Below are 72,089 nucleotides of genomic sequence, written 5' to 3' on the forward strand. Positions count from 1 at the left end.
AAATAATGATTTTGAGCCCTATTTAACTCTTTCTTTCTTTAACCAATAACCCCCCCCAGCCTACATTACGGTCTAAATGAAGTCCTGACCGGATTGGTATACATCGTTGTCTCTAATGATTTGTCAGACTCAATGTTGGGTCTAAACTACGTAATGACCTGATCCTGAAAAGGTACGTAGGCAGCTTGTTTAAAGGACAAGTTCGGTCAAAGCCAAAACAAAGTGCCTCAACATAAACTGGGGCAGAAAATGTCATTATGGGTTGGGATTTTTGAGCCATAGTTTCCCTCTTCTTCAGAAAACCTATATCCCCAAGCCTACATTTCGTCCCGAGTCTTAAAGACCATCTTGAGATCAAAACATGAACTGAACCTGAGGCAATAATTCAACTTGAGAATTACAGGGGTTCACAACAGAATAAGGTGAAAGGAGGGAGAAATGTTTGGGTTCATCAACGAAAGGGGAAAAATTAGCCAAATAAGAATTAAGCTTGACAACTTAACATTCATGTGCTTCGACTTTTCGAATACTGGTATAAAGTTTTCCCTTTGAACTGACATTTAAGCTTGGTAAACTAGTCATCTTGCACATATGATCTTTTGATGTAGCAAAGGGATGTCACAATTACATGGTTGGATATTTCTATAAAAAAAAAAAAAAACCTTTTTCATAGTCTCGAGAATAGGGTAATCAAAAGAGTTCGTTAGTATGCTTCCTGTTTCAGGCATGATCAGCAAAAATGACTTAGGTAGATCCCATGTCCTTTGGAAAGGTGGTGTACAATCGATAAATAAGGCAGAATCTAGGGAGGTTGTGGCCTTCGTATGAAACTGAGAGCTTTTACTGATGCATTTGCAATGAGGCAATTGTCGTGTCAAAGCTTGTCAGATGTCTCCCTATCCAATTGCATTAAGCAAACAGGGTTAATATTGGTTGTAGATCCATTCAACTGAGGCAGATTTTTTTAGTGAGTTTCCTTTTAGCCAAGTCAATAGTCTCCATGGTTGGGTGAATAAAGAAAATTGAGCCAAGATCAGTTACAGATGTGACAAGTATCAAAAACATGGCCAAGATGAAAGATGGGGTTATTGATCAAAGACGCACTAGGGGAAAAGATTCAGGCATTTCCTTCATTCATTACCATACATTTCATGCATTGCATAAAAACATGTAGCAACATATCCCCATGTTCTGGCACCACAATAGACAGCATACGTGCACTACTGCATTCTAGTCATACTACTCTTATCATGCATCTTTTTTTTTTTTTTATCATTATCCAAAAAACCTTTGTCTCACTAATGTTTGAGTTATTACTGCATACACTATAGCTCGGGTTCCTACACCCGGTGCAAGTCACCCTTCGTGAACTATAGCTCGGGTTCCTACACCCGATGCAAGTCACCTTCCATGCACTATAGCTCGGGTTCCTACACCCGGTGCAAGTCACCCGTCCGTGAACTATAGCTCGGGTTCCTACACCCGGTGCAAGTCACCGTCCGTGAACTATAGCTCGGTTTCCTACACCCGGTGCAAGTCACCTTCTGTGCACTATAGCTCGGGTTCCTACACCCGATGCAAGTCACCATCTGTGAACTATAGCTCGGGTTCCTACACCCTGTGCAAGTCATCCTCCGTGAACTATAGCTCGGGTTCCTACACCCGGTGCAAGTCACCCCTCGTGAACTATAGCTCGGGTTCCTACACCCGATGCAAGTCACCCCTCTTGAACTATAGCTCAGGTTCCTACACCCGGTGCAAGTCACCGTCCGTGAACTATAGCTCGGGTTCCTACACCCGGTGCAAGTCACCCCTCGTGAACCATAGCTCGGGTTCCTACACCTGGTGCAAGTCACCTTCCGTGCACTATAGCTCGGGTTCCTACACCCAGTGCAAGTCACCCTTTCGTGAACTATAGCTCGGGTTCCTACACCCGGTGCAAGTCACCCTTCCGTGAACTATAGCTCGGGTTCCTACACCCGGTGCAAGTCATCCTCCGTGAACTATAGCTCGGGTTCCTACACCCGGTGCAAGTCACCCTTCCGTGAACTATAGCTCGGGTTCCTACACCCGGTGCAAGTCATCCTCCGTAAACTATAGCTCAGGTTCCTACACCCGATGCAAGTCACCCCTCATGAACTATAGCTCAGGTTCCTACACCCGGTGCAAGTCACCCTTCGTGAACTATAGCTCGGGTTCCTACACCCGGTGCAAGTCACCGTCCGTGCACTATAGCTCGGGTTCCTACATCCGGTGCAAGTCACCATCCGTGAACTATAGCTCGGGTTCCTACACCCAGTGCAAGTCACCCTCCGTGAACTATAGCTCGGGTTCCTACACCCGGTGCAAGTCACCCTTCCATGAACTATAGCTCGGGTTCCTACACCCGATGCAAGTCACCCTTCCATGAACTATAGCTAGGGTTCCTACACCAGGTGCGAGTCACCCTTCGTGAACTATAGCTCGGGTTCCTACACCCGGTGCAAGTCACCCTTTCGTGAATTATAGCTCGGGTTCCTACACCCGGTGCAAGTCACCCTTCCGTGAACTATAGCACGGGTTCCTACACCCGGTGCAAGTCACCTTTCCGTGTACTATAGCTCGGGTTCCTACACTCGACGCAAGTCATTCTCATGTGCTCTCAATCTTACGTGCAAATCGGTTTTCACAAATCATTTTGGTCTCTTTTGTTACATTGGGCCCGGTCCAAAATCAGCGTCTTTTATCTTTGCAGGCTTGTTGCTACAAGTAACATAGGAGAATTCCTACTTTTACGTTGGAGCGACAAAGCCTACAAAGAGGGGCAGCTGTAGACACCCCATTTTTACCCCGACCTAATATATTTATTATTATTATTATTATTATTAGTATTTTTCATATTATTAGTATTTTTATTATTCTATTTATTCTTATTATTATTATTATTATTTTTCATTAATCTTATTATTATTATTATTATTATTATTATTATTATTTTCTTTATTATTATTATTATTATTATTTTTCATTAGAATTATTATTATTACTTTTATTTTTATTTTTACTTCTATTTATATTGTTTATTATTATTATTATTATTTATTATTTTCATTATTATTGACATTATTTTTAATTATTATTATTATTATTATTAGTATTTTTATCCTTATTATTACTATTATTATTATTATTTTATTTATTATTATTATTATTATTTTACTATTATTATTTTTATTATTATTATTTATTTATTTATTTTTGTTATTACTATTATTATTATTTTGCTATTATCATTATTTTTACCTTATTATTATATTATTATTATTATTATTATTATTATTACCATATTAATCATTATTCTCATATATATTATTTCCAAAAAGAAAAATACCATAAACCAAAAAGGAAAGAGGGAGTTAGGGTTTCAAAATAATTTTTATAAAAAGGCCCTTTGCTTCTCTTCTAAAGGGGGCGCTGCACAAAAGAAAAACAGCCGGAGAAGCCAAGAGCGCAGGCCAGCACTGGGGGGCAGAACCAAAGAAAAAACCAAAAAAAAAATACCCTATCCTCTCCTTCTAGCCTGGCATTCATCTCCTTCATTCCCACTCTCCGTCTCATGCCTCCTTTTCTCTGTTTTTTTCCCATACAGAACAGCCGCCCAGCAATCATCCCGGCCAATCTCCGGCCACTCCTTGCTCTGGCAAGTCTCTCGAACACCAACAGACAGCCCCGGAGGGCTTCTCCAGCCTCCAGCCGAAGCAGCACTGCTGTGAGCAGCCAACATCCATTCACCGAGCCAAACTCCCCTACAGTAGCAGCAGAAGATCCGTCTGCAACCGGCCACCTCCGTCCCCATCCGACCATCATCTGCAAACAGCAACCGAGAACCATATTCGCCCAAGAACTCCTCGGCGAACTATAGCAGCAACCACCACACATGAACCCCAGCCCCCTGCCGAGGCCATCCTCGGCTCTCTGCCGCTGCAACTCTGGCCAGAACCCAGGAAACCTCCATGGCCAGCCATAGCAGCTGGCCTCCTTGCTACTCCATGCCAATAAACACGCCTACACCCACCCGCACACACACTTTTACACACATTAAAACACACACCTAAACACATGTATTTAACACACTCTTTTACACACATTAAAGCACACACCTTTACAGGAACTTTTAACACACACAGCAGGTATATACACACACACATTTTTTGTAAAGTTTGAATTTTGTTTGTTATTAACATTTACTTATATTTATTGTTTCAAGATTTTTAATAATTAACGTCCATATTTATAAATATTAATTTTTTTGTTCTCATTCTTGTAGGATTTTTCTTTTTATTGCCAAGGTAAGATTTCAATTGTAATATTTATTTTTAGTTTAAATCGTAATATTTTTATGGTGTTAATATGGTATATTTTGAATTATTAGTATTGTTGCATTAATGCCGTATATCTTGGATTTTTCCCTATTGCTATGTTAATTACGTATATATATTAGGGTTTTGATTCATTCATATTGTTCATGGTATTTTTAGAATTGTTAGGATCTTAGCATATATGGTGTTTTTAGTATTTTAATGTATATAGTGATAGTATTATAGTATTTCTATTATGTTTACATATGGTGAGATTTATTATAGTATCTTTAGTATCATAACATATATAGTATTACGGTACTTTATTACTTGTTTTGGCATTCGTAATATTCTCACTATTATTATGTGTATTGTGGTAGTGTAGTATTTTTGTTCATGCCATATATTTATATTTAGTATTTTAGTTTATTATCCTATTTTCACACATCAAAACCTCCCAGAAACTTTGGAAATATCATAAAGTATTTATAAAATCCTATAAAATTTTGAAATAAATGTGGGAGTTATTTTCATAAAATATTTTCTTGATTTTTAATCCCTATGATTTTAATGCGGGGGGTATGAGCCTTTGGGTTTCACGTACCTAAAGCTCTGAGGGGAATATATGTATATATTTATTTATTTATTTATTTTTCCTATGTATTTATAAACTCATAAAAGGAGTAATTTAAAGAATTACTAGATTAACTTAGGGATAATTTCAAATTAATTAGGTACCGTTCGTAAGAACGGGCGCGTAGGGGGTGCTTGTACCTTCCCCTCGCGTAACCGAACTCCTGGTCCCAACTCTGGTAATGTAAACCGATTCTACCCCTAACGGGGTAGTAATCATGTGTTCTAACCGCACTAAAGGTTAGTGGAAACTCCGATATCTATGTTTTTCCATGAAAATATTAAATTGATTTTAATTTCGCCGCCCGGGGCACACGCCCTCCCGGGACGTCGCGACACTTGTTAGTCAAGACGGGGACGTAGACAGTTTGGCCGAACATCAATAACATATCGCGTGTATAGTTTACTTTTTCCGCACTTTACTTTACTGCACGTGTATGTTTATTTATTAATTGCATAGACTAACCCTAGGTTGTGTAATACTATTGTTAAACCAGTTGACCTAGGTGATAATTTTTTAAATACCCAATTCACCTCCCCTCTTGGGATTGCACCAAAGCTAACACATACTTCCCTTGACTTTTATAGGAAATGATGTTAATGAATATATATACCTAAAGATTAATGAGAATAATATTCTTTTTGAGTATCAATGCAAACCTCCATATCTCCCTCAGATAACACATCATAACTATCCCTACACACCACACCCTCCTCATCCTCCTCTCTCTCATCCACCTCCTCCACCAAAAACACCTCCCCATCCTTATCCTTTCAACTTCTCCCCCTCCCCCCCTCATAAAAAACTTTGATTTCCCGGGCAATCCTGGAACAACCTCCCAGTTCTACCTACACCCCTAACACCCCTGACTTATGATCTTGAAAACATTCGAATTTCTCTCCACTATTCTTCTCTACTAAATTAACTTCATCCACTTTTTGAATACCCGCATTACTAACTTCATTCAAAACTTCTTTATTTTTCTCATTCATATTCAAAGAACCACTCACGTCTCCATCCTTCTTCTCCTCCACCCTTTGATCCTAAATCTGCAAAACAGGACCTTCCTCTTCAACTATCATATTTTTTTTTCTACCCACTTCTTTCCAAACCATCCCATCTCCCTCCTTCCTCATACCTACCTTCCTTTTATCCTTAGGCTTAACTCCAAACCGGCATACCACATCAGTGTGACCTTGCCTACAATATTTATTACAATAGAAACCCCTCTTCTCATATATTATTCTTTGCCAACTCTACTTTTGTCCTACCACCAACGAAAAACCCTCCATAGGATTATTCTACAAATTCATTTCAACACATAATCTTACACCAATGGCTCGTGTTCTATATAATGTGGCATTATCCGTCCCCAAAAATCTACCAAATCTAGTGGGCAAATTCTGTAAACAGTTCATTTTATATAAATGTAAAGACATACCTGGTAAGAAAATCTACTAAAGTGCGATCAATGGCTCCTTGTTGACATTAAAATTCACAAACCAATTAAATAGCCGAAATTGGCACCCTGCCACCCATCTTCCTTCTTGTGTCCATGCATGAATGTAGCTTTTTTCATTTACCAAATGCAACAAAACATTATAGTTGTCCATAAAGTTTATTATTGGAGCTTCGGAGAGACCCCAAGATTGGATAATATGTCTCCGAAGGACATCGATAGACGGCCCTGCAGAAAGAAATTTAAGCACCAACGCAAACTTCAAATCCTCACCAGTCTTTTCCATCTCCACATCCAAGAAAACAAAACCTAATTCTTCATTAATCAGTTCCGGTTTCCTTGAAAGGATTTTGAATTTTGAAGATGGAATTGGCTTATTCAAAGCTTTCGCAAACGATTTTCCCCTAACGAAACCTTCTCCCTTTTTGATCTTATCATCCCCCGAACCACTCCCCGTAACCCATAAACTAGTGTCGGCACCTCCCCTTAACCCTTCGGTAACAACTACCGTAGATGGTGCGGCCATGGCTAGCAGCTATCTGTTTTCCATATTGAACACCAAAAAATAAAAAATAAAAAACCAACCTTTTGTGGATAAAGATGTCGCCTACAAACTCCTTAGCGTGCAGTGTCCCTTCCCGACGATTCACTAAACATAGTTGGACTACGTCTTCGCCATCATCGTATGTCGCCGTCACAGGTTCGCCGTCACAGCCCTAACCTTTCTATTTGCTTCTCTGCAACCGAACACTACCTCGTCGTTGCAGATTCCGTCGTCGCCGCCAACTATAACTAGGGTTTGCAATGCCTTAATCCTCTATTGCAAACCCCCCTAAAACCTCTCTCGGCTCTCTTCACCCGTTGCAGATCCAGAGAGACGAGAGCCACTGCAATACCGGAGACAAACGCCGCTGCAACACCGGAGACGAACGTCGCTGCAACACTAGAGATGAACGCTTCTGCTAGAAACACCGGAGACGTATGCCGCTGCTACTCTCAGCCCTTCTGCCCTACTGCGAAACCCCTCTCTGCTCTCGTCGCTATTGCAGAAACGGCAGAGCTAAGGCGGCTAGGCACTGCTGGTGCGGCTTGGTTGCGGTGGCAGCAATGGTCCTTAGGATCTTGGTTTACTACATGAAACTAAAAGATTTTCTTTAGGAACTTTGGAATGAAAAACATATGAGATGTCGCATTATGTTGTACATTAAAATTTGTCATGATAGGTCTAAGAGAAACTTGATTTCTCTCTAAAGACTTGTATTTAAAAAAAAAGGTTTTTGAGAAGTTTAATATTTATAGTTTTATTATGAAAAGTTACATAGTAATCATAAATTATATTTAGTATGATTGATCAAAGGACCGTTGCGAAAATATAACACACATGTTTCTGTGCATATGCTTTATAGACGCGTCATGTACAAGAGAAAAAGGATGTGGGTGGTGACTTGTAATTATCACTCTTTTTCAGTTTATGACAACCTCATAACACATTTAGGTTCCTTAGTTATGGATAAGTTTTTTTATAAAATAAAATAAAATTAGCAAATAATAAGGGCTTTATGCAATTTAAAAGGGAAAAAAATGATATCTTTAAAAACAAATTGGACCACATGTTTGCAAATGGGGCTACCATTTGTTAATTTCTAGTTGCCTAACTAATCCAAATTGATCACTCTGCCAATACTTTTCACATCAAGGCCACAAGAATCAAGTTTTGGTTGGGGCATATAAATTTACACTAAGTTTCTTTTGGTTGTGTTTGGGTCCTTTCAGAGTGAGCGTCCTTTTGATCTTTCCTTACTGACGTCAACTCGATATGATCTTTGCCTTCAATCCAGTACTTCATGAATTCGTCACTAGAACTTGTACTAAACATGATCTGTAAAGATAGGAAACACTACGAACAATATATAGGTTAATATCATCAAAACATATAAATCATGATTATGTAACCCCCAAGGCTAACATATGAGATTGAACAAGCTTCCCACAAATGGTATCTTAATTTTTCATGATACCATACTTCCCTTGACTTTTACAGGAAAAGATGTTAATGAATGTATATACCTAAAGATTAATGAGAGTGAGTTTGTACATATATATATATGGATGGTATGCTACTTACTAGTAATGATCTTGGTTTACTACATGAAACTAAAGGATTTTCTTTAGAAACTTTCGAATGAAAATCATACGAGATGTCACATTATGTTGTACATTAAAATTTGTCATGATAGGTCTAAGAGAAACTTCATTTCTCTCTAAAGACTTGTATTAAAAAAAAAGGTTTTTGTTTATAATTTTATTGTGAAAAGTTACATAGTAATCATAAATTATATTTAGTATGATTGATCAAATGACCGTTGCGAAAATATAATATACATGTTTCTGTGCATATGCTTTAAAGACGCGTTATGTACAAGAGAAAAAGGTTGTGGGTGGTGGCTTGTAATTGTCACTCTTTTTCAGCTTATGACAACCTCATAGCGCATTTGGGTTCCTTAGTTAGGAATAAGTTTTTTTATAAAATAAAATAAAAGTAGCAAATAATAAGGTATGCAATTTAAACAGGGAAAAAATGGTATTTTTAAAAACAAATTGGACCAAATGTTTGCAAATGGGGCTACCATTTGTTAATTTCCAGCTGCCCAACTAATCCAAATTGATCACTCAGCCAATACTTTTCACATCAAGGCCACAAGAATCAAGTTTGGTTGGGGCATTAATGTGGGAGAGTCACACAGTTAAGGACTGCAGTGCAAATAAGTTATTGCTGGTGGACCATCTTCACAAGTATTGATACAGGGAGGGATGGGATTGTTATTTGAATGACTTGATATTATTAATGGGGACAATGGTAACTATTCCTATGCTACCCCTTGTTGGTCCTCAGGAACAGAGGAGGTTAGGTTAGTCAAAAGATGGTTATCGGTTCAAGAACGCAATATGACCCTACTATTTCAAGTAAGAAAAGGTAGAGAAAATGACTTGAGCCAATGTTTGAGTATCAGGCGCTAAATCAAGAATTTTGGTTGAAGAAAGAAAAATAAATAAGTAAATAAATAAACTCATTTTTTATTATATTTTTCTTTATACCAAATACTCTTAAAAATAAAAATTTATTTTAATGTAGTCATAAATTAAGAAAAATAAAATATAAATGGTGTTTAAAATCATATTTTTGTTCATTGATTTGGAATATTTTTTATTTTACTTTTATTGATAATCAAATATGAAAAAGCAAATTCTTTCATATTTTCTTTTTCTTTCTTATAATTTTTCAATTTTCAAATGAGACCCAAAAATCTCTGAAAAAAAAATTTTAGGACAGGAGGGACTGTATCTTAATAGCATATACCTACCTATTAGCTAGCTATGGGGCCATTTTATTGTATGATTGTGGATATGGGACCAATTAGGAAGTCATTAATGTATGTGTGTAAGGAATTTAAGTTACATTTGGTTTGTGGACCTATTTCTAGAAATAAAATAGTCATAATAAGTCAATTATATTTAGTTATGTAAGAAATTAAGTTGTAACTGTAAAGTAAATAACAATGTGAAATATTTTATGTATTTATAATAAGGAAGAGATAAAGAATAAATATTCCTAAATTTTATCATGAGAATGTCTATATTTCTCTCATTAAATATTGAATGAAATAATTAGAAACGAGAAATAGTTATTCTCTTGATTTCAAGATTATAAGCTATGTTTCATCTTATTTTAAGGGATAGATATCTTGTCGGACCAAACGAGTAGTTAGGACTTTTTTAAAAAAAAAAAAAAAAGAAGGGCGACGCCTCCATTTATTTATCAATATACCTTCACTTTTGAAGGAAGAATACCGTGGTTACACGACAAACAATGAAAGATAACATTGTTGTGCTGGAAATGCATGAGACGTTGAGCTGGAGACACGTTTTGCAAGTTGTGTCGCATTTGCAAGCTGTGTCATTTATCTTGATGAATGTAAGCTCTCATTTTTTTGATTTATTATAATTAATTGTAATTGATTATCAACCTTATAAATAGAGGAGTTGTGGAGAGTTGATATGTACAGAGAGGTATAGAGAAGAAAAGAGAGGAAAAAGAGAGTGTGAGGAAGAGAGAAGCTCAGAGAGTTGTATTTCTTTCCGGCGGTTTTTTAGTGAATTGTGGCGTGCTCCGTGGACGTAGGTCGATCTTGACCGAACCACGTAAATTTTTGGTGTTCTAATTTTTATGGTTGCTCACAAAAGAAAAAAATTTAAAGGCTTCCCAAAAACAACACCAACAAGCAACCAAAATAGGAGTATAAATCCAAACAAATCAAAACAAGAATTTATTTAGTTATTTGAAACAATTTTCTTTTTGATCGTCATTAACTAATTAAGAGCACTTGAGGTTCGATGCATCAAAAAATAATCAGTCAAATGCTTAATAAAAGAATAGAGGTTCATCCTAAAACAAAATAGCTACTTGACAGTTTTTTAAAAAGCATGGATTATTTTCCCTCTTTGCCTTTTCAAAGAGTAAGAAGAAAAAATACTATAAAGAATTAAATGGGGGCTTGATTCCAATTTGTTTGTTGCTTCACTTTCAAGTGAGAGGTAGGAGAATTAAATCATGGTAAGTATTTGAATGTATTGAGTAAGGAGTATACCCTTTTGGGGGCATCGCATATGCTTTTTTGGAGATCTCACAAAAGCTATTTATCAATGTTACTTATCGTATTTCTATCAAAAATGAAAAGTATGACAGAGAGCCCTAACGGGTTCTTAACTATGGTTTATCAATCTCAAATTGATTTTAAGTCGGTCAAACTACTGTTGTTCATCGGTAATCACACAAAAAACTTCTTACTATCAGCTAAGTTATGTGCAAATCATCAAATTAAACAGCTCAAAAAAAAATGCAAGTGAAAAATATATGCTTTTTTCTTTATGTAGTTTTGATTTATCATAACTCGCCACAAAAGAATCTCCCCTTAATCTCTTAAAATAATGGAGCAACTAGCCTTCCCGAAGAATCAATGCATGATATTTTAAGAAAGCACAGGAAGTGAGTGGGACCTGCGTCCTGAGTTTGAAATCTACCCCATTGCGTGTCTTGCCAAGAATAGAAAAGAGATTATTGGAGTTCAATAAATTAAGCAAGACATCAAGATTCAAGCAGTACTTGGGGTGGGTGAAGAGAATTTATGAAGCTCAACCTCACTGCAACTGTTATTCATTACACGTGAACATTATATCTATATATACACAGAGAGACACACCCACACATGCACCAAGAGGGGAGTGGAGTTGAAGGGAGCAAGCACAGGTAGCTGGCTGCAGCCATGGAAGGAGGAGGCAAGGAGCTCCATAGCTTATTGGAGAGGGAAATAGAAGAGTTGAGGAAGACTTATAGGTCTGGGAAGACGAGAGACTTGTGTTGGAGAAAGGCACAGCTAAGAGGCTTGCTCGCTCTCCTTCATGAAAGAGAAGAAGATATCTTCAAGGCTCTTAAACAAGATTTAGGAAAACATCATGTTGAAGCTTTTAGGGATGAGGTATATACATATATATATATATATTATATGGTTTATATCCTCTCTCTCTCTCTCTCTTTCAAATAATAGTTCTGCCGCCATAATTGGCTTATCCTAAAAGATTGGAATTCTCAAGTGAAGGTCAATAAAAGTTATCGCTTATTAATTATTAATAACAACGTACAGTGTTGTGCAGGTGTATATGTGCGGCAAAGAATGGAGGTGCCGTTCTTCTTTAAAAAATACTAAAAGTAAATAAAATAAAAAATAAAAAATAAAAAATAAAAAATATGTGCTGCAAAGAAGCATGGTGTAATCAAACGAGATAACACAAAATTGAATATAATATTAACTAACCTTTATAATCATTCTTCTTAAGTTGTGAATTAGATGAAGACAAGCGTAGAATTATATGTGTATTTGTTTTCCATAATTATAGAAATGTCAAATTATGTATTATTACTAGACCATAGAATTGGATGGATTGATGTGAAATCTAGTATATTGTTCTTTTTTTCTTTTTTTTGGTTAACCCGCTTAACGATTCCTGAGGGCATGCATAACCAAGCACATGGTGAATAAGAGAGAGAGAGAGAGAGAGAGAGAGAGAGAGAGAACAAAATAAAGAAGAAAAATGAGGATACGAACTAAAGAAAAGAAAATATAAACAGATTAAAAAAGTAAAAAATGTCTCATAATTCATCAAAAATTGTGAAGAGTTTGTCCTATGCCCTCAAAAAATAATTTTATAATAAACTAAAATCTCCCATTATGCCTAAAAAAAAAAACCAAAAAATTGTGGATTGAAGAATGAAGAAAACACAACCCATTTTACAATGCATTAAAATTTTTAATTTTAAATAAAAGAATGGTGGTAAATAACTGTTATAATTGAAAAAATAAAATAAAATAAATATAGATATTAAAATAAATATAAATATTGTGAAGTGTAGGTTACGTACATGCATAATTGCATATGCCAATAGTTCAGTCAATTTGTATTTTTAACCTCATAGTTAATTTTCAGTAATTTCATTACAAGGGTGTCCGGTGGCGTGCGCCGAACTACTCATAGAAAGAGTACCGATCGATCAAATGTCCAAACTGCTAATGGGACTTTGAATTTATCTGAAGATCGTTATCATCATCATCATCCCCATCATTCTTCGTTTCTTCTTCTTCTTCTTCTTCTTCTTCTTTGTTTCAATTTGCTTTCTTATTTATGTCGTGAATTTCTGCAGATTGGGGCATTAATAAAATCCATACATTTTGCTTTGGATGGTTTGAAAGGATGGATGTCAAGCAGGAAGGCGAGTCTTTTCTCTTGTTCTATACATATTGTCATTGATAAATCATCTAGGGCAGAATTCGTACTTTCCACATTTCCATGGAAATTGAATCATCATCGTCGTGTTAGAAAGTTTCAATTTGCTTTAAAGGGTTCTCGTATTTTCAATTTAGCAATGAAATAAACATCAACTTGAGTTTTGGGTTGATTTGATGTAGGTGAAATTGCCCATAGCTGCATTCCCCTCAACAGCAGAATTAGTACCGGAGCCCCTTGGTCTCGTCCTCATCATCTCAACCTGGAATTTGCCCATTGGTAAACTAATGATTGTTTTGCAATGAGTTCTTCCAAAAAAAAAAAAAGGCAATGCCTGCATTTTGTTCAAGAGCAATGCATTATGTCATCAGCTAGCTTAGCTAGTAAAAAACGTTTTCCCTGCTCTTTAACCTCACAATAATATTTTTTTTGTATTGAAGATGATGATAATAACAATACTACTGTTATTTATGTTGAGGTGTGACTTAATGATGGTCCCTTTGAAGTCTATAAATAAGTGGGAGGTTTTGCGTATGAAGGGCAAGTCACGGTGTATTGTCCATTATATTATTATATGACTGCATTTTGGGGTTTTTCACATGGGCCTATATACATATTTCTTGCTGAGGATGAAAAACCTTGAGTTAGTTTTTATTGATAGTTAGTGGAGATTATCGCAAAGGCGTGGTGGACATAGGCACACTATTGAACCATATAAATTGTTGTGTTCTTCTTGCTTTTCTTCTATTTTTCCCCTGTCGCTCTATATGCGCATAGCCCTAGTGCATACAACAAGAACAACAACAAACCAAGCCTTAAGTCCCTTTTGGTGGGATTGGCTACATGAAACCTTTTCCACCAATTTATAGGATCATGGAAAATTTCTTTCGACAAATTTAAGGTTGTTAAATTCTTACTCTCTATCTCATTTCAAGTTATTTTAGGTCTACTCTTACTCCTATTGCCCCTCATAGTAACTAACTCACCCTTTCTCACTAGTGCACTATGTGACATATGTTGCAAGTGCCCAAACCATCTAAGTTGTCTCTCCCTTATATTCTATAGGTGCTACGCCTAACTTACCATGAATATGTTCATTCTTAATTTATCTTTTAACGTTATACAACTCATCCATCTTAGTATTCTCATCTCGGCAATTTTTACTTTTTGAATATATTATTTCTTAGTCGCCCATATAGCATAATTGGTCTTATAGTCGTCTTATAAAACTTTTCTTTTAATTTTAAGGGTATTCTACGATCACACAGCATACTTGATGCGCCTCTCCATTTTACCAATCTACTTTAATTCTATACATTATATTTTCTTCAATTTCTCCTTCAGCTAGCATAATGGATCCAAGATATCAAAATCTACCAATGCTATTAATTTCTTCATCATCAAGTTTAATCTTGTCTCTAATATTCCTCCTACTATGACTGAAATTACATGTCATATATTATGTCTTAACTCTAGATTCTAGAACTTCCCTCCATAATTCAAACTTAAATTCTACTCCACCCTTAATTTCATCAATCAAAACAATATCATCTATAAATAACATATACCGTGGCACCTCATTTTGGATAATATTAGTCAATTCATTCATTACTAAATCAAAAAGATAAGGGTTCAAAGCAGATCATAAAAGAACACCTATTGTGATTGGAAATTCTCTAGTCTCTCCACCTATAGTCCTTACATTAGTCGTTATTCCATCTTACATATCCACAATCACATCAGTATACCTACTATACACACCCTTTTTTTCTAAAACCCACCATAGAACTTCCTAGGTACATTATCATACGCTTCCTATAAATCAAGAAATACCATACGTAAGTCCCTCTTCTTTTCCCTAAACTTTTTCATTAATCTTCTCAAAAGATATATAGCTTCCGTAGTAGATCTCCCAAACATAAAATCAAATTGATTTTCTGAGACCTTCGTTTCTAACCCTAATCTTTGTTCAACTACCCTTTCCCACAATTTCATTGTATGATTCACGAGTTTAATTCCACAATAGTTATTCCATACTACCCTTTCCTCCATTTGTCTCGCATTCTCTTAGTAAAATTAATATTCCCCATAATTAATATTCATACTGAAATTAATCATAATTTAGGTGGTGATGGTGGTAGTAATAATAATAATCATTATTATTAGTTTGTAGAAATGTCTTTTGTGTTGATTAAATTATTGATATTCTTATCATCATGTAGGACTGTCATTAGAACCATTGATAGGAGCAATAGCTGCAGGGAACACAGCAGTTCTAAAACCCTCAGAGCTGGCTCCTACTTGTTCTTCTCTTCTAGCAAATGCCATTCCTTGTTACCTTGATGACAAAGCTGTCAAAGTTATTCAAGGTGATGCCAAGATTGGTGAACAGATCCTTCAGCAAAAGTGGGACAAGATCTTCTTCACTGGTATTCCATCATCTTATGTTCTTAACCCCTCTTTCTTTTGTTGTGATGTTTGTGAATTTTACTTTCTTCTATTAGTTTTTGCTATTCATCACAAGAAAATATCACAAGTGATGTGGCAACCCATCATTTGTTAGAATTAGTTAACTTTTTCACTCTCAATAAATTATAGCAAATCATGTGATGCCACATTACTTGTGATTTGCTCTTGTGACACTTTTCTTGTGATAAATAGAGTTTTCCTTATTCTATATGGCTGCAGGAAGTGTGCAAGTTGGACGTATTGTTATGGCTGCGGCTGCTTATCATCTAACACCAGTTACTTTAGAGTTGGGTGGGAAATGCCCGGCAGTAGTTGACTCCTTCTCCAGTTCTTGGGATAAGGAGGTAAATGCATAGAACTATGTGAGAAGATGGTTTTGTAAAAATATGAAAAAGCATCTACTTTCAGCTGGCCACACTGAGTTAAAACAATGCTTGTAGGAGGCCTTGATCATAACTCATACCACTTAATCATAACTGATTCCACATTGATCATTGACCTTTTCTTTTTTCTTTTTGGTGCTAGATGGCCATAAAACGAATTCTTAAGGGGAAATTTGGTGTTTGTGCTGGTCAAGTATGTATTGGAATTGATTATATTCTTGTGCAGAAAGAATTTGCCTCGACTTTGGTATGAACATTAAATTTAGTCATATTTTTTGTTTGCGTCCAATATTGTTTCCATGTAACTTCGCATTACTTATATTCTTCCATCAGGTGGAATTATTGAAGGTCATGATCAAGAAGATGTACGGCGAAAACCCGAAAGAATTGAACAGTGTCGCAAGGATAATCAACAAGCAACATTTTTTTAGATTGAGGAATCTGCTAGATGATCCTACGGTTAAACATTCTATTGTCCATGGGGGTTCATTAGATGAAGATGATCTGTATGACACATCTCTCTCTTTTTTTATGATCCTATTATATTCCTTAACTTTTGTTTGCAAAAGCCCAATGTATTAATGACATAGATAAAGATGTCCAATGGTTGACAATATTTTAATTTACTGTCAAGATTGTTTGATGAGTTCATTTAATTGCAGGGCGTTGGAATTTGGATATCTAGGAATCCTTGAATGAATCCACTGTGTCTTTTAACCTTTTTTTTTCTTTTTCTTTTTTTGATGTCTACTTGAATGTCTTTGTTCGTGAACCTTAACTTCTAAAAATGTCTACATGATTTCAGTATAGGCATCCTATTTTATATATAGCATGACTGGACCAATCCTATAATCTTTCTTTTTTACTGAAATAATTGACTTGTGCATATTATTATTGACTGGCAGATTCATTGAGCCTACAATCTTGGTGGATCCCCCACTCACGGCTGCGATCATGACCGAAGAAATATTTGGTCCACTGCTTCCAATAATTACGGTGAATATATACACACTAAAAACACATACATATATCTTATTTTTTTTCATGTCCCTTTCACAAAGACTTTTCTGAAATCACATCAATGGAAAATAAAATTTTAATAAAAAATAGTTAGTAGTGGCACACATTACATTTAAAAAAAAAAAAAACCCCGAATTAGAGGTTTTTAGTTACAATGATCTTACACTTGCTTGGACAGTTGAAGAAAATTGAAGACAGTATTGAGTTCATAAACTCAAGGCCTAAGGCACTTACTCTTTATGTCTTCACCAAGAATGAAAGATTCAAGCAAAGAATTATATCCGAGACATCTTCAGGAGGTGTGACATTTAATGACACGCTAGTTCAAGTATGTTATCAATAATCCAAACTATTTTCATTCCATGCCTTTTATTTATTTAAGGATTAGTAGAAAATGGTTAATATCTCAACGAACTGGTTGCCCAATCTATATGTGAGTTTAAGGCCTTTCCCATTTGTCTCCCACATATTGTGAAGTGCATGAAATATTAGTACTAAACATAATATCACATGGATAATGTGCATGGTTGTGTTAGAAGCCACCAGCCCGTTATAATACAAGCATCGAAGAAGGCATCAACCAAGGGAGGGAAAAAAACATAGGAAGCACTTGCACCTTTTCAATGTCATTATATCCCATAGAAATTCCAAATATATGTTCTAGCTGTTTTTGTCTCGTATATGCATGATTGAGCACTTCTTATGGCCCAAGAATTCAACTTGGAAATTCAAAAATTCAGCCTTGTCTGTGTATCCTAGCTTTCAATTGCACCCTTGCAAACCAGCTAGAATTCCATTGTCCATTCACTATGAAATTTTGGGTGGAAAAATAAAAAATGAACATGCATCCATGACCAAGTTATGATTCATGACTTGACAATACCAAAGTTCTTCTCTTGATGAATTACCTGCATCTTAAATGATTAATGCTTTCCAGAGGCCTGGATTATATACTGCTATGATTGCATATACCTTTATCTAAATGTCTTCGTGTGTCTGAATAGTTTATATATGCTGTGATTGCAGTATATTGCTGATGCTCTCCCATTTGGAGGCATTGGGGAAAGTGGTTTTGGCAAGTATCATGGAAAATTCTCATTTGATGCCTTCACCCATGAGAAGCCAGTCATAAGGAGAAGCTTCCTCACCGAGTTCTGGTTTTCGAATCCTCCATGGAATGACTATAAGCTGCAACTCCTTAGGTTAGCATATAGGTATGACTATCTTGGGATACTTCTCACCATGCTGGGCTTGAAGAGGGTTCGATTAGAGTGACCAGTCATCTTCAATATTTCTCCACATCTGACAAATACACATCGCCTACATGAAGTTATCGACAAACTCACTGCAAAAATACACTGGGAGATTACTTTTTCAGTATATTTGCAGGGAATGTTCTTCTGTCCCCTTGTGTGTGTGTGTGTTTATTATTAGTTGAGCCAATTGCCAAATTAATTGTAGGAGAAAAATGTGATGGGGAATGTTTCCATAATCCTTGACCCCAAAAGTGATCTATCTATCTATCCATATATGAAGAAAATTATGCTGGTTTCTATGTTTACTCGTGGTGTTTATTTCTATTTTTTTTTTGGACATATTTCTACAAGAGTATCAATCAAATACAATAACTAATAGTGATAAATGAATATACCATGCCTCATGTAATTGGTCTATAATACCTTTATATTTAACACATGAATATCTATTACTGCTTATACATAATGATTTGTAGCGTTTTGTGGTCTCCATTTGGTTGTGGCACAATCTCTTGCCAAAGAAGGTCAGCATATGTGCATGGAAAGCTCGTTTTAACAACTTCCCGTTGGTGACGCCTTGAACCCGCCAGGTGGGATCCAGGTGACACGTGTTCCATTTACCTGTATTTGATACTATAACATCAATTACATAGCGAAAAAATAAACTAAGATCCTTTATAACATACTAAAGTTCTATATATATATATATATATATATATCCCAAAATAGTATTCTCTAACATTCAGTATTCACAAATATACAACTCAGAAATCATAAATATTATACAACCCAAAAATATATTCAAAGTTATACGCTCTCTCTCTCTCTCTCTCTCTCTCTCTCTAAACTGCTGAGCTCGATCACGCGGAGGTCTTGAAAAAGATGAAACTCATATTGAGTAAGACACATCTTAGTAAGACGGAATAGATTAATACCAGTGTGTGGCTATCATGAGGTTTGTGTACAACATATCATCAGTAGTTAATTACCCACAATTATGAAATCATTTTATGTCCCTACTCACACACATACAATGTATTTTATTAAGGAGAGTTTCTTAAAGATTAGAGTGATTATCCGTCTATACAAGTAGCACCTCTTTGCTCTGATACCTTATGCAATCGAGTATGGCTACAACTCAAGCTTAGTAGGGCACTTACCTTATTCAATAAGCCCTCAGGTGGATAGTTTGTTTCGTATTCACACATATTCACACAATTATTTATCAACAAAGGTTCTCGAGGATAGGAAAGATTACTCACCCATACAAGTAACTTTCCTTTACCCTAATACCTTATGCAGCCCGGTATGGCTACATCTGATACCTATTAGAGCACTCGCTTTTCTCAGCAAACCCTCAAGATGAGAGTTTACCTCGCCCCAAATACACATAATACTACTATATATAATACATTTAATACTACAGTTCACATTCGGTGAGATTGAGGTGTTACATATCGTCGTCCCTCAATCCAGCCATACACATTGGACACTCGCTGAGAGGCCTTACGTATCGTCGTCCCTCACAGCAAGCCCTTGGGCTAACTCCCGAGAATCAGGGCGTTACGTCTCGCCGTCCCCCTTTGCCTTTCACAATAATCGTCATCGTGGCGTTACGTATCACCGTCCCCCCGAGATATTTCTTTTTATTATTACCTTGACAATACCAGTATTTTCACAATTTCCAACTGTTCACATAATTAGTATTCACATATATTTCAATGCACAATTATATAATATTCATTGGTTAAATCAATAATTATGCATTTAGAACTCACTATTAGATGGATAAACACTGTCATCCTTCCCCCCCCCCCCCAATGACGGGTTGTGTGGCCCGTAGGCTAGACTTAATCCTAGTCGGCCCATCAGAGTTAAATCAATAACAACCTCTTTAGTCTGTAAGTTAAATTGGTTGTTCCCGTACTGGTCTAGACTTCAGGGGGATTCTACCCTTCTCAGCCCAATCGATCATCTATCCTTCATACTCTCTCTAAGACGTGTGGGTGCACTAACTCTTCAGAAATCACGCGCAACAATACTGTGCCTACTATGGTCTACCAGAGTTCTCAAATCATACATTGCAATTTAACATTCACATCCTGCTCTGATTAAACAATTCATATGCAGTATAAACCCAATACATTTCATTATTTCCAACATGTCATACATATATCTCAACTCAACTCAGTATATTCATTTTACACATGCCACACAGTTTAAATAATACACATAATTATATCATCTAAAATAATCAGCCAACCCATGTTTATCATCTATTTTACTGAAAATACACATCATTACTTTAATCGTTCCATTTTCGCAAATAATAACTAATAACACTGCCCTAGGCTAAAAAATCTTAGTTTAAACAATTGGCTTTCAATACTCATAGGATGATCATATAAATACACAAATAATTTTCATTTTAACCAGTGAAATTTACAAATCTACTGGATTAATCTATTCCCCTTACCTAATTTCCTGAACTACGCCAGCAGGGACCCCGAAATGATGTATGCGGTGCTCACCCAAACCCTAATTCAATAACCCTAGTTTATTAACTCAAACCCCAGATCAACAATTATTAAACATCCCCAATTCCATACATCCCATTTAAATAGTCATAAACTAGACAAACAACTCGTTTCTATCCACTCCACTAAACTTGTAGAGAATTTCCTCTAGATCCTCATAATAACATCTGATCATCGAATCAAGCGATGAACGGCAAGAAATCGTAGAGAGAGGGTGAGGAGCGTTGTTTTAGAGAGAGAAAGTGAGGAATTTAGGTTTTCTTAATGAGGAAGAAAAGTAAAATTCTATTTAGAGGTCAATGACTCGGCCAACCTCGTCGACGAAATGACATCTTCGTCAACGAGTTGCAGAAGATTGTTTGTCGACGAAAGAAGGACTTCGTCGACGTACCCTAAACCTGAATTTTTTGTAGTTTTGGATCTCTTCGTTGATGACACCTAAACTTCGTTGACGAATCATAGAAGGGCCTTTGTCAACGAAAATAGGGGATTCGTCGACGAAGCCTACTGTTTTTTTTTTTAATTTTCCCTTTCTTCATTACTTTATTATTTTTCATAAATAAATTTTTCGGGTTGCTACACCGTTGGATAAGAAATTTCAATCCTTGGGAATTGCTCTTTCTTCTCAGTGTAGCTGTTGCGAGCTAGGGCAAACAGAAACCTTGAATCATGTGTTTTGTTCGAGCAAGATTGCTGTGAAGGTTTGGGATTTTGCCGCTACAGCCTTGGGGGTTCCTTAAACGACTGTAGTTTCTTGGATTTGTTGTGTACAACAATGGTTTAGTTATGCTAAGAAATCGATTCAGAGGGGTGTAACCATTGTTATCTTGTCGAGTTTAATAATTGGAGACTTTGGGTGTGTCGATGTGGATTTCGAATGGAAGGTGCTAAGGAGTTAGCTGAAGGAGTTTGGTTGGAAATTAAGGTATGGCTCAGGAGGATTTCAGAGAATATGAGATCAAGTGGATCATTTTCCACTCGGGATAGCAAAGTACTAAGTGCTCTTGAGATTCCAATTATCACTCCGAAGGCATAGACTCCCTGTGTTGTTAGGTGGGGGAACCCTCGGGTTGGGTCCGTAAAATTGAACGTAGATGGTAGTTGCCATGGGAACCTAGGGACATGTGGAGGGGGTGGTGTGATTCGAGATTGCAGCGGGGCTTTCCTGGATGCTTATTCTTCCTTCTTTGGCTATGGCACTAATAATAAAGCTAAACTTAGGGCTCTGACGGAGGGGCGCAAATGTGTAAAGAGATGGGTTATATGAATGTGGAGAATGAATGTGACTCTAATGTAGTGGTTGATTGGGTTCATTCTCGGAGATGCATGGTATGGTATTTGTGGGATTTTTGGGAAGAGCTTCTTGAGGTTCTTTCCATGATTAATTTCACCATTGCTCACTAATTTAGAGAAGGAAATAAGGTTGTGGACTTCTTGGCACGTCAGGGAGAGGAAGGCACTACTATGAGATATCTGGAGTTTGCTTCTTTACCTCCTCTAGTTAGAGGCATGACATGACTTGACAAAATTGGTCATCCTAATTTAAAAGTCTAATGTGTCGTTTTGTCTTCGTTTCGTTTTCGTTACATTTTGTTTCTATCTGTTTGTAACTTGCTTTACTGGAACCACGGTATTCCTCCACCATAAATGAGGAGTTTTCAAATAAAGAAAGGAGGTGTCGCCCTCTTTTATGGAAAAAAAAAAAAAGTGGTCTCCATTTTTTTACCTCTTAAAATATTGTTGACTGACTTAGAAAAAAATTAAGTAAATTGTAAAATAAATAAAAATTGAAAAATATAAACTTACGAATAAATTAAATGAATATATATTACTCACCCACAAGTTTCCTATGGTTATTTTCTTATAAATCAAGCAAACAATCAAATTATGTCACACCATTTACTAGAACTTCCTAGTGGTGTTCTAGGTATATTAGGAAAATCAATATGCATTTTTCTCCCCATGGTTTGTTGTTTTATAAATAATTGGGTGGCCCTTTGGTCCTAGTAGCAATATATCTAAATCATTAGAAAATGATGATTTTGCTTGATGGGAAAGATCAAAATATATTATTGTCCCTACTTGTATAGAAATTTTTAAATAATCATTCAATTTGTCACACTAGTTGCACTCGAGATTTTGTGAGTAAGCAAGCTACTTAAACATGTAATATTATTTACTTCTATAAACATGTACTTTGTTACATAGTAAAAGATTTATCAAAGAGAGTTGATTGCTAAAATATGCTCATTGCATATTTCATTTACAATACTCAAGAATATATACAAGTAGGAAGGAATCAAGTAGTTACAAAGCTAAGAGGGAATAACAAAATAAATGCCTACAGTTACGAAGAAAGAAAGGAAAATATGCCTTCAGTTATAGGGCATTGTTATGGTACTATAAGAATCATGTACAATTATGCTAATACGCAACCCTCGAGGCCAATGGTGTGTCAATAACATTGAGGTTTGACCAAAAATGGAGAAATTTGTCAGAGACTAGAGGTTTGGTGAAAATGTCTGCAATTTGGTCTCGTGAGCTGAGAAAGGAGACTGCTAAAGATTTTGCTGCCACACGGTCACGGACAAAATGAAAATCGATGTCCATGTGTTTTGTCCGAGAGTGATAAACAGGATTGGTTGCAAGGTAAGTTGCACCAATGTTGTCACACCATAAGATTGGAGCACGGGAGAGAGAGATCTGGAGCTCACATAAGACTGTTTGTAACCAGATTGTTTCAACTGCAGCAGTTGCAATGGAGTTGTATTCAGCCTCTGTGCTCAAGCAAGCTACTATTTTATGCTTTTTGGAACTCCGTGACATCAAATGCTTGCCAAGAAAAATGCAATATCCACCTGTTGATCGACGGTCATCAGGATAGTCGGCCCAATCGACATCAGAGTAGGTTTGAAGATTAAGGGAGGAGTTGAAGGGAAACATGAGACCATGATTAATGGTTCCTTTAAGGTACCGCAAAATTTGTTTAACAGCACTCCAATGGGAGACTTTGGGATCATGCATGAACTGACAGACTTTATTTACTGAGAAACTGATGTCTGGCCAAGTGTAAGACAGATACTGAAGGGCTCCAACAGTGTTTCTGAAGAGTGTTGGGTCATCAAATGAGGGAGAATCAAACGGAGACAATTTGAGGGAGGCTGCCATTGGGGAGGACATAGGTTTGGCATGTAGCATATTACTACAATGGAGCAGATCCTTGATGTATTTTTGCTGAGTGAGTAGAATACCATCCTGTAGATAATCAATTTCCAGACCCAAAAAATAGGACAAGGGTCCCAAGTCCTTCATATGGAAGGCTTGATTGAGGGCGGCAATGAGGGAGTCAATGGCAAAGTCATGAGATGAGGTAATAATAATATCATCAACAAAGACCAACAGATAAATTTTCATAGGACCAAGAGCAAAAATGAACAAAGAGGGATCAACTTTGTAAGCAAGGAAACCATACCCAAGGAGCCAAGAGCTCAGTTGAGCAAACCATGCTTGAGGAGCCTGTTTGAGGCCATAGAGTGCCTTCTCCAGTTTGCACATATAATGGGGATGCAGGGGATCAATGAAGCCTTGCGGTTGTTGCATATAAACTGTATCTGACAAGTCATCGTGAAGAAAAGTGTTTTGAACATCAATTTGTCACAGGGACCATCGTTGAGCGAGGGCAAGTGAGAGGACCAACCGGATGGTAGGGGCCTTAATAACCGGACTGAAGGCGTCATGGTAATTGACCCCTTCGCGTTGATTGAAACTTTTTGCAACCAAACGTGCTTTTCGCCATCGAATCGTGCCATCGGTGTTGTATTTGGTTTGAAAGATCCACCTGCAGCCAAGAATATTAGAAGAGAGGTTGGGGGGAACCAGAGTCCAAGTGTGATTTTGAATGAGAGCAATGTACTCAACATTCATGGCAGAGCACCATTCAGGGAACTTGGAGGCCGCGGAGTAGCTGAGAGGAGTGTCAAGAGGGACGACTTGAGTGGTGAGACAATGACAAGGAGGATACGAAACCATACCATCAGTTAAGATCTGAGGACGCAATGAATGAGTTTGAGCACTTGTGATGATAAGGGATCGAGGTGGAATAAGGGTGTGGGAAGGTGGCTAAGATGGAGGAGAGGGATTAGAGTTTTCTGGGGTGATCGGGAATGGAGACATCGCATTAGGCAATGATAGGCTGGTAGCGATGTTGGGTAGGAGCGGTGATGGGCTGGTAGGGGAGGGGGCCGAATTTAGGGGGTATGAGGGAGATGGGCCTAGGCCTAGAATAGATGGAAAAAGAATAGGAAGATGGACAGTGGAAAAGGGTGGGGGAGAGGAAGTGGGCTGGGTCGAGGGATTATTAAAGGGAAATGATGCTTCATTGAATAAAACATCCCAGGAGACGTACAATCTGTGTAATCACCTAGAAGATTAAATAATAAAATAATTTGGAAATGAAATGGATTAATGGGTGATAAGGGGAAGAAGGAAGGATTTTTAGAAGGATAGCAGGTCTCGTCGACGAGTGTCCTTCTCAAGCTCGTCGACAAACTCCAGTTCCTCGTCGACGAAGGAATCCCGAGAGAGTAATTTTGAAACTGTGAATTTCATCAACGAAGGTATCTTCTCGTTAACGCAATCTCTACAGTGCCTCGTCGACGGACCCACGTGTCTCGTCGACGAAGCCCTACCTATAAATAGAGTTTTCTTTCATTTTTCAACGAGAACTCACGAACGTTCTTCTCTCTCTCTCTCTCTCTCTCTCTCTCTTTCTCTCTCTATATGTATATATATATATAATGGTTTTCCAGCCTTCTCTCTTCAATTTCAGGCTGGATTTGACCCGTTTTGACGATCTGGAACCACCACGAGGTTCGTAGGATCATTCTCTACAAGGCTGTAGGAGCTGATCATTGGTTTGAGGGGTTTGGGAAACATCCCAAAATCAAGGTAAGTGAATTATTTTGGGATTTTCTTAATGAATAATGTTATTTGGAGCCTAGGAAGTAGTAAATAGGTGTTTTTTCTTAAGATTTGAGTTAGTTGGAATTTATTTTAATTAAAATAAGATTTTTGGATTCAGGGTCCAAGTGAACGATGTGGATATCGGTTCGAGGATCCTACCAGCGTAGTTCGAAAGTCAAGCAAGGGGAAATTATATATTAAAGCGGATTTTATGAAATTAAAAGGGACACACAGAAGGTCTTCGTCGATGAACGCTTTGTATTCGTCGACGATGCTGTATATTAGACTTGTCAACGAGGGTGTAATTCGTCAACGAGAAAATACCAAGAGAGGTTTTGGGTGCCTTTGAATTTCGTCAACGAGGAGAGAGCTCGTGGACGAGTTGTCTTCATGACTTTGTCGACTAGGTGACGTGACTCGTCGATGAAGGCCGCAGTATAAATAGTGGTTAAATGCGATTTTTAGCTTAATTTGGCCGCAGAATTCCTCTCTCTCCCTCCCTTCGGTTCCCCTTCCTTTTCTCTCAATTTCTGGGTCCGTTTGCCGCCGGATTGATGATGTGAAGCCACCAGGACACTCCTAGGAAAGTTCTTTGCAAATCTGCTAGAGGGGATTGTCGGTGGGTCGAGATTGGAATTCATCTCAGATTTAGGGTAAGGCTTTCTACTCAATGTTTGGCTTTTTGACAGTTGTAGAAAGTGTAGTACGCATAGAAATACTGAACTTTAGTTCTGGGGAATGTTGTTTTCAGGGTTTTGAAGGGGGAACCCTATGGGTGCAGGAGTATTTCTCTCAGGGGCTTTTCAGGAATCAAATAAGGGGACAAACTAAATTAGTTATTTTTATGAAATGTATGTATGATATTACAGTATCTGATTTTAGGAAAATAAATATACTTATACGTGTTTTATATTTGGGAAATACTGCTAAAAATGATAATATGTTAAATATACGAAAACCCTATTTCGTGTGGCATGAGTAGAAATTATAATGAAATACAATTTTTCTAGGAATATGATAAAGATATGGATTTTTTTTTTATAATATGAAAAACCGGCATACGGACCGAGATTTTTATATGTTTTGTCGGCGTATGGGTCGTGCTATGTATATGATTTGCCAGCGTATGGGCTGAGTTATGGATATGATTTTTTGGCGTACGAGCTGAGCTATGGATATGTTTGTCAGCGTACAAGCCGAGCTATGGATATGATTTGCCAGCGTACGGGCCGAGCTATGGTAAAATGTGAAATACCAACGTACAGGCCGATGATTTTCATGCTATACGTATATATGTAAAATGATATGATTGATTTAATAATTAATGGTATGAAATATCCATGTGTCACAGTTTCAGTACATGATATATGTTATCAGAACCTAGTTGACTTGGTCTAGGCTAGCACTTGCACGGTACCGATGTTATGTGTTCATGATTTATCATGATATTTGTGTTAACGCCGTTGTACGGAGTGGTGTGAGATTGGATGGTCGATGTAGTTTTAAGAAGTGCGAGCGCCCCTGGTGTACGGACCAGGTTTGGCAGATCCATCGGGCTTATAGACTATACTTTTAACTTGGCAGTGATCGGCCAACCATTGTCAGGTTCCGCCTTCGGGCCACACAACCTAGTCATGTGGGGATAATACATGACAACAGCCACCTAACCTACCAGGATTGTTTTTGTATTATTATTATATGAGATGAATTATGTTATGGAAACCATTATGTTCTGCCATGTTTTGATTATACATGTTTTCCCAGAAATGATATATATATAGTTTTACTGGTTATGTTTATGATTATATTTATACCACAGAAATGATTATATTTCACTTACTGAGAGGTGTCTCACCCCGAATTTCATAAACATTTTAGGAGTCCCTGATAGGAAAGCGGGTAAAACTCCGCTGATATAGTTCTATTGATCTGCCCTCTCTGAAGGGTAAATTTTGATGGGAACGGTTGGGATTTTTGTGAAAAATGTCCCTAGGTCTTTCTTTTTGGGATGTATATACTTAAATACAATGGATGTAGTAACTCTGGTATTGTGATGGATGATTTTGTGTTTATGATATGATGATTTTATATTTCCTGTTGCTTAAACTTCCGTTATGTGTTTCTAATGTATCCCTAGTACCCACAGGTCCAGGTGGATTATAATCAACTGGATTATTATATTAAGGAAAGAAAAAATCTATGAAAATTAAGCAGATCGTCACAGTAGCTGCATAACGTATTAGAGCAGAGGGAACCTACTTGTATGGGCGGGTAGATTTAGGGCCTTTGCGAGTAAACCATTGTTGAACTGAGTGAGTACGAGATCAACTTAACATTTGAGGGCTTGCTGAGTAAGGTGAGTGCCCTAGTATGCTTTAATGGTGACCTTTGTGTTGCTTATGTATCAGAGCAGAGGGATGCTACTTGTATGGGCGGGTAATCACCCCTATCCTTGGGTAATCTCGGGGGTTAAATCTTTACTTGTGATTGATTAGGTTTAGAGAATGTTTTCAGTGTTATGTTAATGATTTGAAAATTTATTTAAAATGATATTTATATACCTCATATTAGCCACATGCTATTTTAATATGTATATTTCTTCCCTTACTAAGATGTGTCTCACCCGAATATGATTATTTCATTTTCAGGACATCCTCGGGGTCGAGCTTAAGGAGCTCGAGGGTTTATAGTCTTTTTAGAATTGTAAAAGAGAAAGGGTATATTTTTGTTATACTGTGGGATTGTAATAAGTTTAAGTATATGTTTTATATTTTATGTCGTTATGTTTTAAGGATATTGAGTAAGGAATGGTTGTGAAAATACTGAAATGTTTTGGGAGTTATGTTGTAAGAACTCGAACCGTGATAACTAGGTTCAAATAAGAGGGGCAAATTGGGAATTTGGTATATTTCATCGACGAAGCCTTTGTTCTTCTCATCGAAGAAATTCAGAGACTCGTCGACGAGGAGAACCCGAGGAGTCTCGTAAAAACAGGAGATCCTAGACTCGTTGACGAGGCCACTGATTCGTCGATGAAGGCAATGGAAGATTCGTCAACAAGTGCGCCATTTCGTCAATGAATGCGCTCGAGTCAAAGGGCTATAAATAGGAATTTCATTTGCTTTCTCACTAAGAAACTTCAAATATCTCTCTCTCTCTCTCTCTTTCTAGATCTCTCTCTAGAACTCTCCCTACTCTCTCTCTCTCTCTCTAGATTTCTTCGCTGATCGTTGCTGGAATCAGGAATCTGAAGTTACCATGAGGATCGTGGAAGGATTCTCTACAACTTCTATAGATCAGAATCTCATTTTGGAGATTTTCAGGTTTTGGTGTAAAATCGAGGTAAGACTTGATTTTCAATTCTGATCCGGTAGTTTTGTAGGAAATTATTTTGTGAGTATATTATGTCCTATGATATGTAGGTTTTGAAACTCGGTTCGCTATTTAGGGGCCTTGGAGTTCGGGATTTTCTATTCAGGGAAAAAGTAAGGGGAACTATGTTTATATTGGTTATTTTTGAAATCGGACTCGGTTGAATTGTGGTTCACGGTCCTGTATGTGTTTTGGCTACTCATTTGAGGGGATCTAACGGGGAAACCGATGGATTTTTCTTTATTACAGTTTTGGAAAAAAAAAAAAAGGCGACGGGCTGCATCCCTGATTTTCTTGAAAACCAAGGGTATATGTTGATTTATACTGTGTTATGGGGATGGTCGTGCCTTAACTTCTTTAAACTATATTTATTTGGAAAACCATGATTTAGATTACCAAATGAGTGTGGTTTGTTTGGTTATATGAGCATGCATATGTGTGTAATATGTTGAAATGCTAGTAGGAACACGGTTCCGAAATTGTTCCAGGTACTGAGAGTGTCCGGCTCTATATCTGAAGGCGTGTGTTTATCGCCTGCCATGTAGGTAAGAGTGTACGGCTCTATATCCGAAGGCATGAGCCTATTCTGGCAGATCATGCCGAAGGGTGTGGATCCACTAGTTTAGCGTCGGTACGATGCCATAGGAGTTAGGGACTAGCCATGTGTCGATGGTATCGTGTTCGCGAGTTGGCTACGGGCCAACATAGTATGTCACGGGCCGACTTCGGGCCGATGGGTGTAACGACACCAGGATTGCTGATTATGTGTATGTGTATGTGTGCGTGGATGCACTATGGAAACTAGTACTGGATTGCATTTAACTGCATGTATGTTGCATCATGATAACACTCAAATGCCACACACCGATATAACCTGTATTCTTCCTTACTGAGAGGTGTCTCACCCCTGCTGTACGTACATTTTTACAGGTCCTTCGAGTAATAGGAACTAGCGTCCTAGTGTAAGGAGCTTAGTGGCCGGTGTACTGCGGTTAGCGCTTGGGTAAATACTAGAACTATATTTTTTGGTGGGTTGTAATTTTGAGATGTATTTGGGCACCCGTTTGTACGTTTTGATAGAGCCTGTGTACTGCTCTTATATAGGCTCTAGTATGGTACTACATATGTATATATAGAATGACCCTTTTTTCGCTGCGTATATGATTGTGTTTGGATATGTTTAGGGTGCTTGGGAACCCCACGGGGTCGGACCTTCATCCATTGTACTGTATCTTTGGATGTTTTATCGGATACAGGTACAGGTTAGATTACATTTTCACCCTTGGGTCCCATTTCGGGGTTCAGGGCGTGACAGCTTGGTATCCGAGCTAACCAGGTTACTAGATCTTGTAGACTTGGTTAAGCTTAGCTGTGAGTACATACCAGAGTATAGGATGTTGGAAATGGGTAGAATTGGTTGAGGGTTGTTCAGTTGCTAGACCGGGATTTGTCGACGGTATTCCGTGTTTTTCCTGGGATGACGATTCCAGTAAAAGTAGCGTAGATCATTGATGACTTTCATGTTGGTGTGATAGGACAGACCTAGACCTGGCAGGGAGTAGTTAACACGATTAGTGTAGATCATTGTGTTAACTATATGTGTTGTAGGGATACTGATAGATTCCTATTATGCTGCAGAATGGAGCCCAAGGATAATGACTTGGAAGTGGCTCTGAGGAGATTGCGAGTGATGAGTCCCCTTCTGTGCCTTGAGATTTGACAAGGCAGATATTATGGGAGATCGAGCGGAGTGTAAGGAGACGTGAGCGCTCTCCTACTACTATGGGTTGCACCGTTGAGAGGTTTACACGCATGCATCCTCTAACGTTCTCTGGAGGACCTGACCCAACGACAGCAGAGGACTAGATGGATAAGACTGAGAGGATCTTAGAGGTCCCGCACTGCACAGATAAGCAGCGAGTCCTTTATGCCACATTCCAGCTATCTAGGGAGGCGGGTCGATGGTGGACTGCGGTGAGTCTGCTGAAGAAGTAAACGGGTGGTCCTAAAGAGATGTCATGGAGCCGTTTCAAGGAGGTATTCTTTGACAGATACTTTCCAGCTTTTGTACGTGATGCGAAGGCAGATGAGTTTTCTGCGCTGACTCAGGGGAGTTTAACAGTGTAGGGGTATGCGGCTTGGTACTTAGAGCCGTCCCGCTGGTGGGTATCCTTCAGATCCATGAGTTCTCATTGTTGGTGGATAAAGCCGCAGTGATTGAGATCGGTATCCGAGAGAACGAAGTGGATCAGGGTTCGAGGAATAGGACATTACCTTTTGGTTCTCAGACAGGATCTCGTCAAGGATAGTGGAAGAAAAGGAGCAAGGGCTCGGGTTACCATCAGAATACCGAGCGCCAAGATTCTCAGATGAGCCAGACTAGTGGTTGTTGTACCAAATGCCACAGGTGGCATGAGGGTGAGTGCTGGTCATTTAGGGGTAATTATTACAACTATGGCCAGCCAGGCCACATGTCTCGTGATTGTCGTGCATCGAAGCGAGATGTGCCTGCATTCAGTGGGAACCGAGAAAGCAACCAGATACCTCGGGGAACCGCTCAGATGAATACAGCTCCAACCAGAGTATACTCTCTTACTCTAGCGGACGCTAAGCATGCAGGGAACGTGGTGACAAGTACCTTATTATTGCTTTCGAATAAGGCTTCTGTTTTATTTGATTCGGGTGCAACCCACTCTTTTGTATTTGTGAAATTTGTTGGATGGTGTGGGGTTGAGACCTGAGACATTAATAAGGTGTTATCTGTTACTATGTCATCTAGGAGTGTATCTTTCTGTAGGAAGATGTTGGTAGACTGCCTAGTGAAAATTCAAGGGAAGCTGCTACCGGTAAATCTTGTGGTATATGACATGTCGGGGTTCGATGTCATTCTGGGGATGGATTGGTTAATCTCCAGTTATGATGTGATCGACTGTCGTAGGAAGGTGGTGGTTTTCAGACCTCCTCGAGAGCAGGAGTACGAATTCGTGGTATCGTATGTGCATCCACCGCCACAGATTCTGTCGGCACTATAGGTGAGGAGGCTACTCTTGGATGGATGTCAGGGGTACCTAGCGTGTATGAAGGAACCACTGTGGGATGAGTTGAGACTTAAGGACATTCGGGTAGTCAGCGAATTCCCATATGTATTTCCAAATGATTTACCCGGTTTACCTCCGGATCGTGAGGTGGAGTTTGTGATAGAGTTGTTGCTTGGTAAGGCACCGATCTCTAAAGCTCTGTACCAGATGGCTCCAGCAAAACTTCGAGAGTTGAAGGAGTAGTTGCAAGAATTATTAGATGGGGGATTCTTTCGACCTAGTGTTTCGCCCTGGGGAGCTCCAGTATTGTTTGTGAAGAAGAAAGACGGGTTGATGCGAATGTGCATTGATTACCGTGAGATTAACAAGGTAGCTGTGAAAAATCGCTATCCTTTACCGCATATAGATGATCTTTTTGACCAGTTACAGCGCATACAGGTCTTTTGGAAGATCGACTTGCGGTCAAGATATCATCAGGTGAGGGTTAGAGCGGAGGATGTAGCGAAGACAGCTTTCCAAACCAGATATGGCCACTATGAGTTCTTAGTTATGCCTTTTGGGTTGACGAATGCTCCGGCAGTGTTCATGGATCTGATGAACAGGGTTTTCCATGAGTACCTGGACCGATTTGTGGTGGTATTCATTGATGACATTCTGGTATACTTGAGGAGTATGGAAGAGCACGTGGAACATTTGAGGTTAGTGTTACAAATTCTGCAAGAGAAGAAGTTATATACTAAACTAAAGAAATGTGAATTCTAGTTGAGTTAGATTGCGTTTTTAGGCTATGTGGTTACTGGGGATGGTATATCAATTGATCCTAACAAGATTGAAACTGTGGTCGATTGGGTAAGGCCGAAGAATGCATAGGAGGTTTTGGAGTTTTCTGGGACTGGCGGGTTACTATCGTCGGTTCGTAGAGGGTTTCTCTAAACTGTTTGGACCTCTTACACGATTGACCAGGAAATGAGTGTAGTTTGAGTGGACCAGTGATTGCGATTAGTGCTTTCAAGAGTTGAAGCACCGGCTGGTTACTGCTCCAGTATTGACCATTCCTTCGGGGGTGGTGGGTTTGTGATTTATAGTGACGCATCTCTGAAAGGTTTGGGATATGTGCTTACGCAGCAAGGTAAGGTAGTGGCGTATGCTTCTCGAAAATTGAAATAGTACGAGAAGAATTACCCTAAGCATGATCTGGAATTAGCTGCTGTTGTATATGCACTGAAGATCTAGTGACACTATCTGTACGGGGTGCAGTGTGAGATCTTCACTGACCATAAGAGCCTCAGGTATTTCTTCACACAGAAGGAGTTGAACATGAGGCATAGGTGGTGACTTGAATTGATTAAAGACCACGATTGCACGATCAGTTATCACCCGGGGAAGGCTAATGTGGTGGCTGATGCGTTAAGTCGGAAGTCAAGGCCTACGGTTGTATCTGCGATTGTAACTCAGTGTCACATCAGATGGGATTTGGAGAGCTCGAGTGTAGAGTTTGTGTCTGATGATCATCAGACTTTCATGGCTAGTTTGGTGATCCAACCGACCTTACTTGAGCGTATAAAAGTCGCACAGGCTAGTGATGCAGAGTTGGCAGAGTTAGGAAAAAGGTACAGCAGGGACTGGCTACGAAGTTTAACATCTCTGAGGGAGGTGCGTTGAGGTTTGGGACCAGACTATGTGTTCCAAACGATAATGAGATCAGAAGGACGATTCTAGAGGAGGTGCATCGTTCTTTGTTTACAGTACATCCTGGTAGTACGAAGATGTATCGGGACTTGTGTGAGACCTTCTGGTGGTCTAGTATGAAAAGGCAGATTGCTCAGTTCGTGGAGCAGTGTCTGACGTGTCAGAAGGTGAACATTAGAGGCCGGCAAGGCCGTTTTATCCTTTTTCTTTTTCGGTGTGGAAATGAGAGCATATTTCTATGGATTTTGTGACCAGATTGCCGCCAGTACTTCACGGGCAGAATGCTATTGGGTGATCGTGAATAGATTGACGAAATCTGCTCATTTCATACTAATGAAAGTTGGTTATCCTTTGAGTAAGCTAGCAGATTTGTATGTGCATGATATTGTGAGAATGCATGGAGTACCGGTGTCCATAATATCGAATCGGGATCCGAGGTTTACTTCTCGATTCTGGATGAGCTTGCTAGAGGCATTGGGGACAAAACTTACTTTCAGTACAACGTTCTACCCCCAGACTGATGGACAATCGGAGAGGATGATACAAATATTGGAAGATATGTTGCAAGCGTGTGTGTTGGACTTCGGTGGTAGCTGGATACAGTTTATGCCACTTGTAGAGTTCGCTTATAATAACAGCTTCTAGTCTAGTATTAGAATGGCACCGTTCGAGACTTTGTATGGTCGGAGGTGTCAATCTCCTTTGTGTTGGGATGAGGTTGGTGAACGTCGGGTGTTAGGATCTAAACTCGTGCAACAGGCGTCTGAGAAGGTGGGTTTGATCCTGGAGAGGATTAGATCAGCTTAGAGTCGGCAAAAGAGTTACACAGATATTCGCCGCCGTGAGTTAGAGTTCGAAGTGGGAGGTAAGGTATTTCTTCGTATTGCTCCGATGAAAGGAGTGATGAGATTTAGGAGGAAGGGCAAGCTGGGCCCGAGGTATATCAGACCATTCGAGGTACTTGAGCGAGTGGGTCTGGTGGCCTACAGGATTGCATTACCTCTAGCATTTTGGAGAGTCCATGATGTGTTTCACATATCCATGTTGAGAAGGTACATGTTGGATCCTTCACATGTTATTAGTTATGATGAGTTGGAAATTGGAGATACTTTAGCGTATGAGGAGATACCTGTTCAGTTTCTGGACCGTAAAGTTCAGAAGTTTCGTACCAAAGAGATACCGTTAGTGAAGGTATTGTGGCGAAACCACAAGGTTAAGGAAGTTTCTTAGGAACTGGAAACGGAAATACGCCAGAAGTATCCACAATTGTTTTGAGTATTAGTACATGATCCTACTATGGGTTGGGATAGGTAATTAATCGTCAGGAGTGTGTGTGTATTATGAACTCCTGAGACAGTTGTATATGTAACCACGGTATTCCTCCGCCATAAATGAGGGTATGTTTGTGTATGTATATGAAGGGACTACGCTATAGTGGTCGCCAGTTTTCTCTGGAGTGGTATATATGTGTTTGATTGTGTGTATGAGTCTGTGAATGAGATATGGCAAATTTCGAGGACGAAATTTTTGTAAGGAGGGGAGATTGTAAGAACCCGAATCGTGATAACTGGGTTTAAATAAACAAGAGAGGGGCAAATTGGGAATTTGGTATATTTCATCGACGAAGCCTTTGTTCTTCTTGTCGACGAAATTCAGAGACTCGTCGATGAGGAGAAGCCGAGGAGTCTCGGAAAAACAAAAGATCCCAGACTCGTCGACGAGGCCACTGATTCGTCGACGAAGGCAATGGAAGATTTGTCGACAAGTGCGCCATTTCGTCGACGAATGCGCCCGAGTCAAAGGGCTATAAATAGGAATTTACTTTACTTCCTCACTTAGAAACTTCAAATATATATATCTCTCTCTCTAGAACTCTCCCGACTTTTTCTCTCTCTAGATTCCTTTGCCGATCGTTGCTAGAATCGGGAATCTAAAGTTACCACAATGATCGTGGAAGAATTCTCTACAACTTCTATGGATCGAAATCTTGTTTTGAAGATTTTTGGGTTTTGGCCTAAAATTGAGGTAAGGCTCGGTTTTCAAATATGATCCGATAGTTTTGTAGGAAACTATTTTGTGAGTATATTCTATACTGTGATTTATAGGTTTTGGAACTCGGTTTGCTATTTAGGGGCCTTGGAGTTCAGGATTTGCTATCTGGGAAAAAGGTAAGTATGATACCCCATGGATGAAAGACTTAAAAAGATTAGATATTACTACTCATATCAACAAGGAGCACATTTCTTTTCAAAAGCTTTCCTTTAAGAACTCCATAATTAAGCGTGCTTGGCTTGGAGCAAACTTAGGATGGGTGACCACCTAGGAAGTTTTCTCAGGAAGTGTGTGCGTGAGGACAAAACACACTGAAAGGGACACGTGTTGATTTGTGGGGCCAGTCGTTAGTTTGATAAGGCCCGCCCCCCTGTTATCTGGTCCAGGTGGAGGAGGAGAGATGCAGTGCTCCCTGGCAAACCCAGGTTGGGGTGTTACAGTAAGGGGAACTATGTTTATATTGGTTATTATTGAAATCGGACTCGGTTGAACTGTGGTTCACGATCCTGTGTGTATTTTGGCTACTCATTTGGGGGGATCTAACGAAAAACTATGGGTTTTTCATTATTACAGTTTTGGGAAAAAGGGGGCAACGGGTTGCATCCCTGATTTTGTTGAAAATCGAGGGTATATGTTGATTTATACTGTGTTATGGGGATGGTCGTGCCTTGACTTGTTTAAACTATATTTTTTTGGAAAGCCATGATTTAGATTACCAAATGGGTGTGGTTTCTTTGGCTATATGAGCATGCATGTGTGTGTGATATGTTGAAATGCTAGTAGGAACGCGGTTCCGAAATTGTTCCAGGTACTGAGAGTGTCCGACTCTATATTCGAAGGCGTGTGTTTATCGCATGCCACGTAGGCAAGAGTATCCGGCTCTATATCCGAGGGCGTGAGCCTATTCCGGCAGATTAGGCTGAAGGGTGTGGATCCACCAGTTTAGCGAAGGTACGATGCCATGGGAGTCGGGGACTAGCCATGTGCCGATGGCACTGTGTTCGCAGGTTGGCTATGGGCCAACATCGTATGTCGTGGGCCGGCTTCAGGCCAATGGGTGTGACGACACCGGGATTGCTAATCATGTGTATGTGTATGTGTGCGTGTATGCACTGTGGAAACTAGTACTGGATTACATTTAACTGCGTGTATGTTACATCATGATAACACTCAAATGACACATACCGATATAACCTATGTTCTTCCTTACTGAGAGGTGTCTCACCCCTATTGTACATATATTTTTACAGGTCCTTCGAGTAACCAGAACTAGCGTCCTGGTGTAAGGAGCCTAGTGGCTGGTGTACTGCGGTTAGCGCTTGGGTAAGTGTTAGGATTGTATTTTTGGTGGGTTGCCATTTTGAGATGTATTTGGGCACCCGTTTGTACATTTTGATAGAGCCTGTGTACTGCTCTTATATAGACTCTGGTATGGTACTGCATATATATATATAGAATGACCCTTTTTCTGCTGCGTATATGATTGTCTTTGGATGTGTTTAAGGTGCCTAGGAACCCCACGGGGTCGGACCCTCATCCATTGTACTGTATCTTTGGATGTTTTATCGATACAAGTACAGGTTAGATAACATTTTCACCCTTGGGTCCCATTTCGAGGTTCGGGGCGTGACATATGTAGATTTATGGAAATACAAGTGATGGATTATAACGCATCGGACCTGGGTTCATGGGTTTGGAGCGTTACATTATGGTATCAGAGCAATGATTTTGGGGATTTCGAAAATTTAGGAAATGATTTATACTAGAGTATAGGAATGAGTTAGGATGAAAATAGGAGATGAATAGGTTAAGTACTGAGAAGTAGGTATGAAGTAGAAAAGTATAGGATTGTGTTTTGTAATTCAAAGGTGAAAATACATCGATGATTTTCTGTGATTTTTCTGCAGCAGTTGACGACATCAGAAAAGCCACGATATACCTTAAATGTTTTTGTTTTTGAATTGTGAGACTAGTCCTTATATGGAGGTTTTGGATTATTATTAGGTTTAATTTAATGAAGAATAATTGAATGACTTATATGATGATACGTATGTTGAGTTCCTATGATGGTAGTTAGTAAATGAATTTGAGTAATGTAAAAGGATGATTAGTTAGTAAAATTTCGAGGAAGAAATTTTTTTTAAGGAGGGAGAATGTAATAACCTGAAAGATTAAATAAATAAATATTTGGGAAATGAAATGGATTAATGGGTGATAAGGGGAAGAAGGAAGGATTTTTAGAAGAATAGCAGGCCTCGTTGACGAATGTTCAGTTCTCATCGACAAGTGTCCTTCTTAAGATCGTCAACGAACTCCAGTTCCTTGTTGACGAAGGAATCGAGAGAGAGTATTTTTGAAACTCTAAATTCTGTCGACGCAGGTATCTTCTCGTCGACGAAGTCTCTACAGTGCCTCGTCGACGAACCCACATGTCTCGCCAACGAATTCCTGCCTATAAATAGACTTTTATTTCATTTTTCAGCGAGAACTCGCAAACGTTCTTCTCTCTCTCTCTCTCTCTCTCTCTCTCTCTCTCTCTCTCTCTCTCTCTCTCTCGTTCTCTCTCTAAAATGATTTTCCAACCTTCTCTCTTCAATTTCGAGTCAGATTTGACCCAGTTTGACGATCTGGAACCACCACGAGGTTCGTAGGATTGTTCTCTGTAAGGCTGTAGGAGCTGATCGTTGGTTTGAAGAGTTTGGGAAACATCCCAAAATCAGGGTAAGTGAATTATTTTGGGATTTTCTTAATGAATAATATTATTTGGAGCCTAGGAAGTAGTAAATAGGTTTTTTTTCTTAAGATTTGAGATAATTGGAATTTATTTTAATTAAAATAGGATTTTTGGATTCAAGGTCCAAGTGAACGATGTGGGTATCGGTTCAGGGATCCTACTAGCGTAATTCGAAAGTCAGGTGAGGGGAAATTATATATTAAAGCAGATTTTATAAAATTAAAGGTAATAAATTATGTTATAATATATGTATTTTTGGTGTGAATTATAAAATGTCAACCATGTAAAACTATGATTTTTGAGCTTAGGACCACTTATTTAGCTATGTATATGTGGAAATGAGCTAATGAAAGTGAAAAGTGATTTCTGAGGAATTATGTAAGAAATGAAATGTATTTTTAGTATATAAATGTTAAATATGGGTTGGTCTATTTTACAGATATATGTATGAATTTTACTGTTAAATTGTATGGCATGAGATTCCGTGCAAATATATGTTAAATGTAAAAGATGCAGGCTAAGTAAAGTATTGAGAATAAAATATGTTATGGACTATGTTGCTTGTATATGTTAAATGCAACTATGTAAATGTAAGACAGCTGAAAGACAGTCATGTTAGCAAATTCTAGTACATTTCTGTGTAGACTAACTAATGACAGCTAAAAGGAGCTGTAGACTAACTGATGATGGCTAAAAACCAGTAGTAGTATGAAAGAAAGAAATGAAAATGCAATGAAATGACAATGAAATGACCATGGAATGAAATGACAAATGTGAACAATGAAATGATGAAGAAATACATAAAGTGAAATGCAATGCAATGTTTAAAGCAATGAACATGAACATATGAGTATGAATAAATAATGATAGAAAGAATAATGTATTATGATATTAGAAGTATCTATGCATGTAAAATATGTTATGATTGGGCGGGGCATACTCTTTGCCTAAGGGCTTGCTGAGAAAGGCGAGTACGCTAGTAACTTCAGATGTGGCAGTAGCTGCATAACATATTAGAGCATAGGGAACCTACTTGTATGAGCAGGTAGATTTCCATATCCTTAGGGCCTTTACTAGTAAACCATTGTTGAACTAAGTGAGTACGAGATCAACTTAACACTTGAGGGCTTGCTGAATAAGGTGAGTACCCTAGTATGCTTTAGTGGTGACCTTCGGGTTGCTTATGTATCAGAGCAAAGGGGCGCTACTTGTATGGGCGGGAAATCACCCTTATCCTTGGGTAATTTCGTGGGTTAAATATATTCTTGTGATTGATTAGGTTTAGAGAATGTTTTCAGTGTTAGGTTAATGATTTGCAAATGTATTTAAAATGATATTTATATGCCTCGTATTAGCCACACAGGATTTTAATATGTATATTTCTTCCCTTACTGAGATGTGTCTCACCTGAATATGATTATTTCTTTTTCAGGACATCCTCGAGGTCAGGCTTAGGGAGCTCGAGGGTTTATAGTCTTTTGAGAATTGTAAAAAAGAAAGGGTATATTTTTTTTATACTGTGGGATTGTAATAAGTTTAAGTATATGTTTTACGTTTTATGTCATTATGTTTTAAGGATATTAAGGAATGGTTGTGAAAATATTGAAATGTTTTGGGAGTTATGTAGATTTATGGAAATGCAGGTGATGGATAAATTATATGGAATTTAGATAGGAAGTAGTACACTCTAGTGTTATGATATTATATTTATATGGAGATTATGTTTATGTTTTCCATTGTGTATATTATGGATTATGGATTATCAGGATTTTATCAGGTATAACGCACTGGACCCAGGTTCATGGGTTCGGGGCATTACAATCTATTTGAGGAGAGGTCGAGGCATTTGTAGCCTTTGTGAGAGGGGTTGTAGCCCAGAAATAGACAAGATTTAGAACGAAAATGCATTTTGTGATTTTTAAAGGGTCGAAGATTAGGCCAACATTCGCAGCCAAAAATTCTAAGAAATTTATAGTTTGGATCTTTGTTAAACACCAATGAGTAGGGAGATTTATTCTTTAAGGTTGGAGAGGGAAGGCGATTGATGAGGTAGACAACAGTGTCAAAAGCATCGGCCGAAAATTTGTACGATAATTTTGCATGAGCAAGTAAGGCAAGTCCAGTTTCAACAATGTGCCTATGCTTCCGTTCAACAAGACCATTTTGTTGGTGAGTATGCAAGCAAGTTAATTGGTCTGTGATGCCAAGTTTTTGGCAAAAGGAAGTGATGGATTTAAATTCACCACCACTGTAACGACCTGCTTAGATATTCATACAATAAAAGCAAAATAAATAAAACAGTCAACCCAAACCTATGGGTAGTAAGAACACCTATCATACACAGCGGAACCTATGCAGCAGTAAATGTAAATGACAACCATCAACCAATAATTCATAATACCAGAGTCTATTATATTCCCAAAGATACTGTATTTATATATACAATCTCCAAAATATCAAAATAAACCCAGGATCTTATAACAAAAATTTCCTGATCCTAGATCAGAACTTACCCTTCTAGCAGGGAAGCTCAACTCACTCAGTGGCGGCCCTGACCCGCTGGTCTCTCTGGATTTCCTGAAAATCATTTAATGTTCGGGGGTGAGACACTTCTCAGTGAGGAAAAATAAACTAAATACAATTGTGTGGTAACATGAATACTTAATGATAATATAGATATACAGTACAATCTTCCTACCAGAAAACATTCATCATTTAATAACTACAAAAACATATATTTTCATATTTCTAATAAATCATACTAATCATATGGTATAGCTAATAATACTGAAAACATACCCAGGATGAATAGCTAGCTGATGTCATGTATTACCCCCCATGAAGGGTTGTGCAGCCCGAAGGCGGGACTCGACAATCGCTGGCCGACCACTGCCGAGTCAAAAATATCTGTAAGTATGATGGGCCCACCACACCCTAGTCTGGACTGCCAGGTGGACGTCTACACTCTACACTGAAAGCCACATCGACTATCCATCTCCCACCTGCTCGTGGGGTGGTTAGCACCAATCTGATCATAGATATCTGATCTATAAGCTACGGTACCGTGCTCCTGAAACTGAACTAAACTAACATCCGAGTTCTGATAACATATAGTACATAAACATATATTGTTTATCGTAAATCAAATAATAACATGTTCTGAATCTTATATTAACATAATAATTACAGCCTCACACCGAAAAACATGAATAAATGCGGTCTTGCACCGAATAACATGAATAATTGCGGCCTTGCACCGATCATCAATTACGGCCTTGCGCCGAACATATCATATATTCTGAAATCATAATTTACTGTGGTTATCATGTTATTCCTGAAAATATTTGTGAACATACTTTATCTTGTAAATCTAACTTAACATGGTATAATATATATATATATATATATATATATATATATATATATATAAAATAATATTCATGCAACACGAATTGAATGAAACTGTATATTCCGTTCTGAAATCACATTTCCTGTACAATTGCAATATTTACCCAAACTTACATTTTCTTAATTATACTCATATATAATCACATACTTTCTGAAAATTATTCTACTATTAAATAATAATAATTTCAATGGAAAGTAACTGTTTTAATTTATCCCCTTACCTAGCAACTGAAAAGACCCCTCTATAATACTGGTCTTACACCCATAGGAAACCCTAAGCAGTACCCTGAAACCAACAACTCACAGAACTTAACTTCAATATTTTCATGTAAGTGTCATTTCCTATAACTGTTGCCATAAAAGTCTTACCTCAACCCAGGGATGAATTTCAACTCGCTTCCACCAACAATTCGCTCCGGCAAATTTGGAGAGAACTTCCCCAGGAGCATCGTGGTGCCCTCAGATCGTTGATCCGGCGAACGATGGAGCCGAAATCAAAGAGAGAGGAGGGGGAGACCGAAGGGAGGAGAGAGAGAGAGAGAGAGAGAGAGAGAGAGAGAGAGTTCTGCACCGAAAATTATGCTTAAAAATGAAGTTCGTGCTATTTATACACTGGCCTTCGTCGACGAGCCACGTCACCTCGTCGACAAGGTCAAGAAGGCTCCTCATTGACAAACTCTCCCCTTCGTCGACGAAATTCAGAGTTGCCAAAAACCCCTCTTGGTATCTTCTCGTCGATAAAACTCAACCTCGTCGACGAGACCCTATGATCCTTATCGAAGAATCCTCTGTATTCATTGATGAGTCCTTGATCTAAATTCTTCAGTTATTACTCCCAAAGTGCAATTTCCTATTCATCGACGAAGTCTGCTGCCTCTTTCTGTTTCTGTTTCCATTTTTCTCCCTCTTTACTATTTAAATACCATTATTATTTAGGTCATTACAACCACTATCCGTCCGAATGGAAATTAATTTGGAATTAAAAAGATGATCAACAAATGGAGTGAAATTAGTGAAAATATGAAACACATCAGATTTAAGTTTGAGAGGGAAAAACCAACAAAATCGGGTGTATTGATCAAGAATGGATAAGTAAAATCTAAAACCATATCTGGAAAAATACGGAGCTGGGCCCCAAACATTAGCACACAGAAGTTGAAGAGGCTTGGAAACCTGAGGCCATTAGGAGAAAAGGGTTGTTGGTGACTTTTGGCCAAGGGGCAATCAGGGCAGAAAAATGCGCGATCAAGATGACCAGAGAGCAGATGATGATGATGGAGGATGGGAGAGCAAGCTAGATAGATGGGTAGCCTAGGTGACAATGTCATGCAGCAAGGGAGGTCCTTTTTCCGACATGTGTGGTAGGGGAAGACAAAGACGTCGGCGCAGGTGGGAAGACATAGAGGTCATTAATGTTGGGACCGGTGAGGAGGATTTTCCTGGTCAAGTTATCCTTCATAGAGAAAAAGGAAGAGTGAAATTCAAAAAAACAATTATTATTGGAGCAGAATTTACAAACTGAAACAAGATTCTTGGTGATTGAGGGAACATACAGTAGATTTTGAAGTGTAAATGTAGAAGAGGAAGAGAGAAAGTTGGAGTCACTAATATTTTGAATGGGTAGAGCAGATCCATCGCCTACGCGAACCTAATCGCCATCAGTAAATGGCTAAGATGAGAGATTGAGATTTTCAAAATTGTTGGTGATGTGGTGGGTAGCAGCGGAGTTAGGATACCAGGTGATGTTTGGGTGTGGGGAATATGGTGGAAGGGTGTTCATGAAATTGGCAGAGAAGGATGGGGGAGCCTCGTATTGATAGAAGTGATTGAAGCGATGACGGAATTGTAATGCAACATGGCCCCTCTTACCGCACACCTGACAGATTGGCCGATTGTTTGGGGATGAGAAAGAATTTGGGTAGTTGCCACTGCGACCTCCTCTGGTAAATGAGTTGGTGCGTACTTTGAAATTACCATAGGTGCTAGACTTTCCTACTCAGGAGTGTCCTCGACCACGATGATCAAGACTGTCGGCTGTTACAGCATTCACCGAAGGTTCGATGGGAATCAGTACTCAGTTTGAGTGAGCTAACCTGCTCTCATGAATAAGGAGCAATTGAAACAATTCATGTGAGGAAACAGGGCTGGTTCTTGTGGTGATGGAGGTCACGAAGGAGTCATAGGAAGGACCAAGGCCTTAGAGCAGATAGGTGATGAGGTCCTGGTCAGGTAGAGGATTGCCAGTGGATGCAAGGATATCTGCTAGGGCTCGAACCTTGGCAAAGAAATCTATGATGGAGAGGCCTCCGCGAGAAAGGTTAGTTAACTGAAATCTGACTTGAAATTGTTGGGCCTGGGATTTTGATGTGAATAGGGAGTCAAGGGAGCGCCAGAGCTTATGAGAGGTCGTAGACGACAGAACATGGCGAAGAACAGACTCTGAGATGGAGGAAAATAAAATGCTTAGGACTAGTTGGTTAGTCTTCATCTAGGCAGAGAACTTGGGATTAAAAGTGGTTTCATCAATAAATTGAGGAGGAGAGGGAAGAGTGCCATCGACATACAAATACAAATCCTGGCCACGAAGATAGGCACTTATCTGATCCTTCTAGAGAGGGAAGTTGTCGGTGGTGAGCTTGGAGGTCACGATGTGAGAGAAGGAGGGTGGAGAGAGAGAGAGAGAGGAACTTGCAGTAGGAGGAGGGATATTTGCAGTAGCAGTGGCGCTGGCCATTTGAGACGGAGGTCTGAAAGAAGCTCTGATACCATATCAGAGAGAGCTGATTGCTGGAATATGCTCATTGTATATTTCATTTACAATACTCAAGAATATATACAAGTAGGAAGGAATCAAGTAGTTACAGAGCTAAAAAGGACTAACAAAACAGATGCCTACGGTTACGAAGAGAGAAAGGAAAAGATGTCTTCAGTTACAGGGCATTGTTATGGTGCTACAAGAATCGTGTACAGTTATGCTAATAGCATTTAAGCACGATATATTATTACATAAATTTGGACATCATTGTCCTCTTAATATTATTGAAACTGTTACAATTGTCATTTTGTATATTGGTTGTTAGATAAGAAAAAATAATTAAGCAATCAAATTTTAAAGTGGGTAATTAATTTTATAGCCACATTAGCAATTGCCAAGGTCACATTATTAGGTTTTGACACAATTTGATTTAATTAGGTAACAATTGTTGAAAGGACGCCCTTAGAAAATTTTGTGTGAAAGAAATTGTCCTGAAAAACTAGGAAGGTCTCTGCAATTGCAAGGGAAAAAATGGCCTCTGATTTTTCTTAATTTCATATCATATTGGAATACATTTTTATTCTAAATCATATTTGAGATTAAAAGAAAATAGAGTAAAATTTTTATTTTTTTTCTTTTTTTCTTTTTTAATAAAAAAAAACAAAGAAAAATAAAATGACAGTTATAGATGACAACATATTTTGTTTGATAATACATTACCACGACAGGTATGCATTACAACCGAATTTTCACGGTCCCCTATCATAGCTCATGATAGTCGAATTTTCTGTGTAGATTTGAATCAGTGGTTTAATTTTCAGATTACTGACTTTTTAAGTTGTGATGCCTCCTGAGAATTCAATTCCTTTACTATCACTTGGTTCGAAAATCACACACATGATCTTGCAATTGTGCTGAGAGGCAGCTTGTATTAGCCAAGCATTTGTCATTTAACAATCAAGGACTAATAATCGTCCTACTCCATTTTCCGTATGCCAAAGTAGAATAAAATTCAACCTTTTCCATTCCTGCATACCAAACAAGTCATTTTTGTTTATTCGACTTAATGGATATTGCCATCTTTGCTTTCCAATTTTTTTAGTGTTGTAATCTGTAATCTTAACATAAATGGCTGCTTCAATGGATCTATTATTTTTCATCTGATCCATTTAGGCTTTTGGGTTCTTTCCTTCAAGTTATTGTTATGTAATAAGGACCACATCAAAAGAACAAAATCCCAGAAGGCAATTAAAATGTCCTACCCTAATGATGTTAGCCATCAGTAAAGGATGTTTTGCTAGGTTTTTTCTCATGCACCATGTGAGTAAAGCAATCAACTAAGGAGTGTCAAAATACCACCAGCTGGTGGAGCAACACTATGAAAATAAATATACATCAAAACGGGTATTTCTTTTTCCAATCGTATTATAATCCATCCAAAATTTAATGCGGTGACAGATGAAAATGTAACACTCCGCAAAGTGATTCAAAATTGATGACAGAGCAGGATCCTCCCAACGAGCACATCACAGAATCTGACTGTGGATCTAGCCCGGTTGCATTTACGAAAGCACAAATACTACATGGTCACCAAAGCTGCCTAGAGCGATATACAAAACCGAACCATCTCCTTTTGGTTGCTACATTTGGCCAGAATGTTGTTTCATCATCACTACATGAACTTCCTTCAGTGGCCAATGGAATGCCAAACCATCTGAATATGCAACAAAAGCCTAAGCTTGCTGTGAGGCCGACGAGGATTTCAGCCACATGGGCCGGCCCAAGATGGCACTCCCATGAATGGCAAGGTAAGCAGCATTTAACCTAGCAAGTGAATCAATTGGCCATAGTTATATGAATGTAGGGCTTCTGAAATATTCTGCAGGAGTAGGAAAAAGGGAAATTTACTTGTCAACATCAGGTGTAGCCAAGGGATCATACAGTTCCTCCCTTTGCTCTGCAGGCATGGCAAAGCCTGATGTGGCCGTCATTTCTTGGGCACCTTCAGCCTGAAAATGAAGCACATAAAGACAATCAAAAAGTTCCAGTGATGGATAAATATTAACAGAACCAGCACTCAAAAACAATAAATTCAAATATTTTTCAATAAGATAGGTTTTGGTCATAACGAACTCCAAAAACAGTGCAGCCAGGGGCCTTGGAGCCACCTCTGTTTCCCAAAGCCTCAATAGTCAAAAGTACAATTGGATAACCACAAGGCCAATGCATTCAAATGCAACCTAGATAGAGCCCCTGCGGGATTGCAACTCTGATGCAGAATGGAAGCAAAATAAATTAGTTATTGTTAGGAACGTCAATGTTGTCCTACATCAATTCTAGGGTTTGCATCAGGGATGATATGGAAAAATGAATGATTCAAGTTGTGCCAATGGAAAAATGAATGATTCAGGTGAAAACGAAAACGCCGAAGTTTAGAACTCCTAGAAAAGTAGCCTGGGAAAAGTCTAAATATAGATGGCACTTGTTGAGGGAATCCGGTTCTTGTGGTGGCAGTGGTATCATCCATGACTCATCGGGTAATATTAAGGCCGCTTTCTCTGAAAAATTTGAATCAGGTACTAACAATGGAGCGGAGTTGCAGGCTCTTACTAGAGGTGTTCAGCTTTGTAAAGAGTTGGAATATCAAAATATTTGTATTGAAAGCGACTAGGATTTGGTGGTGGGATGACTCACATCTAGAATTTGTTCCTCCTAGTACTTATGGGACTTTTGAGAATTGTTAGAGGAGAAGTTACAAGGTCTTCAGTTCTCTATAAAACACCAAATTAGAGAAGGTAATTAGGTGGCGGTTTTCTTGACTCGTCAAGGCGAGGGAGGCAACACAAGGAGATATTTTATAGGTGATGTGTTGTAGAGTAAAATGAGAGATCTCATTCGTATAGATAAGATGAGTATTCCAAACCTTCGTATTTAATTGTCATCATTTGGTTTTCTCTATTTTCCTCTGATTTATGTTTGCAAGTAATTAACATCATTTTGCAAGTATTTTGTTTATGTTTGTTATGATTGATTTTGATTACATTTAGGCATATTTAGTTTGTTTTAGCTGGATAACCGTTTTGGTTTTTTAGTATTGGTTTTGATGTCTGGGATGGTTTTGTTAGTTTAATTGTAAATCCCATGTATCCTGCTTGTAACCATGGTATTCCTCCACCATAAGTGAGAGTCAAATTAGGGTTTTCTTTAAAAAAAAAAAAAGGCCTTACAAGGATTTTTATAGTTCCCAAAATCTTAATATTCAACTCCCTTCTCAACTCATAACATCTCTAAAAATCTCATAAAATTATTATGTCATCTCTATAAAAACAGAAATTACTCAAAATGGGAAGTTGCTAAAAATAACTAAAACATGTCGGTAATTGGTTGAAATGGCCAAATTTGGGGCCCAAAATGTACTCTAGTCTCATAGACAAACTGTAGGCATTATCTAGAGCTTTTCGTGCATATGATGTACATGCATGACTCCTAAATCAAAAGGTATGGTCATTGGAAGTTTGGCCTAAAATGGAAGGTTTCTTACAATCTGCTGGTCAAGGACGCTACTATGACCTGTTCTAAATCACTCAAATTTACATGATCAAAGATGCCATATGCTGAGGCAATGAACCTGGAGAATATCCTTTGTTCAAAGTGCAGAAGATGGGGTTAACTCAATCTCCCATCCTTTTGCTAATGGTATTATTATCTTTGTGGGGTGGGATAGCAACCAATTTTTCTCACTCTTATACGTGTTTTTTGCATTTATGCAATTTCAGAACTTAAAACAAATCTGAAAAAAGTAAGCTAACTTCTTTGGGGATAATGTTAACGGGCTCTTCTAGCCAAATCTAAGAAATGCAAGCTTGGGCAATTTCTAAACACTTGCTTGGGTCTTTATTTTGTTGCCGAATTCAGAGAAAGAGATAGTGCAGGATTGCATATAAAGATATGGACGATTACAAAGAGGAAGGAAAATTGAAGTAGACTAGAAGAGTCCCCTGTATGTAAGTTTAGGAATATAATTTCACTTTCAATTTTGATCATTTAACCTAGAAAATTTGTGTAAAAATATTCCTTTTGGTTTAGTTCTATTTTTTTGAGGTATTCTCTGAGAATTTTTGGGGTGGTCTTCTCAGTCCTAGTGTGATTGGGTATTAATGGTTAGGGATCTTTTTAAGGCTTCATATTAGGACTGTATGGTGAGTGAAGAATTTTATGATCAATGAGGATTAGTGAGGGCAGTTTGCTTTATTTCTGAGCTTCTCGGTCACTCTCTTTTCTGTCCTCTCCTCTTCCAAACCCTAGTATTGGGTTGTTCCTCTACTGTTCTGTCCTTATCTCAATCCTAATTCTATTCTTCCTCCCCCTACTCTCCATCCATTAACAATAATACGATAACTTCAAGTAGAAATCCAATCAGTTTCCCTGTCCATCTACAAATCCCATTCTCTGGAAAAGATATACACAAGGGACTGACTCTGAGTTAACAAGATTAAAAGTGAATTTATTCCTTTAGAGGGTAATTTTAGGAACTCTTCTTGCCACTATTTTGGGTGTAAAATGGAAAAAGTTCCAATTTTTTATTTGGATCTTCCCTTGGGAGCCAAGTTTGAAGGAAAGAGCATTTGGGATCCCAAAGTTAACATGTTTAAGAAGATGTCAGCCAAACGGCAAGCTCACAATTTCCCAACAGATACTAACTCCCATAAGAAGTGTTTTCCCCATCCCCAAATCTATCAAACAGGATGGAGAATTCAAAAAAAAAAAAATCTATAGTCAAGCTTTAGAGAAGGTTCCAAGAATCATCTTATTTAGGGAAGATAAGTAAAGCAGCTTTTCCAATCAAGCTCTTTAAGATATGGTTTTCGAGATTTAGAGTGGAGTGGAAGGCTTTATAGAGAGAGATTGATGTAGTTAAGTGAGGAAAGAGAAAGAACATGTGGTGCTTGCTACAAAGTAAGCCTTTGGAAGTTTATGGCCAAGGAATGGGATTTTTCACTTTTGTTTCATCTCTTTTGAGGTTCAAACTGAAAGGTCAATTCTCGTGTCGAATGATTTGTTGTGAGCAAAAGGCCACTCTAGCATACAACTTCCTTCTTCATTTGTCTTTTGTCACCAATGAAAAGGCTTTGGTTGGAGAACACTCTCAAGGGAGAGACCCTTAAAAACCCACATTTTTCGGGATGCTCACTGAGATCAGGAGGAGTTTGGAACTTTCTTTCAAAAGCTTTAGATAAAGAGGGTACTGGTGAACAAGAGAAATAGGGTTCTAGTTTGGGATGCTTTTCAGTAAACTCAATTTAGGATGATACTTACAAAAAGAAATTTGGCACAAATCAAGAAGCTTTTCATGGAAAACAATTAGGAAGTTTAAAGCTTCTTACAAGGTTACCTTCTTCACTTAGGGAGCCACATATGACTATATGAGCACATAGAAGCAGCAGATATCAATGGGATGAGGAGCTTAGTGATGGAGAATCAGTGCTTCTTTTGTGAGGACAAGAAGATCATTAATCATCACCTGGCCTCATCCATTGCCCTTAGGCTGGAAGTCTTTGGGAGAAGGTGTATAACACATGTTCAGCATTATTTGAGCTTGCATCAACTCAGTAAGAAAGGAGCTTTTTTTTTCTTGGTAAAGTTTGTTTGGACTTTGGAAGGGAAGGGAAGTGAAAGAAAAGGCTTAAACATTCATCCGTCACAATATGCTCTGGATGTTAAAAACTTGTTCTCTCCATATTCCTAAGTTACTTTTTTTTCGAAGTTCACAGGATTCAAAGAAGATTTTTTGGGAAATTTCTATCAGGATGACTTTGAGTGTCAAGTTGTCAAATGAGGAGTTGCCAAAACATCTCCTCAAGGGTGGATTAGGAAAGAAGGACCTCTTCAAATCGAAACATCTCCTCCAAGAGAGTAATAATCATGGCAAAGTAGGGAGTCATTAGAAATGGATGGGGAAAAGGGTGAGGAAGCAATAGGATAGGCCTGTGGAAATTCATTTGCAAGGGCTGGAAAACTTATATGACTGCCTCTTTGAGGTGGCAGTTGGTTCTTTTCTCTTCTTTAACAGAGATGCTTGGGGAACCCTAGCTGCTCAATTTCTCTCATCTTGTTCAACTTTGCAACCCTCAAGGAAGCTTTACTGAATGACCATATTAAGCTTGCCGCACAACTATATTCAGGTCATGGATGACACTGTACCATATTAAGCTTGCCGCATGACTATATTCAGGTCATGGATGATACTGTATCTACAAGTCTTCTATTCATCAAAGATTCCCACTAGCTTCAAGATGATTTCATATTCCCATCAGTGGGAGATATAAGGGTGTTGCAATAGCATTAATCAGAGATGCTTCATTCTTGTACATGTTTCTTTGATAGATTCTCTTTTGTTTACATGTTTCTTTCATAGATTTTCCATCACTCATCTCAAAAATAGCCATCAATTATTGGGTGAAAGATGGGAGACAAAATGCTTTAAAAGTATGATCCTCTTTGCCTGATCTCTGCATACATATAATGTTTCTTTATTTATTACTTTTCTAGCTTGTGCATTAAAAAGTTCATTGGGACTCCAGTATATCATTATTTGATTTTGGCAAGTACTAATAAGCACTTTTAGTCATTTTACAATGAAGGCATCACCTTTTCGAATTTTCAGAGTACTTACTTTCTTTTGAAAGATGAAATTGCATTAACTATAGCTTCAAAACAAGAAAGAAATTGAAAACTTAAATAAAAAATGATACCATGCTATAGAGTAGAATAAGTGGGTGAAAATCAACTGATTCTACAGAACTCTAGGAGAAGATCCATTCTAGTAAAAATTATGGGTTTGCAGAAACAGATGGCGAGTGGTGTAATTAGGCCAAACCAATTTTCAAATATCTTGCCTGTTGAGGGTACTGCAAGTAACCAGCATATGCACCATATGCATATAAGGATGGATCATGAGCAGCTCCATATGCATAGGCATCATAACCTTGTCCATAACCATAGTAAGTGCTGCTCCATTGGCTTGGATCTGCTTGACCCCAGGCACCCTGTAGATCCTGCAATATAGCTCATGTCATGTCATAACTTTGTCCAATGCTACTTTATGCCATAGATAATGTAACAGCTGTTTCTGGAAACTAATAGGTGTAGGTGTCTGACTAGTACATTACTCTACATTCAATCAAGAACCTTCTGCTCTAACTCTTCATTTCTTCCTAAAACTAAAATAACAGACGTAGCAAAGTTAAATATCAGTCAATATTGCAGGTATAAGGATGCAATAGCTTCAGTTGCCGACAGCCAATGGGAATGTTAATTATGCTACCAATAAAGAATCTCCAATTAAGCTTGTTTCTTCCTACAGTTAAAACATGACATCCATGCATAAGTTAACTGTAGAAGATAATTACAGAACATCAATGTACAAATTAGTTTCACTGGTTAAATTAATACAATTTAATTTTTCTTCCAAACAAAAACCATTTGGGTAAAAGACACTCACCTCCCCTAAGGTTTGGCGAAAAGACAGAGACCTCCTCTAAGGTTTCAAAAATGCCACAAACCTTCCCTGAGGCTTTAAAAATGCCACAAACCTCCCTCAAGTTTTTCAAAATGCCACAGACCTCCCCTCCTCAAAAAACTTGTCTTTTTGCAAAATACAAGGGGAGGTTTGTATCTTTTTGACAAACCTAAAGGGAGATCCTTAGGATTTTTGAAACCTTAGGGAAGGTTGTTGGAATTTTTGAAATCTCAAAGAAGGTCATTGTCTTTTTACCGAACCTCAGGAGAGGATAGTGTCTTTTGCCCAAACCTTTCATTCCCCAGTTTTTTCCACCAACCAAGATAAGACATCCCCACATAAGTTGATACCATCCACATCAATTCTGTGATTTTTTTGGACAAAATTGATCCCATTCAATTTTTCTTTAGTTTCAAAAGGAGCATTATACAACAGGGTACAAGGAGGTGGGGAAGGAAAGCTAAAAAGCAAAAATCTCACAATTGGATCTCTAAAACTTAAATCCCAGCATAAGCAAATTATAAGCATGAGCTGTCTATGATGAAAGCTTACCTGTTTAGTTGTTGGGCTTCTACCCCAGGAAAGGCGAACTATTTGTTGACCAATAACAACTCCCTGCATCCTTTGGATTGCTTCTTCAGCAGATGTCCTATATAGACAAGGCAATACAAAGTAACCTTGGAATACTGAAATAGATTTCACAATGAGAAAATAAGTGAGGGTAAAAGGAAATTGGCAAAGACGAGTGTTAAAGCTTGATACACATAGTTGGCTTAAAACCTAACAACTTATGTTTTTTGGCAAAATTGTTGTCTAACATGGTGTCAAAGCTATGGTGACCAAGAGGTCATGGGTTCTAATCTTATTGCCTGTGTTTATTGTGTGCTGGTTATTTATCATTTACCTATACATGCAATCGGGCAGCACGTGCGGGGGAGTGCTAAAACTTGATATACATAGTTGGCCCAAAACATAGCTGCTTAAGCTTTTAGGTTAAGTGGTAATCTAACAATATTACTAAATAGCTCATCAAAAATGATTGTAAAAAGTAAGAGCAGATTCAAGAGAAAAGGACAAGATCATGCAAGAGAGGAACTATAATCAGCATTCAAACTCAACTATCTGTGATTTAGAAAGCAGTCACCAATACATGCATGAAATATCACAATACTTCCTCAAACACCCTTGTCCACACAAAAGATTAAAAAACAAAGTATATGAAAAAAATGATGGCATCTTTTCATCAATTTTACTTATCAATTTAAATTGCCGAGGTAATGAAGAAAAGGTTTCATCATGGTTAAAGTAGGTTAGGCAAAATGGAGAAGTGTCTCGAGCATGTCATGTGTCATGTGATTGTACAACACACTTAAAATTAAAAGAAAAGTTTAATAAGACGGCTACAGTAACGACTATGCTATATGGATCAGAATGTGGGGCAACTAAGAAACACTACATCCAAAATGAAAAAATTGCTCAAATAAGAATGCTAAGGTGGATAAGTGGCATAATGTTAAAGATAAATTAAGAAATAACTTATTTACGGTAATTTTGGCATGGCATAAGATAATATAAAGTTAGGGCGGCTGTGATGGTTTGGGCACTTGCAACATGGGCCAAATAGTGCACTCGCAAGGAGGAGTGAGCCAGTTAATATTAGTGGCAGCAGAAGGGATAGTGATAGAACTAAAATAACTTGGAAAGAGATAGTGAGTAAGGATTTACAAGCCCTCAAATTGGCAGAAGAAATTGCACAAGATCATGTAAATTGTCAGACCAAGATTGATGTAGCCAACCCTACTTAGTGGGACCTAAGACTTGGTTTTTTGTTGTTGTTGTTGGTGTTGTTGCTGCTGTTGTTGTTGTTATTGTCATAGTACTATCACTTACAATTTTAAATCTTATAATTTTAAATAGAAGTTTAATGTGCTGCACAAACCTAGCACCATACTGTACAAAACCACATCCTCTGCCAGCAGGAATTTTCACATAGACAAGCTCCCCAAACTGTACAAAGATTTGCTTCAATTCCTCTTCTGTGATGTTGGGGTCTAAGTTACCTATAAAAACCTGCAATAGAAAAATCTAGTAAGAAAAAGAGATAAAACATCACTACAGAAGATTTAAGTTTGACTTACTGTTGTGTTGTTTATATCATTGTCAGCAGGAAGTGCCTGCACTGGTGTAGTGTAAACAGGAGCTGGATATAAGGCTGCCATAGAAAATGGAAAGTAATTTACATTTTTCACTCAGGTCCCAAAAAAAGTGCTTAAAAACCAGCTGAAACAAGAAAAACCAATTTGTTATCCAGTGAAGAAGTTATCAAAATGCTCTACTGACTACGTCATACATTTCCGGTCACATTTAATAATTAATTTTTTGCCAAAAAAAACATCTTGTCACACTTATTGCCTATTTCGTGGTCTAGTTGGCATGCTCAGAATTTGAAGAAACTAAAATTAAATCATAGTAAAGTAATTTTAACATCAATATGTCAATATGGTGGAATATTTTTCACAACAATAAGATACAAACTTTAAACTAAGTACCAAATTCAAACCATATTGTAAAAAAAATTTCATAGGATAAGGCTTACAACAGAAAAATTTTAGCCACATAATAAAAAACATGCGGGCTAAGATTTAATTTCAATACAAGATAAGGAAATGCTTAAAAAACTTTAAAGCAGATTGATTAAAAGAGAATGAGAAATAAAACAAGAAAGGGATTAAACCAGAAACTGTGTGCTCACTTAAGAAAACAAACCCCACTAGGAAATGCATCCAAATTACAAATAATATTTGATAACTACACTAGGCGACCCAAAAGGAAATCATCCTTAGACAAGAGGGAAAAGGTGTATGGATGGAACATCAGGGCAAGCCTCAAGTCCATAAATGATACTGCCCAAAAAGTTATACATGAAGAGAACCAAATAATGGTTCAGCTTCCATATGCCAAACTTCTATGAGGACCAGTTTTGATGAAAGTACTTGCAGAAGCATTACAACATCAGTTTCTATTAAGGAAAAGGTTTTGCATTCACGACTCAACATTTACAAACATGAAAAAAATTAATTCCTAAGATAAGCATTGGAAAACTAATGAGAAAGTTTTTGCAGAGCATGAAATTGAACATGGTTAAAAAAAAAAAGTTCTTAGGGGTTTACAGACATTTGGAGAAGTCATTACAGATTATTGATGGCTCCAGCCTCTGTTACAAGGTTCAACCTTCAAAGAGTGTGGAATAAGAAATGATCAGATTACTAATCCTCCTCTCTTAGATTGTCGAGGGCCTCATCCTATGGTTTAGGCTTCGATCTTCCAAAGCATGGAATAACAAATTACCAAAATATTAACACCCTTCGCAGAGACAGAATCTAATTACAAGCAAAATAAACAACCCCAAGCACGCTTGATAAATTAACTTCGCTTCAGAACTATGATTAGACGCAGTATATTAGCAAGAAACTATAATATAAGCCGTGAGCCAGCTGGCTACAAAAGATTGGCCCACTCATGAATGCTGATATTGATCCATGCACCAACATTCACCATTACAAGGTTCATGGGCATGCTCACAGATAAATATCATTTTTCTTTTTTACTATTAAATAAAATTTTATTAAGATAATAAAAGAAAGTGATAACCACAAAAGATTATCCTCTTTCAAAGTGAATCCAAAAAAAAGGAAAAGGAAAAGGAAAAGGAAAAGGAGAGCTTGAAAATAAAGCCCTCCAATCACATTGAAAATTAGCAACAGCAACCCACAAAAAGCCACCCAAATAATAATAAAAATAGTCATAAAAACAATCCTTTCCCACAACAAATACAAAGGAAGAACTTGTTGCTTAAAAATTATAGCATTCTTCTTCAACAACTAACATCAAATCACAGCAAGCATATCCCTAAACATACCTCTTTAGCCTCTTCAGTCTTTACCACAACCAAAACTCCTAATATATATATTGATAGTAGAAGAATTCGATATTATTACATCTGAAAACCAGGGTACATCATTTAGAGGACAAGGAGTCCTCCCCAACCAACTAGAAAAGCTGTAGAAAAACTGTAAACAGCAAGGAAAAAACCAAAATAAGAATAAACAAAAAACAAAATAAAAAGTCCATTACAAGAGCACTGCCCTCCAATCTCTAACAAGGTAGAACAGCAAAAGACTCCCTAAGAAACCCAAAGAGTGCACCCACAAGGAGGCTAGGAAAGTTGCTCTATCCAAAAGCCGTGAGCAAGTTGATTGGCTTCTGAAAATCCTAGAGTTCCTCTCTATCCACAGGGTACAGAGGATGGCAAAACCAGCCGCACACCATAGAGCTATGCAAATCCTATTCTTTCCAAAAGACCTTAAATTAACCAAAAGCAAGTCTCTCACCTTTCCCAGAGCCACCCACTCCTCCTGCCAGAGAGAAAAGAGCATTCCAAAGTTGCGGTGCCACCTCGAAATGCACGAAAAGATAGGCATTCGGCTTGTTGCTTTCAAAAGACATGAAGAACATATTAGGACTAAGAGCCTAATAGAGTCTTCTTCTCTGAAGCAGATTTGTGTGTTAATCCTTTCCAGGATCACAGTGCAAACAAAACCCCAAATCCTCCCCAGCACCTTAGCCCTCCAAAGAAAGCAGTTAAAGGAAATTAGTGGTATGGGTTTTCAGTAGGTGAGATAGGAAAGATTTTAAAGTAAATATACCAGAAACCCACCCCCCACCCCCCCCCCCCCTCTCCCCAACACTCTCTCATCCTGACTAGATGAGGGAATGTGCAGCTCCAACCAGGAAATAAGGATAGTGAGCCCATCCAACTTTCTCTCTTTTGAGAATCCTTAAAAAATGGAAATCCCAAGAAGGAACCCGCTCAGAAGAAAAGAGCAAATGGGAGCAATATGAAGTGATGAAAGCTTTAAAAGACAAGGAACCTTCAGCTCCAACAAAGTCTCCCCACCCACACATCTTCCCAAAACCAGCCTTTTTGCGAGTACCCACTTTGAACTGAATAAGAGGAAAGAATTGACCAGCTACCTGAGAGACAAATTTCTAGGGAAGTGCGAGATAAGATGCTGCCACTCCTCTCCCAGCCATTCCGTTTGATCTCATACTTACTCTCAATCACCTTATACCAAAGGAATTCAGTTTCTAGAGGGAACCTCCAAAGCCATTTACCTATAAGAGAGATGTTCTTGGATACCATATTCCTGTACCCACCCCCCCCCCCCCCCCCGCCGCCCCCCTCCTCAGACTTAGGTTTGCTAAACCATATCCCAGCTAACAAAATGATCACACTTAACCTCTCCAAAGATTTAGCCACTCTAGGGAGGGACACTAAACAAGGAGAGGAATAAATATGGATGTTAGAGAGAGAAGCAATAGTGACATTGCTCGGCCCCCAAGGGAAAAGTAAGCCCTCTTCCAACCCTCCAACCTCCTAGCCACCTTTTCTAGGGCGATATCCCAAAAGGGTTCAGAGTTTGGGTTACTTCCAGGAGGAGGCCAAGATAGTTTACGGGCCACTAAAGGGGTTCACATCCCGCACTCAATTTGAAATTCTGAAGTGTCCTCTCTCATGTTCATACCAGCTATACTACTCTTGCAGAAGTTTATCTTAAGACTCGAGATTTTCTCAAAAAGTTTGAGCAACAGAATGACTTTCCTGAATTTTTCTAGACTGTCCTCAAGAACTAGCAGGGTGTCATCAGCAAACTGGAGGTGCGCTATCTCCACTTCCTCCCCACAAACAAGCATCTGATCACTGCCCCTCGCCTGAGCATGAAAAAACAACCAAAAAACACCAAGCAACCTTGTCCAAATTGACTCTACAGGCAATGTAGCATAACAACGTAAAAAATAAAAAAATAAGAGTACCAAAACTCATTAACAAGTCTTCCAATTTTCTTTGATAAGAATAAGTTCTACAAAGTGACCGTCCAGCAGAGAAATGTAAGGGAAAGAAAAAGGTATAAGACTTTTGCTATTATGAACACATTCCAAAAAGAACCTGACACACAACCTTATTAGGTCTCCTCACCCGTAACAAGCATTAGTGTCAACTCTCTAAAAAATTACCAACCAAACAAAGAGTCAAATTTTAACAAAACCTCATTCTTTCAAATACAGTTAACCAAAAGAAAAAGAAGCTACAAAAGAAGACGTCATAAAAAGAGAATAATAAGAATAGCAAGAGAACTCCCAATGGTCTAAGATCTGAAATCTCCAATCTGAATATAAATAAAAACAAAAAAGAATCAAGCATAGCAAGCAACAAGGCAAGAGCTGTGAATTTCCATCACTCATTTCTAAACATGTTGAAATTTCAAGACACCTCAATCCCATTTGAACGACTCATAGGTAAATATCATGAATCATGAGGAGTCGCCGTCATTTCAATTGTTTCTTTTATCAGCACTCTCTCTCCAAATATTGTACAGAAAAAAAATTCTACATCATCAACTTGAGAAAGTTTATGGCAATAATAAACAGTTTGGTTTAGGCATACTCAAATGTAAATATCATTGTTGATGGGGAGTCATCATCACTTCCAATTCCTTCTTTTATCAGCTCCATCTCTTCCAAAAATTGTGCCTGGTATTAATTTTTTCCAAGATCGCCATCCTCAAAAAGGCCTTAACCTTAGAAGAGGCTTTGGCTTTCCAAATGAAAGTGAGGGGCCAAAGGGTTAGCATTAGGAGCATGAATCAAATGACAAAAGAAGGATTTACAAGAAAATTCCCCAAAAGGAATCCAAACCCCAAACTCTTCTGTCGCTCCCTGATTGGAGCTGAAAGGAATGAAGCACATTGAACAAAGAAACAAGCTTTGCTTATCACTCTATCATTAAAATTCCTCACAAAATGGAAAACCCTGCAGTGTCCACTCTCTAGAATGTGAAAGAAAACACACATAGGGGAATCATAAAAGAAGATAAATGAAAAGACAAGGGCACGTAATAGCCAAAAGAAAAATGATAGAAACAAGGGCACATTATAGCCAAAAGAGACCTGTTCACATTTAATCTTTCACAGTCATTTCTCTTGGACCCTCTGGAGTAGATTGTTTTCCATTTTTGGAGAGTGTTGAGTGTGCCATTCCTCCTTGGAGGCATTTTTGTACTTCGTTGTTTAAGGGGTTTGGTAAGAAGGGAAAAGAGGCTTTATGGCAGTGTTCTTTTTTTTCCTTGTTTTGGCGATCTTCATTTTGCTGGGGAGAAATGCCAGAATCTTTAAGAACTTAGTTACTCCTCTTAAGTTGCTTTGGGATAGAGTGGTGTTTCTCAAGTCACTGTGGGTTTAGGCAAATGGTTTCTTCTGGCATATGCCTCTGTTACATCTACAGTGAGACTGGGCTGCTTTGCTCAAGTGGGGCTGTTTTGTAATCATTGTTCTCCAGTTTCTACTTTGTTCCCATTTCTGTTAAATTGGATTTTTTGCCCACCCTGCATTCTTTCTTGTTTTTTCTTGTTGTACTCTTCTTTTCTCTATCTAATAAGGTTCTTAATTTATCATATATATATATAATAAGAATCTCTTATAGTCCTTACAAATTAATTCAATTTGAGAAATTGTATGACAGTTATAAACTGTTCATTTTTTTCCTTATTTTCTTTATTTTTATGATTATTTTTGGGGGCTGGGCAAGACACAGAAGTTACAATAAATGGATGAGAACAGGTGGGAGGGTGAAGGGGCAGAGGGACACAATTAACCATTGTACACTGATTGGTTCTTTGAACTCCTTGAGAATGGAAAATTGTGGAAATTTTATATGAAAACCATTTAAATATCATTTTGCTGCCCAACTGTTCAACAAATGCAGCTTGACGTGAAATCTCCATCCTGCTTTGGAATGCTTCAATACTCAGCAGGGATTATCTATTTCCCTTTAACCCTAGCAATAGTCACGCACTCAGTCAACTTGATTTTCAATACATGCATATTTTACACAAATTTCCTACCACATTAGAACATTGCCAGAACAAATCAATCTTGTCCAAGGATAAATTACTCTGCTGATAACAACAATATATATTCTAATCAATAATTCTAAATTTTGAAAATATTAATTTTCATCTGCAAACATAAATCCAAAATTAACCACAGTAACTAGAGAAGATCCTAATGGAGAAAGAATGGTTTCAAAATGAATAGGAGAACCCTTCTCATAAAGGTCCACCAAGCCATGAAGAAGTTCATCAGTCATTACTCATCTCAAGGAGATTTTCAATGCAGCAACAATTAATTCCAGCATAAAAAGTTCATAGAAAATAAATAATCTATTTTTATTTTGTCGTATCAGTTTTATGTAGCCTGTGCACAGAAAAGCCACAAGTGTTCCAAAATGACCACAATGGTCAAGGAAGTGGCTCAATCTAACCAACAAGCTGGTTAAATATTTGCCTACATAAATTAGTATGATATTTCAGCTAACCAAGAAAATTTTCTTCTTATGACCACAATATTAGAAAATTCCAAGACATGAGGAACGAACACGGTAAAAATAAACACCCTTAATGCTCCAAAAATCTAACCTATAAAGGTTGTCTAGAGTCTAGACTAGGGGCAATACATCCTGTATTCAGGAAGCCAAATAAAATACAAAAAATGAGTCAAAAGTTTGCAATAAGACTTCATTCAGTAACAATTAAAAATTCATAAATACTACCTTTTGTTGTTGCATACTGTTGCTGCAGACCAGTTGTCTTTTTTGGTGTGGCTGCACTGATACGCATTGCTCTAGTGGAGCAAAAGACACCATTCATTTCAGTCATAGCACGGTTTCTTTCTGTCTCATCAGAAAATTTAACAAATCCATATCCCTTAGAGCGCCCAGTATTTGGATCAGTCACAACTTTGGCACCTCTAACTGATGGATAATGAGCTCGAAATGTTTCTTGCAATAAATAATCTGTGACATCAGGTGCTAAATCCCCAACAAAGATAGAATGCTCAGGACCAGCATCTGGACGCCTTTCACCAATTCCAAAAGAAGCCCAATTTAACCTAAATGTTTGTTCAGTTCCAGGCATTTGTGTCCCATTGTACGTCTGGAGAATCCTTTCAGCAGCTGCATGTGAAACGAACTCCACAAACCCATAACCCTCAGGCTGGCCAGTGATCTTATTACGTATTATCTTTATTGAAACCACCTGCATTCAAACAGAACAGTTCATTTAACCAGCTCAATATCCCAAGTTGAATAAATGATAAAATGTTTAAAGTTGTTAACATCTCTTTTTGATTTTACACAACTATATATCCAAATTGTTCCACTCCAGAAAAAGCATAGGAATCAGATTCAGGAACAGTAACCCGTGCTGCCACCATAAACAGGTTGGTATTATATTAACAGTTTGATGGTAGCTCAATTATTTTTTCACAACAGGAGGCACCCTTTCTTCAAATGGAACATTATTAAAGTGAAGATCAAGTTTTATTTCTTACTACAGTCGGTTAGTCTAGAAAATATGGAACCATGTCAAGAAGAAATTCAAAGGCAGATACATTGGGAATAAACAAGCCTGAATTGGTTAGCAATATACATACACACATACATATATATAATTCAAAAAGACTCCAGAAAAGGCAAAGCCCCCAAGTACACTAGATGTATGAGTAGTTTGAAACCATTTTCTTTTCTTTTCTTTTTTCTCTCCAACAAAGTTTCCACATAATTTCCAAACGAATCTTGATCAGGACAAAAAAAAATTCCTTTAGTCCAAAAGTGAGTAGTTTGAAACCACTTTCTTCAATCTTCTCCAATGAAATTTCCACTCATTCAAAGCCCAGTATTCCTTTCTCTCCAAATAATCCAAAATTCCACTCACTTTCTTGTTAATTGCATGATAATTCGAGCCTCACAAGACTAATTCAACCCATCTGTAATCACCTAATTAATCCCAAGAGAAGCATAAATCCAAAAAAAAATCTCACCCAACTACATGAAGGAACAAATGGTTGACTGACTCTCCGTGGTTCTTCCAAAGAAATTATCTACATTCTCTCCATTAAATTCTCGTGGACTTTGGTCACAATTTTCCCCCAGGTCAATTCCCAAAAAAGAAGGCAATTTCCATACAGCACCTTGTCTTCCAAATTGATTTCCATACAACAAAGATCAAACTTGATCCCCAACTCCTTTTTGCAATCTTCTGTACTAGGATTATCAGTACAACAACAAACTAAGCCTAAGTCCCACTAGGTGGGTCAGCTACATAAATCCTTTTCTGCCAATTTACACGAATATGATCAATTTCCTCTAGCAATTTAAATGCTATTGAATCAGTAGAAAAAACTAACAAATGACTTTTTGTATTATGTTGTGTACAATGTCATTACATATTGCTGCTTTTATACATAAAGTCAGGTGCCTATAAACAAAAAGAAATCAACTCACACTCTATACAATTAATTCTAGGAAATTATAGCTAATAAGGCAAGTCTAATTTAGGACACACTAATTGTGATTCCCGGCACACTTTATATTTAGAGTTGCCAAGAATGGTAGCTTTACATATGCGGCAAATCTTCAACACTCCCCCTCAAGCTGGTGAATAGATGTCAATCATTCCAAGATTGTCCACCAAAGCTTCATAAGTCTTCCTGTCTAACACTTTAGTAAACAGATCCGCCACTTGTTGAGATATATGGCATACACACTTCCCCAAACTCAATTTTCTCTCTAATGAAGTGTCTATCAATCTCATTACGTTTAGTTCTTTCAAGTAGTACCCAATTGTGAGCTAATGAGATTGCTGACTTGTTGTCACAATAGAGCTTCAAGGTTCCATTGATGTTCATATGCAAGTCCTTCAAGATTAATTTAATCCACAGTATCTCATCTAATCCTTTGGCTGGGGCTCGAAATTTTGTTTTTGTACTGGATCTGGCAACAACATTTTGCTACATACTCTTCCATGTAACTAAGCTTCCTGCCATATACACACAGTATCCTATAGTGGTTTTTCTATCATCCAGACATCTTGCCCAATCCGAGTCGGTATATACTTCTACATTCAGTGTATCATGTTTTTTGTATAGGATGCCCTTTCCTAGGCATGGCTTCAAATACCTTAGGATTCGATTCACAACTTCCATATGTTCTTTACCAGGACACTGCATGAACTTGCTCACATAACTTACAGCAAAAGCACTATTAGGTCTAGTATGTGATAGGTAAATAAATTTTCCAACTAACCGTTGATATCTTCCCTTATCAACTGCTTCACCCCCTTCATTCACTCTTAGCTTGGCATTTGCTTCAATTGGAGTTCCTGCTAGTCTACTTCCTTCCATCCCAATCTCTTTTAATAGATCAACAGCATATTTCCTTTGATTGATAAAAATACCCCATTTAGATCTAGCAACTTCTATTCCCAGAAAATACGTCAGATTTCCGAGGCCTTTGATCTCAAATTCTCGAGCCATCCTCAGTTTCAGATTCTCCATTTCTTCTTTACCATTCCCTGTTACAATAATATCATCCACATACACAATCAGGACAGCAATCTTGTTACCTGTAGAGTGTTTGATGAATAAAGTATGATCACCTTGACTCTGCCTATAACACATTCTTCTCATGAACCTTGTAAATCTCCCAAACCATGTACTACGTGACTGCTTTAGTCCATTCAAGGATTTTTGAAGGTGACACACTTTCCCCTTTACATCTTCTCCTTTTAGCCCTGGTGGAATTTCCATGTAGACCTCTTCTTCAAGTTCTCCATGAATAAATGCATTCTTAACATCAAACTATTTCATTTCCCAAACCAAATTTGCTGCTAGAGACAGTAGGATTTTAACTATCAATCTTAGCCATTGGAGAAAAAGTTTCACAAAGTAATCAACACCTAGAGTTTGAGTATATCCTTTAGCTACTAGGCATGCTTTGAACCTTTCAACCCTTCCATCTGGTTTATACTTTACTGCAAATACCCATCTATAACCAACTGCCCCTTTTCCTCTTAGTAGTGTGCACAACTTCCACGTCTGATTCTTTTCTAATGCTCCCAACTCTTCAAATACTGCTTTCCGCCAATTGTCCTATTGAAGTGTCTCTGTGACATTCTTTGGAATGGAAAGACTTGTTAGGCTGGTAGTGAAAGCTTTAAACACTGGTCCAAGTCTACAATAGGATACATAATTTGACAGTAGATGTTTAGTGCATGTTCGAACTCCCTTCCTAATAGCAATAGGCAGATCAAGTTCACTATGTAAATCTAAAGTTGAGTTTGTACTTTCAGATATACTTTCCTCTATTGCATACAAGGGATCTTGTGAGGAATGATGGGTTCAGTTGTGCCTAGTTCTTTGTTTGGTATGGATAGTGTCTTTCTCCTTCTCTGGTATGTCAAAAACTCTGCTGTTTTTGGCAATTTAGAAAAGTCAGTCTGCTGCAGGCTGTCAGTGGGTTCAAGTTCAGGTTGCAAAGTGTCTGGTGGTAGGATGTATCCAGGGGCATGTTCAGGTTGTAGGAGATCAGGCCGCGAGTTAGGGTGGTCAGGCTGTTCAGGCCGCAGGTCAGGGTGTTCAGGTAGCAGGTGGTCAGGTTGTTCAGGCTGCATTCCTGCATGTTAGTAGGCATAGAAATTGGCATAGATACTTGATCTAGACCTTGAATAACACTCCAGAACTGCTCGGGATTGACCCTATTCTCCCCCTGCCGAGCAGTAGGGAGGTAAAATGGGACCAACTCGTGGAAGGTGACATATCTTCTAAATTACTAATAAACAGCTTACGAGTCTATGGACAATAACACCTGTACCCTTTGTAAAACATCAAGTACACAAGGAAAATACACTTTGTTGCACGAGGCTCTAACTTACTAATATTGCTTGACACATTTTGAACAAAGGCAACACACATAGTGGTAGATCATAATAGAATTTAACTGTCGAGCAAATAGCTTTGAGTTTGTCAGTGGAGATTCAAAGTCTAAATCTCTAGAAGGTAAGAGCGCATCACCCCAAAAATGCTTAGGAACATTATGATTAAAGAGTAAGTTGCAAATGACATCTAAAAGGTGCCGGTTTTTTCTTTCTGCCAAACCATTCTTCTACATTGAGGTCAGATCCTGAAGAAAAGAACCAGATTCAGAAAAACACACTAAACAGTTAAGTTGCCAACATAAATTTTGAACATAGATTAGGTTTGCTTATAGTCGAGGCACATGCAGAACATTAGGTAATGTCAGTTTCCCTCCAAGATGAACTGTTCCTTTTCCTGCAACTACTGATGCTAAACCATCAGCAATTCCAACTTTTTGGTTACCAGGGCTGGGTTTATATGAGATAAAAACAGAGCTATTTCCTGTCATATGGTCTGAAGCACCTGAATCAACAATCCACTTGTTACAGTTATTTGAAGTAGCAGAGAGAGCATAGGAAGTTTTACCACCCCTGTGGAGTTAGCAGTCTCGGCACGGATTTCTAGTAAATTCATTAGTTCTGCAAGCTGCTTGTTGGTAAAAGCTAACTCAGTCTCCTCCTGTTGTTGAGCACCTTCAGCCATATGTGTTTTACTCACCTTTTTACCTTTATCTCTATTAGCTCCTGGTCTTCCATGTATCTCCCAACAAGTTTCAATAGTATACCTCCATTTATAGCATTGGTCACACCAAAGATTGTCCTTGTCATCCCCTTTCTTCCTCTTATTTGGAGGTCTACGATCTCTGTTGACTGCCATAGCCACGGATTCACCACTCTGATCCTTAGCCATGGCCTTTCTTTTACTCTCTTCACTTCATACCATCGAGAAAGCTTCACTAAGGGAAGGAAAAGGAGTTCTACTAATCACCATGCAGCACAATTTATCAAATTCAGATAGTAAACCAGCCAAGAATTTATACGTCCTACCATTCTCCATAAGGCAAGTAACTCTAATTGGCACACAAGTACTCTCAAGATCTAAATTTTGATAATAATCCAATTCCATCCATAATCCCTTTAGAATACTAAAAGAGGAGTTAAACATCGGAATCACCTTGTTTAGTGTCTCAGATCTGATTCTCCAACTCATACATTGAACCATCATTACCTCCACTTTAAAATCCCTCTTTCACAGATGCCCACAGATTGCTTACCTTCTCCATGAATAGGTATTTACGCCCAATGTTTGGCTGCATAGTGTTGATAACCCAAGCCAACACCTGTGAGTTCTCATCTTCCCATCTCTCTGCTGCAGCTTCATCATCTTCTGGTCGCTTCTTAGAGCCATCTAGATATCCCAACTTGCTCTTCCCTCGAATGGTCATCTTGACTGATTGTGCCCAATTGACATAATTGGTTGAATTCAGCTTCTCAAATACCATCAGGAGGTTGGATTGATCATACTGGCTGTTGAATTGCATAGCTAACACAAGAAGTTTACTGTCAAAAGACATGGTGATTTGTGAGGTTTCTGGTTGCAGGTGGGTAGGGACATGCGGTAACTAGGGTTTTGCTTGAGAAGGGGGTGGCGGCTGAACTTCTTTCTCAGCCTGAGGGGGTGGCAGCTGAACCTCGTAGATGGACTTCTTTCTTGGCCTGATAAGGTGGCAGCTGAACCTATTTCTCAGTCTGAGTTTGTATGCTCAAGAAGCTGATGGTGGCATTTTCCCAGGGATGGAATGTGCGGCTAGGGTTTTTTCAGGAATGTGAGGCTAGGGTGTTAAGAATCTTAGGCTCTGATACCAAGTAGAAAAAACTGATGAATGACTTTTTGTATTATGTTGTGTATAATGCCATTACATACTGCTACTTTTATACATAAAGTCAGGTACCTATAAATAGAAAGAAACCAACTCACACTCTACACAATTAATTCTAGGAAATTATAGCTAATAAGGCAAGTCTAATTTAGGACACACAAATTGTGATTCTCGGCACACTCTATATTTAGAGTTGCCAAGAATGGTAGCTTTCCAAATGCAGCAGATCTTCAACAAAATCCTTACTATCCCATCCCACATTGTATTATGTCTACTACCATTAAGGGTAACTAGTTTTGTAGTCCTCACTAGTGCACTATTTGGCCTAGGTTGCAAATGCCTAAACCATTTGAGACATCCCTCCCTTATCTTATCTTCTACAGGTGTTATGCCTAACTTACTATGAATACGTTCATTCCTTAATTTATCTTTTAACATTACACCACTCATCCACCTTAGCATTCTCATTTTCAGCAACTTTTACTTTTCGGATATGTTATTTCTTAGTTACCCAACATTCTAATCCAACATAGCTAGTCTTCGTGACCATCCTATAGAACTTTCCTTTTAAATTTAAGAGTGTTCTACAATCACACAAAAAACCCGAAACACTTCTCCATTTTACACACTCTACTTTAACTCTATGCATAACATCTTCTTCAATTTCTTCAACTTGCATAATAGATCCAAGGTATCAAAATGTAGTGGTCCAATTAATTTTGACCATCAAGTTCAATATTTTCTCCAATATTTCTCCTACCAAATTACATTTCATATATTCTATGTTATGTCTACTTATCTTAAAACCTAGATTCTAAAGTTTCTCTCCATAATTCTAACTGAAATTCTACTCCATCCCTAGTTACATCAATATCATATGCTGATGACATATACAATGGAAGCGTGTTTTGGATAGTCCTAGTAAGTTCATCCATTACTACTGCAAAATGATAAGGCATTTTGATCCTTGATGTACACCTATTATTATTGGAAGTTCCCAAAACTTTCCACCAGTCGTCCTAACATTAGTCATTACTCTGTCGTACATATCCTTAATGACATCAATATACCTACTACATACTCCCTTTTTCATAAAACCAACAAGTTTTTCTAAGTCAATAGAAACCATTTGCAAGTCCCTCTTCTTTTCCCTAAATTTTTTCATTAACCTTCTTCAAAAATAGCTTTAATAGTCGATCTCCCAGACATAGAACCAAATGAATTTTCAGAGACCCTCTTTTCTTACCTTAGTCTTTGTTCAATTATCCTTTCCCACTGTTTCATAAGTATAATTTCACAATAGTTATTACAATTTTGAATATCTCCTTTATTTTTGTATATAGGTATTAAAGTGTTTTCCCTCCCCTTGTTTAGCTTTTTCAAATTAGTTAACCTTATAATTTTATTACCACCTAGGCATTTCCAAACTTCAAGAACAACGTCATCCAATCCAATAGCTTTTCCATTTTTCATCTCTAGTGTCAACTTAACTTCATTAGCTCTAATTTTGCAAAGTCTCAAATTTTTAGTTTTTTTCTCATTTGTCAATTCTAAGTTTAAGCCTTCTACTTTGTCAATTCTAAGTTTTTATTAAATAGCTTATTAAAGTGAATTCACTATTTTTATTTTATGTATTCTTCCTAAACCAAGACACTGCCATCCTCATTTTTTATACAATTTACAGTGCCAAAGTCCTTGCTCTTTCTTTCTCTAGCATTAGCAAGTTTAGATATGTCCTTTTACCCTTCTTTTGTAATCATTATATGCTCTATGTCTAGCTTTAGGCCTTTTTTGCATCTTTTCTTATCTCTTTAAACTTTTCAAAATTTTCCATGTTTCCATATTTTTGTCATTCTTTGTACCAAATTCTTTTTATCTTTAACATCATGATCCCACCACTAGATTCTTTACTAGCTAAGAATCCTCCTTTAAATTTACTCCCTTTTTCATAAAACCAACAGGTTTTTCAAAGTCAATAGAAACCATTTGCAAGTCCCTCTTCTTTTCCCTAAATTTTTTCATTAACCTTCTTCAAAGATAGCTTTAATAGTCGATCTCCCAGACATAGAACCAAATCAATTTTCTGAGACTCTTTTCTTACCTTAGTCTTTGTTAATTATCCTTTTCCCCTGTTTCATAAGTTTAATTTCACGATAGTTATTACAATTTTGAATATCTCCTTCATTTTTGTATATAGGTATTACAGTGTTTTTCCTCCCCTCGTTTAGATTTTTCAAATTAGTTAACCTTATTATTTTATTGCCACCTAGGCATTTCCAAACTTCAATAACGACGTCATCCAATCCAGTAGCTTTTCCATTTTTCATATTTAGGGTTAACTTAACTTCATTAGCTCTAATTTTGCAAAGTCTCAAATTTTTGTTTTTTCCTCATTTGTCAATTTAAGTTTAAGTCTTCTACTATGTCAATTCTAAGTTTTTATTATATAGCTTATTAAAGTTACTTCACTATCTTTCTTTTATGTCTTCTTCCTAAACCACGACACTGCCATCCTCATTTTTTATACAATTTACAGTGCCAAAGTCCTTGCTCTTTCTTTCTCTAGCATTAGCAAGTTTAGATATGTCCTTTTACCCTTCTTTTGTGATCATTGTATGCTCTATGCCTAGCTTTAGGCCTTTTTTGCATCTTTTCTTATCTCTTTAAACTTTTCAAAATTTTCCATGTTTCCATATTTTTGTCATTCTTTGTACCAAATTCTTTTTATCTTTACTGCTTTTTGGACATCATGATCCCACCACTAGATTCTTTACTAGGTAAGAATCTTCCTTTAAATTTACTTTACATATATATATATATATATATATATATGTAAGTATAGTTCCTCTAAATTCACCTAGAATCTCTTTTACTATCTTTTTAATAGAGTTAGTTATCCTACACCAAAGAGTGTTTACATCTACAATATCTCCTATTGTCCAATCACCCTCTTTGATCAATTTATTTTTAAATTTTATTATATTTTCTCCCTTTTGGAAAAAGGATGAACTCCTCATTTTTTAGCAACCTTCAACTCCACATGCACCAAATTCTCATGCAGAATCTTAAACTCATTAAATACTCCAAATCCAATTCATTGATTATCTTTTAAAAGCAGAGGCCCAGTCACTTGAGCCACAATGGGTCCTTTGCAGCTCATAACTTTTCAAACGGCCAAATGACCACTGTAGAAGTGTGGGAGCTACGAATTTCATAAATTATTCATTGAAAAAATAAACACTTTAATACTTTTAAGTATACATGATCAACCTAATAATGCATATATTTCTTGAAAGAGCATTGCGTCAATTTGGAGTTTCCTATCGAGTCACGTGAAGCATTTTAAGAAGCAATTAAAACTTGCAACTGGTACAGTTTAAAATGAAGTGTCTGGTTTTCATTAGCATCCCAACCAATAACTCAATGGTTTAACAAGAAGCACAGATAAATACACCAACAAAAATCCTTGTTATACTAGATTTTACCTTTTGCTACTTCCACCGAAAACATTTCTTTCCCTAAAACAATGCCCTTAATTACTTACAATGTAATTCTGTGAAATAGAATATGCAAAGAAAGGAGTTCCCTTGCAATCGCCAAAACCAATCAATACAACACGGCCCAGTAGGATCAGATACTCAATCATAGGTCCAATGATCAATATTTACCAGGAAATCCGGACACCCAATGAACAAAAACCTATAATCGACATTAAAGCTTAAAACGAGATACACGAAGAACAAGGGAAAAGGTTCGAGAGGGGACAGGGGGGCAAGAACAGACCTCGCCGGTGTGAGCGAAGCAGGTGTGGAGGTAGTTCTCGTCGGCCCAGTACTGCAAATCGCCAATCCAAAGGGTTCGAACTTCTTCGACGGTGGTGGGATGGTGATAAGGCTGAGACATTGAAGCGACGGCAGCGGCGGCGGTGGTTGCGTGCTGAGCCTGCGCGCTCATCATCAACCACTGGTGCTGCTGTGCCTGTGCGTCCATCCCTCAGACCTCACTCCTCACTCTCTTCCTCTCCCCCTTTCTTCTTCTTCCCCACTAATTTACTTGAGCGACGAAAGATTAATTACACTTGAAAGCTGTTTATAAGTGTTGTTCACTTATCACCCTAGTCTTATATTAATATTAGGAGCAATTAAAAATTAAAATAATAAAACAAGCAACTTGAGAAGTTAATAAGTTTGGGCAATTATATTTTAGACACCTAATTAATTTTTTAAAAGTATAAGTAATAGATTAAAATTTTGAATTATATTTATATTTATTAATTAAAAATTATTTTAATTTTCAATATTTGATCAATCATATGAAATTTAAAGTGATTAAATAGTCTAATATAATCATTTATTAAAAACATGCGTGTTAATTATATAGATCAAGTATTGCTACATGGTATTGAGTAATTGATACTAAAAAAATTATATCTTATGAATATTTCCCCTTCAAATAGCTATCGTGGTGGGCTAAGAGTGCAACCCTTACAACATTATATTAATTAATGGTTTTTCAAACGATTAAAAAAAATACGAAACTTATAAAGAAACACCTAATGTTATATGTAAATATATGTTTGAAAAACACAAATATTCAAGAATAGAAAATGCATTACTAAGGTTATAAGGTTTTTTATTTTATTTTTTGTAGTGGTGTCACAAGATTCCTAAGCACAAAATTATTGTTGCCAAAAATGTCGATCTAACCTCCGGCGAGCTTTCCGATCCCGATCACCTGAAAAGAACGAAAACAAACACGGCTTGGAGGACCCATGGTATACTCCAAGGGATCTTTCTGATGCCTAAATAAGGAAGTGTTTTAGAGAGGTTTGTAAACAACAGTGAAATTAGGTTAGAATAAGATATCTTAACCTCTTCATAATACCCATTTTATACTGGCTAGATTTGACCCTGGTAGATTTGTCATTTATAGCACTTGGT

At 37.9% G+C, this 72,089-nt stretch overlaps 2 protein-coding genes across 2 annotated transcripts; one reads left to right on the top strand and one right to left on the bottom strand.

Annotated features, from left to right (window-relative positions):
* Positions 1-11,589: 11,589 nt before the first annotated feature.
* On the top strand, positions 11,590-18,700 carry LOC131148976 (aldehyde dehydrogenase family 3 member F1-like). The gene is made up of 10 exons (XM_058098972.1): positions 11,590-11,964; positions 13,185-13,253; positions 13,450-13,546; positions 15,490-15,696; positions 15,956-16,080; positions 16,262-16,366; positions 16,453-16,625; positions 17,025-17,115; positions 17,318-17,467; positions 18,166-18,700. The coding sequence occupies exons 1-10, from the start codon at positions 11,752-11,754 to the stop codon at positions 18,412-18,414; spliced, it is 1,479 nt and encodes a 492-aa protein (XP_057954955.1). The 5' UTR covers positions 11,590-11,751; the 3' UTR covers positions 18,415-18,700.
* Positions 18,701-46,287: 27,587 nt separating this feature from the next.
* On the bottom strand, positions 46,288-71,246 carry LOC131147919 (polyadenylate-binding protein RBP47B'). The gene is made up of 8 exons (XM_058097574.1): positions 70,933-71,246; positions 61,129-61,612; positions 54,600-54,673; positions 54,401-54,531; positions 53,014-53,110; positions 51,839-51,997; positions 46,851-46,951; positions 46,288-46,766 (listed from the first exon to the last, which is right to left on the bottom strand). The coding sequence occupies exons 1-8, from the start codon at positions 71,137-71,139 to the stop codon at positions 46,676-46,678; spliced, it is 1,344 nt and encodes a 447-aa protein (XP_057953557.1). The 5' UTR covers positions 71,140-71,246; the 3' UTR covers positions 46,288-46,675.
* Positions 71,247-72,089: the final 843 nt, after the last annotated feature.

Source organism: Malania oleifera, chromosome 2 (genome assembly GCF_029873635.1).
Source record: "Malania oleifera isolate guangnan ecotype guangnan chromosome 2, ASM2987363v1, whole genome shotgun sequence".
In the NCBI taxonomy this organism is placed as follows: domain Eukaryota; kingdom Viridiplantae; phylum Streptophyta; class Magnoliopsida; order Santalales; family Ximeniaceae; genus Malania; species Malania oleifera.

What these genes read in the sequence shown, in the direction of transcription:
- LOC131147919 (XM_058097574.1), bottom strand. Translation starts at nt 71,139, where the DNA reads ATGGACGCACAGGCACAGCAGCACCAGTGGTTGATGATGAGCGCGCAG. An exon ending in ATGATATAAACAACACAACA is followed by an intron (nt 54,532 to 54,599) that starts GTAAGTCAAACT and finishes TTTCTATTGCAG; the next exon opens with GTTTTTATAGGTAACTTAGA. An exon ending in ACTTGCAGTACCCTCAACAG is followed by an intron (nt 46,952 to 51,838) that starts GCAAGATATTTG and finishes CTTCATTTTCAG; the next exon opens with GCTGAAGGTGCCCAAGAAAT.
- LOC131148976 (XM_058098972.1), top strand. Translation starts at nt 11,752, where the DNA reads ATGGAAGGAGGAGGCAAGGAGCTCCATAGCTTATTGGAGAGGGAAATA. An exon ending in CCAGTTCTTGGGATAAGGAG is followed by an intron (nt 16,081 to 16,261) that starts GTAAATGCATAG and finishes TTTTGGTGCTAG; the next exon opens with ATGGCCATAAAACGAATTCT. An exon ending in TCATTAGATGAAGATGATCT is followed by an intron (nt 16,626 to 17,024) that starts GTATGACACATC and finishes ATTGACTGGCAG; the next exon opens with ATTCATTGAGCCTACAATCT.